Source organism: Erinaceus europaeus, chromosome 4, assembly GCF_950295315.1.
Source record: "Erinaceus europaeus chromosome 4, mEriEur2.1, whole genome shotgun sequence".
Lineage (NCBI taxonomy): Eukaryota > Metazoa > Chordata > Mammalia > Eulipotyphla > Erinaceidae > Erinaceus > Erinaceus europaeus.
The window spans coordinates 18,240,049-18,312,137 of NC_080165.1; positions in this window are offsets into that span (position 1 = coordinate 18,240,049).

Sequence of the window (72,089 nt, forward strand, 5' to 3'; positions counted from 1 at the left end):
CTTCTCACTCCCAGGTTGACTTCTCTGAAGAGGAGCAGCATTCCCTCCCCCTTCATTTCATTTTACTTTTAATTCTAGATTATAAGATTTTCTTGGAGGAAAAAAAAGGTTTGTTTCTTCCCAGGGATAATTTCCTCTCCTATTTTTATGTTAAGCTTATAAACTCTGGAAAGAAACAAGCTCTATTACTGAAAAAAAAAGCAACTGACAGAAATGCTGCCAATACCTGCTATGTGATATCATTAATAAATTACTAGAATATCACGGTATCTTCAATGCTCATCTGCTCTTAGCCATTTAAAAGGACCTAAGCTTTTCTGGGATAGATGCCAATGACCATCTGGCAACCTCTGGAGCATGTTGGGGATGGGGGAAAGGTGGTTGCAGACTGGGGGTCTTTGCTCCCTCATTGAGAAGGTAATATTTTGCCTTCTGCTCAATTACTCTCATCTTAAATAGTAGGTATTCCTCACTCATACATCCCTAGAAGGAATATAAAATCAGAAAATGCAAAGTACTTCTGTAGGACACTTAAACCTTGAGATTATAGTGCAAATAAATAAATCATACATTAATATAGTAGGATATTATCTACATTTTCTTAACACTAGGACAATTTGTGGTTTTCAAGAAGATTTATAAACATGTGCATGAGCATATCTAGTACTGCCCTTCTTGCAATGAGTTGTTGCCAATAAAATGGAATTTTCTGCTCCCCTGGGGACCTGTGACACATGATGGTTTTTTTACTCACTATAATTCTCAGGTATCTGCACTGTGTTGGGCACACTGCTGGCTTTGTGGCTGAATGGATTTAAAAAGGAATAGGAGTGAAATAAATGTAGATTACTTATGTTATTCAATACCCATGTTTAATATTTAATTTAACATGGGTCTTAGGAAATTATAATACTTTTCAAGCAATAGAAAGAACATATTCTTTCTCTTATAACTTGCACATAGACTAAAACAAGAGCAAAGTTTATGAGTCTCAAGAATAATATAAAGGTACTGGCACATAAACACGATGACTTTTCATCCTCAGATAAATGTCTGAGGATTCACACTGGCAGTCACCCAATATTTTAAACACTGCTGTGAATATTCCTGTGTATCAATGAACTCAGTGCTCACAATGACCTTAGAAAGTAGGTACATTGGGTCCTTATTCTCTAGACAAGGAGACTGAGTTACTGAGAAGTCAAGTGACTTGCTGGAGACACAGAGCTAGCAAGCAGCAAAGTTGGGATGAAAATCCTGACCATCATACCCCCAGACCTATACTTTTAACTTTCTGAAAACAATGTCAGTGTTGAGGACACAAAAGACACCCTATTCTAAAGGACCAGCTTTGAGCTCCAGATGGGAAAAAGTTACCCAAAGATCTGGTACCTCCAGCTAACTGCTAGTCAGACATAGGAGAAAGCAACCCTACCGTCTATGGGGAGTAGAATTTCCTGAGGTAGCCATTTTGGGAATCCAGCATGCAACTCACTTCTGCACAATTCTCTTCTGTCCTCCCCACTCCCAGGTTGACCTTTTTGAAGAGGAATATCTCTTTCTCTTTACTTTCAATTCTAGATTATAAGCTTGCTTGGAGAAAAAAAAAAATTGTTTCTTACCAGGGACAATTTTCTCTCCTGTGGAGAGAGCAGAGGCTGATTTGAATGTGTCATTAGAAATAGGAATAGGGCTTGTATCCTGTTATTTTCATCATTAGAAATAGGAACAGGGCTTGTATCCTGTTAGTGTTGGTTATCAGATGGGAATCACATGATATGTCACCCTTGAATGAGAAATGTAACTATAAGTAGACTAGAGAAATTAAAGAGTAAAAATAATTCATCAGAGCTCCATCTGACCACTCTCAAGAAGCCAATCCATGTTTGACCATTTGTTACCATTTGGGCATGTTTTTAACTTCTATTTGCCATAAAAATCAGTGATATTGCTGCTCACTCCATAGGATTTTTATGAGGCTTAACTGTGGTAACTCACTAAGCCTCAAAAAACAACTATCATTTAACTGACACAAGTGCCTCCATTTCACTGGTAGAGAATGACATGGACAGGATTCTAATGCATTATTTTTTTTCAACTGTCCTTTTACATTTTCAGTATCCCTAGTTCACTTTCTATGGCACTTTGTAATCTCCTAATAACCTTGGACATTCTCTGTAATAAAATGTTCTGTAGCCATTTCAAGTAAAAAAAAATAACCATTGTAGGTAATTAAATTAACTATGTCTCATATAAGCATCACAGCTCTGGAATTTATTCAGATAGAAGATTTTTCTATCACACAATCTAAGTTTGGGATATAATAGGAGTTCACTTGAGGAGGGAGAGGGCTTTCCATCTTTTCTCTTTCTTGCCACAGTGTCTGACCTTCCCCAGCCAGGATAACCACCCAACAGCAGTAGACTCTGCTAGCCTGATGCTATGTTGGTGATCTGGTTGCACCCATAATTTCCTTCAGGATATGACAGATGTCTCTCTTGAATAAACTTTATTCATGAATAAGCATCTATCTCTCATTATCCCCTTGAAATATCCAAAGACTTCTTTATTGTGGATGATATGGATTCAACTCTTTCCATTGCCTTAGACTCCTGGAAGTCCATATCTTCTATAATATCTTACCAATCTTCATAGGAGATCATAGATAACCCCAAGCCCTGCAACAGCCCTTTGGGAGTGGTCCTAACTAAACCATGGGAAACCAACTCAAGTGCCAGACTACATCAACTGGACTTCCACTCTAAGCTTTCAGGGATCACTGAGAATCAATCTTCCTCCCCTGAAAATTCCCAGATATATCTGCTAGGCACTGTGAGTAGAACACCTACATTGACTTCTAGGAACTCTTAAGCATCCTCTTTGAATAACACCCTAGAATCATCTTAAATAGTGTAGTTTTAAGAGATGACTCTCACCCCTTAGACCTCTGGCTGGATGAGGGCATGAGAATTGCTACAAATTGCATCAAAGAAATCTATAAACCCCACTGGGGTCATCCTTTGTAGATCCTCTCTCTAAGAGTAGATGGTGGTTTCACTAGGAAGGTGAATTCATGGCACAGCTCTCTCCAAAGAAATAGATTCATTGATATGAATAAACACTGTAGATAGGGGATGAAGATGTAGCTCTGCATGTCTCTATCTCATAATTTGAAAATTCTCATTTGGCCTAGCAATTCACATAAAAATATAGTTCATTCTAAATTTCCATTTTAAAACCCTGCATATGAAGTAATGCTGTTTAACATCTAGAATTAATGTCAAAACTGGGAACCACTGAAACCATGACCAAAATAGTTGGTGTCAACTCTCTGGGACCAATGACATTGGTCCCAACAACCTCACTGATAGTCACTTATTTACAGCCAAGCATCCATTTCCTGTTCATGGTGCTATGATAAGTAAGGGGAGAAGTGTATAAATGTAACACATGTGTCAGGTGCTCCTGATCCTTTCCATGGGTGGGAATCTTCTTACTATTTTCACATATGACTCCTAAGGAAAACAAGAATCGCAATTCCTTGACTACCTTCTTCCATCAGGTCTAAAGTCTATTTTTTTAAATTTATTTATAAAAAGGAAACATTGGAAAAAACCATAGGATAAGAGGGGTACAAATCCACACAATTCCCACCACCAGAACTTCGTATCTCATCCCCTTCCTTGATACCTTTCCTATTCTTTAACCTTCTGGGATTATGGACCCAAAGTCATTGTGGGATGCAGAAGTGGAAGGTCTGGCTTCTGTAATTGCTTCCCCACTGAACATGTGCATTAACAGATCAATCTATACTACCAGCGTGCCTCTCTCTTTCCCTAGTGGGGCAAGGTTCTGGGGAATTGGAGCTCCAGGACACATTGGTGGGGTTGTCTGTCCAGGGAAGTCTGGTTGACATCATGCTAGCATCTGGAACCTGGTAGCTGAAGAGAGTTAACATATAAAACCAAACAAGTTGTTGACTAATTGTGAACCTAAAGGCTCGAGTAGTGCAGATAAAGAGTTGGGGGGTCTCCATTTTGTAGGAAGCTAGTAGGCATATTTAGTTATATTCCAAAGGGCCTGTGGCTATACTAGATTTTTTTCCCGGAGCCTGAAATCTGATATGCAGTCGGATCAAAGTTATTGTCTGGGGAGATGATGTCACGGCTGGAAAAATGACCAGAAAGCTGGATCAGAGAAAAGAGTAGCTCCCAAATATAGGAAAGATGTATACATATAGTTGACTGTAAACCTCATCTATTTGATGTGATCTGGGGTCCATAATTAGCTTAGGAGCCTATCTGACTTCTGCATAAAGTCTATGTTTTCATTGTATGTCCCAAAACCTTTAAGATCTCCAATCACTAACTTCCCACTGACAGTGCCAAATAAAATGTCAGCCAGTGATGCTGAGATTCAGGTATTCTAGAACCTCCCTCCTAAGTATTGTACGTCATTGAGAGTTACTTTTTTTTTAACTTAGTGTTTGCATAGAAGAATGTCACTGACTTTTGTGTGCTAATTTTGTACCCTGACACCTTACTATATTTCCTGATAATTTCCAAGAGCTTCCTCCTGGATTCTTTAGGTTTTTCTATGTATACTATCATGTCATCTGCACATAGAGAGAGTTTGACTTCTTCTCTTCCAATCTGTATCCCTTTAATTCCTTGCAATTGCCTGATTTCTATGGCAAGAACTTTCAACACTATGTTGAATATTAATGTTGATAGTGGACAGCTCTGTCTAGTACCTGATCTGAGGGGAAATGCTTCCAATTTTTCACCAGTGAATATGATGCTGGCTGTAGGTGTGCTGTATATGTACTCCTGTTGGTATGCATGAGACCCCTTCTGTTTCATTTGGTTTAAATCCCCCCTGCTTAACACTATTCTAGTTACATAACCACTTCATTCTATCTATATAACCACTGTTAACAAGTTCCACCCTCCCTCCAGGGCATTTGTGGTTCAGTGATAAGATTCTCACCTGCTCCACCCCCTCCTTGTCACACCCTGATCCCTTCTTTGTCACACCCTGATTTTCACCAGACACTTTTCTCTCCACCATCTCTATGTCACATCCTGTTTCCACCCTACTTGGGAAGTATATATAAAGACAGCATTGTGAGTTTTACAGTACTGTACCTTGAGTTTAGCTTAGCTCGTCTTAGATTGTGCTGCATCCTGCATGAATAAAGAGATACTGCCTACAGCTCAACCATGAGTCCCTGGTCATCTGTTACCCGCCCGTGAAGCCAGCCCGGCGAAAACAACATAACCCATCGAAAACAACATACTCCAATGTCTTAAGGAATATTCCAGCTACTCCCATTTTCTGTAGTGTTTTGATCATGAAGGGATGTTGCATTTTGCAAAGAATTTCTCTGCATTATTGATATAATTATGTGGTTTTTGGTTTTGCTTTTAGTGATGTGGTGGATCACATTTATTAATTTACATAAATCAAACCAACTTAGTATCCCTGGGATAAACTCACTTGGTCATGATAAACAGTTCTTTTAATATACTGTTGTATCCTGTTGGCAAGAATTTATTCAATATTTTAGCATCTCTATTCATCATGGATGTTGGTATATATTTTTCATTTTTGTTGTGCCCTCGTCTGATTTTGGCATCAGAGTGATTTTGGCTTTATAGAAGCTGGAAGTGAGTATTTCTGTGTCTTCAGTCATTTGGAAGAGCTTTAAAAGTAGAGGTATTAACTCTTTCTTGGAGGTTTTGTAGCATTTATTTGTAAAGCTATCTTGTCCAGGACTTTTATTGTTGGGAAGATTTTTTTATAACTGCTTCAATTTCCTTGGGTGTAATTGACCTGTTCATATTTTCTAGTTCCTCTTTGTTTAATTTTGGAATTTTGTATTTATCTAGGAACTCATGCATGTCTTCCAGGTTCTCTAGCTTTGTGGAATGTAATTTGTTCATAGAAATATTGCATGATACATTGGATTTCTGTGGTATCTGTTGTTATATCACCTCTTTCATTTATAATCCTATTTATTTGAGTCTTTCCCCTCCCTTTTTTAAGTGAGTCTAGCTAAGGGCTTGTCAATTTTGCTTACTCTTTCAAAGAACCAACATTTAGCTTCATTGATCTTTGTATGGTTCCTTGTTTTCAATGTTACTTATGTCCGAATTTTAGTTATTTCAGTCCTTCTGGTTGCTTTAGGATTCCTTTGTTCCTCTTCTTCTAAGTCTTTATGGTGTGCAGTCAGGTTGTTTACTTGAGCTTTTTCTTGTTCCCTAATGTGTAATTGTATGGTTGTGAACTTCCTTCTCAGCACTGCCTTAGCTGTGTCCCGAATATTTTGATAGCTTGTATCTTAATTTTCACTGGTTTCTCAAAACATTTTGATTTCTTCCTTAATTTTCTCTTTGACCCAGTAGTTTTCAAGGAGTATTCTATTGAGTTTCCATATTTCCGTACTTTTACTAATTTTCTGTTCATTGTTAAGTGTTAGCTTTACTCCACTCTGGTCTGAGAATATGTTTGGGATGAATTAAATGCTCTAGAATTTGTTCACACTGTCCTTGTGGCTTAACATATGCTCTGTCCTTGAGACTGTCCCATGTGGCCTTGAATAGAATGGGTATTCTGGTTTCTTGGGCTAGATGACTCTTAAAACGCCTAATAGTTCTAGTTTACTTATCTCTTCATTTAATTTCCTTGTTTCTTTATTAATTCTCTTCCTGGATGATCTATCAAGTTGAGAGTGTGTGATGTTGAAGTTTCTTATTATTACTGTGTTGCTGTTAATATACTGCTTTAGCTCTTTCAGTAGATGTTTGATGTCTTTAGGTGGTCCCTCATAGATGGGTGCATAGATGGTAGTTATTGTTAAGTCTTCATGTTTAACAGATCCTTCTGAGCATTAAGTAGTCTCCATCCCTATCTTTTATTGATTTTAAAGTTTATTGTGTTACATATTAGAATATCTGTTCCTGGGGAGTTGGGCAGTAGTGCAGCAGGTTGAGTGCATGTGGTACGAAGCGCAATGACCATAAGTAAGGATCCCAATTCAAGCCCCTGGCTCCCCACATACAGGGGAGTTGCTTCACAAGTGGTGAAGCAGGTCTGCAGGTGTCTATCTTTCTCTCCTCCTCTCTGTCTTCCCCTCCTCTCTGCATTTCTCTCTGTCTTATCCAACAATGATGACAATAATAATAGCTACAACAATAAAACAACAAGGGTAAGAAAAGGGAGTAAATAAATAAATAAAAAGAATATCTGTTCCTTCCCTTTTTGTGGCCCATTAGTTTGTATGATAGTTTTCCATCCTTTCACTTTGAATCTGTGTCTTGCTGAGTTAGATAGGATTCTTGCACACAACATATGTTTGAGTTGTGTTTTCTGATCTGTCTTCCTTCTCTGTGCCTTTTAATAGGTGAATTCACAACATTGACATTTATTGATATTATAGATTTAAGATATTTTAATGTCATTATACTAAATTTTTAGAGTTTTTTGATAGATGGCATGTTTATAGTGATGTTGTGACTGTTTGTAGGAGACCTTTCAGAAATTCTTTCAGGGCAGGTTTGGTGATTGTTTATTATTTCAGCTGTTGCTTGTCTGAGGAGGTTTTTATTCCTCCATCTAGTCTGAATGACTGTCTAGTAGGATACAGTAGTCTTGGTTAAAAGACTTTCTCATTAAGCAATATATATTTTGCCATTCTGTTCTGGCCTTTAATGTTTGTATGGTGAAATCTGCTGCTAATCTTATGGGTTTTCCTCTGTAAGTGACTATTTGTTTTTCTCTTGCAGACTTCAGGATCTTTTTTTATCCTTATTCCTTTTCATTCTAAATATGACATGTCTTAGTGTCTTTAGCTCTGGGTTAATTATTTTTGTGTCTCTCTGGACCTCTTGAATCTTAATATTCTTTCTCTTGTTTAGGGCATGGAAGTTCTCAGCAGCTATACCCTGTAGAATGTTTTCTTCTTCTCTTTCTTCCTCTGGTAAGCTAATAATATGTATATTACTTCTTTTGAAGTCATCCCATAAGTCTCTTTTGTTGTTTTCAGTATCTCTTAATCTCTTTTTGATATGTCTTACTTCTTTCTTAGTTATCTCTAATTCATTCTCCGTCTTAAAATTCTGTTTTCTGCCTCAGTTATTCTGCTTTATATCCCCTCTGCTGCTTACTGTAGCTCAAGTATTTTGTTACTCTGTTCAGATACTACATTACATGGTTCAGCTAGTTATGCTCTTAATTCAGCTATTTCAGCTTTCAGATCTCTAATTACCTTGAGATGATTAGTGTTTTCTTTCAGAATCTCATTTGTTGTCTCCTTATTTCTGATGATATTACTTTCTTTTTTAAAATATTTATTTATTTATTCCCTTTTGTTGCCCTTGTTGTTTCATTGTTGTACTTATTATCATTGTTGTCATTGTTGGATAGGATAGAGAGAAATGGAGAAAGGAAGGGAAGGCAGATAGGGGGAGAAAAAGATAGACACCTGCAGACCTGCTTCACCACTTGTGAAGCGACTCCCCTGCAGGTGGGGAGCCAGTGGTTTAAACTGGGATCCTTATGCATATCCTTGTGCTTTGTAACACCTCTGCTTAACCTGCTGTGCTACCGCCCGACTCCATATGATAATATTTTCAAAAGCTTTCCTCATTCCTGTTATTATCTCATCAATTAGTGTTTGGATATTGTACTCATCCTTATGTGATTCTACCTTTTGGGGTTTATATATGGGCTTTTGTCCTGATTCATTTTTCTAATGTTTCTTCTTGGTTTAACCATTATATCTGGTGTGTTATGAGGTCCCTTCCTCACTTTTCAATTTACTGATCCCACTTACCTGGATTGACTTGTGTCACCTGCATTGACTTGTGTCTAAATAATTATTTGAGAGTTTATAGTTTTGAAGCTTAATTGTTGTTTCAATTTTATCTTAGTCCCTGAGGTGAGGTATAGAGGCTGAACCTTCTTATGTTATGTTATTTATCTTCCCTGCAGGCTATGGGAGCCTGAGGGCTTTTTAATTTTTTTTTTTAGCTTATTCACTCACTCATGACCAAGAGATAAAACATGGTGGAGGAGAGATAGAACAGTGGTTATGCAAAGAGGCTCTCAATCCCAAGAGTCCAAAGTCTCAGGCTTACCCCTCATCCCACCACCAGCCAGAGCTGAGTCAGGCAGCACTCTTTGGCCCTATGAGTTTCTGAATAAATCCTATTTGTATTTGATGGTTTCTAAAGAAATTATTCACCATGATACCTAATTTATCAAGAGAACAATGTGGAAAGGCCCCACTCTATAGCTAGACCTCCAAGCCACTAGGAGTGCAGATTTTCTCCTGTGTTACCCAGACTGTTCTCCACCCCCCCACACACACACACCAATGTCTGTATAGGATTTCCCAGCTGCTGTTCCAGCCTCTGGGGGACAGTATCAATGAAGACTCACAGTTTTAAATTGGTGAGTTTTAGGTGAGTCTCTCTTCCCTTCAGCAGTCTTTTTGTTGACAAAACTCAGACCAAAGCTGATGCATCAACTGGCAAAATACTAGGCCAGCACCAAATGCTCCCAAGTATATATGGGCTTTTAGCCCAAGGAAATTCCTTAAGTCCCTCTCTGTCCAAAAGCCACACATGTTTTCAATCATCCATGACTTGGTTGTTTTCCAAAGTAGTCCTCCTTAAGAGTTTTTCTTATGATACAAGTCCTTTTGCCTCTATCCTCTCTCCATCATGAATTTTGAGATTTAGTTTTCATAATGAAATGGCAGTAAGGCTATCAGGAGATTTTCATAAAGGCAGAATGAGGAGCTCTTCAGATTTGTTCCCTAACAAGACAACCCAAATCTGTTAAAAGAGAGAGAGAGAGAGAAACTACTGTTTTAAAACAACAATGACGTCTCTGAAAATTTCCTAATGACATCAAGAAAAAGAATTGGTATTCATTTACAATATTAACCAAATCTTCATAAGGACAATGATGAAAACCCATGAAAATTGTTCTTGAGACCCTTTCTGCCCACTTTCTGTTGTGTTCAGGGAACTTTTCATTCCAGGTGCTATGACCAACAGTATGGACATTTTATTCCCTTGGTCTTTAATCAACAAAAGACACTGAATGTTCATGAGACTGCAGAGTTCCAAAGTGATTGTCAAAGGAAATAATTTTATCTGAAACAGTGTTAAAACTCACAAGAGGGTGTACTTAGAAATAGAAATGTAGGGGAGTTGGGCTGTAGTGCAGCGGGTTAAGCGTAGGTGGTGCAAAGCACAAGGACTGGCATAAGGATCCCAGTTCGAACCCCGGCTCCCCACCTGCAGGGGAGTTGCTTCACAGGCGGTGAAGCAGGTCTTCAGGTGTCTATCTTTCTCTCCTCCTCTCTGTCTTCCCCTCCTCTCTCCATTTCTCTCTGTCCTATCCAACAACAACAACAACAATAATAACTACAACAATAAAACAACAAGGGCAACAAAAGGGAATAAATAAATTAAATAAATATTTAAAAAAAAAAGAAATAGAAATGTGGCTGGCAAGCAGTTAGAGGCTCTTAGCTCCATAAGAGGAGCCAGTTAAGTGGAGTTCAGCTAGTTTGCTAGCAATAATCAGGGTCAGACAAAGAGGGTCTTATGATCATGATCATCCTTGGGTCAGGGGAAAAAATCATGGTTAAGAAAAATAGCCTGTTTTGAACTTAATTATATCAATGTATGCATAAGAGAATGGCGAGAGAGGAAAACATAATCAGTTTGTAACTAGGGGAGACTAATAGTTGGGTGTACTACCAAAAAGGTGGGTAGCTTAAAAGAATGATCAGAAATAAGAAACTCAAGCTAAGCCAGTTAAAACTATAATTATCCCAGGCAACATCACTCATGCCAAGAGAGTACCACCAGAGCTTTCACACTGTGAAAATAGACTTTATTGATATAAGTTGGCTATGTTACTAAAAATATAAACAAACATAAGCAGAAATAAGCTCAGAGGGAATAAATACCTAGAATTAGTAGAATATAGTGCCTAAAAGGCTCAACTTTTCAAGAAGTTATGAACTGTACAATAAACAAGAAAATATGACTCAGGTATATGGAAAAAATAAGTCACTCAATTTCCTGAAATTGAAAGGAAATACACATGTAAGGAAGTAAAGGAATCACTGATCAATATAGCTCACCACAGACTATGTAATAGAACTTACAAAAACGACCAGATAGAAAGCCTGGGTAACAAAAGCACAAAAACTGAGATAAAAATTACAATAAACAACTTGGGTAGATCTGAACTGGCAGAAGAAAAAATCAGGGGACTTGGAGAAGTGGAAGTAGCAGAACAATCATTGCAAGGATAATTGCTGAAAACTTCCCCAAATTGATAAAAGCAGGTTCATCTATACATCAGAGAAGTCCCATACACTTTAAGTAAGGTAATGTCAAAAAACGTATGTGTAGAGACCTGCCTGCCATATTAAAAAAAAAAAAAAAAGCTGAATCCTGCCTTGGAGACTTCACCTCCCCCCACAAAAAAAACTTATTGTTTATTTCTGTCAACCAAGGGTTAACTTACTGTTTCACTCAAAGCCCCAGTTTCCAAGCTAAAGTGAAGAGTGATAAGCAGCAATAAAATCATATCATCCTGCATTTGTTTTTCTCCAGCAAGGAGCAATCAGTTACCTGAGGGGTATTCATGGCTGTGGAAAACAGTGACCTGGCAAGGTGCAATTGGTAAAGTGTCACTTTTATTCATGGCTTCAAATCCAAGAATGGGCTTGTTCGCATTTTAATTATTGGAAATCACTTACCACCCTCGCTGTAATGAATCTCATGAAGTGTAAGCACGTGCAATAATATTTTCTAAATAAAAGGCAGCAGACATGGCATGGGGGATGCTGGGGGTCCCTGCAGCTGTGTTTATTTTCTCAGCCCCCATTCTTCTTATTACCCTGACTTGCTTCCTCCCTGGAACCCCCCTAATCTGCCTCTTACTTACTCTCCCTCTCTCCCTTTTGCTCAGTAAACATTTCCCTGCCCCAGCCCCTTGGTTTGATGGATAGCCAGGACCTCTGTGTCCATACCCTGCTGGCCCACAGAACCAGAGCAAGATGGGCAAAACCTTGTAAGTGGATCTGCCCCAGAGCTCCCTCCAGAATTTTTCTCTGTCTTCTGGCTTCATTCCAAGAAGGGCTCTGCCTTCTTGGAGAGCCACAGCCTTTGGCAGGACATTTGTCACCAGGAGGCCCAGGCACTTGAACAGCTCCCTCGGCTTTCTTCTCCCCTTGGGCTGCAGGAGCTTAGAGAGGTTCCTAATCCAGACCTCCAGACATTGCCCTACTCCTAGCCCCAATTTAAATGTATAGATTTGATTCTGTAAATGTTTTTTATTGGCAAAGATCCAACACAAAGTGGGTTTTATTTAGATTTGAATGCACAGTCCATCATCATCATTTCATCCACTAAATACCTTCAGAATCCATCATGGGGAGTCGGGCGGTAGCGCAGCGGGTTAAGCGCATGTGGCGCAAAGCACAAGGACCTGCATAAGGATCCTGGTTCAAGCCCCCGGCTTCCCTCCTGCAGGGAATCACTTCACAAGCGGTGAAGCAGGTCTGCAGGTGTCTATCTTTCTCTCCCCATCTCTGTCTTCCCCTCCTCTCTCCATTTCTCTCTGTCCTATCCAACAACAAAAACAGCAATGACAACAACAATAAGAAGAACCACAATGATAAACAACAAGGGCAATAAAAGGGAATAAATAAATAAAATAAATATTTTTTTAAAAAAAAGTTAAAAAAAAAAAAGAATCCATCATGAAAGTGGGAGGGACCCCTTGAACACAGAAACTGAATTTGTCTTTGAGGGAGGGTCCAGGAGGACAAAATAGAGTCAGAACCCAGATAGGGGTCCAGCTGAGTCAGGGAGGGGTCCCCAGTCTATAGGGGGTTAAGACGCTGAGGTCACCAGATCCCAGACTTGAGCAGTGCCCTGTGATGAAAGATGGCAGATGACTTCAAGGAAGTCATGGAAAATCCTTAACCTCTCTGAGTCCTAGCACTCACTCTTGTTATTAAGGTATGTATGAGCAATCATGTTAAGAGCAATACTTGGGGGGGAGGCTAGGTTGTGGTGCACCTGGTTAAGCACACACATTGCCATGCACAATGAGTCAGATTTAAACGCCTACTCCCCACCTTCAGGAGCAGTGAAGCAAGAACTATAGGTGTCTCTCACCCCTTAAACACCAGGCTATGCCTCCTAAACTGCTTGTGTGGGGGAAATAAAAACCTCAGCCCTCACCCTCTAATGCGTTCTGGTCTCAGCCCACTGTCTGCTAACATGAGTGAAAGTCACTCATTCAAAATCACGTTAAGTACAACTGAAACAATCTCTAAGCCAGAGGATGGTTAATCACCTCTTCTTAATGAACAGCTGACCTCCAGGGCTCAGCCACTTGGAACACTAGACCACAATTTTGCACCAGGGGTGGGTGAGGAGGTGTGGGGGAGCCCATCATGGAGGGGCAGCTCCTTCCTTGTGAGTGTGGCTTCCCAGTTCCCTGATTCCAAGAAGAGAGGTTGGGCTCCTCTGGGTGGCATGCTAAGACTGAGGGGCCATGGCAACTGGTGTGAACAAATATACCTGAGTCTTTGACTAGTTGATCCCACTGAGAAAACTTACCTCAGTGGCTGAGCTCTATCCCCAAAGTGTCTAACACCGGGGCATCACTCTGCTCCAGCAGCCAGCACTGCTGGGCATATGCCAAGAGCATCCTGGTGCCATCACCCAGAGGGCCATCCCTCCCCTCCTAGGATACTCAGGAGAGCAGTTGGCAGAGACCACAGGCAACCTGAGGATGCAAAGCCTGTAGTCCTCCCTGAAGAGCATGCCAAAATTGTTGTACTTCATTATTTTTTATATTACCGCTGGGGTTATTTCAGGGGCACAGTGCCAGCTCTAGGAATCCACAACTTCCAGGAGCCTTTTTTTTATTCCTTTTATCTTTTCTTTCTATTGTATTTGATAGGACACAGAGAGTAAGAAATTGAGAGAGGAGAGGGGGGAAAGGGAAAGAGAGAAAAAGCGATACCTGAGGACCTGCATCACCACTCTTAAAGCTTTACCTCTGCAGGTGGGGGCTGAAACTAGGGTCCTTGTTAATAGTGACGTGTACCTGCAACCAGGTACATCGCTACCCAGCCTCCAGAGTCGTTGTACTTCTGATGTTCACATTTATGACAGGAGGGAGCTGGAACACAGCTCCCACAAGGACCATCCACATGTCGCAGCTGTTGATCCTGGCTCTAGGTAGGCTGGCCAGCTGGTGCTCGTACAGGTAGACCTAATGAATGCCCAGCTGGTACATAACTGCAGAAGAGAGGGGCAGAGTGGGAGAGAAAGTAAGAGAGAATAGAGAGATGGAGAGATGGAGATACGGAGAGATGGAGAAAGAGAATGAGAGTGGTCTTCCCTAGTGTCTGCTGCCTTTCAACCCCCCTAACCTCACCTCCCTGAAATCATACATTGTCTTCAGGCCTTTCATTGTTTGATCAGCCTGTGCTGTGGGGTCCCTGGGGAAAGGGGAAGAGAGAGGGAGCCTGTGCTGTGGGGCCCTTGGGGGGGGGGCAGCCTGGTTCTTTCTTTTTATTTAATTTTTTATTTACAAAAAGGAAATATTGACTGAACCATAAGATAAGAGGGGTACAACTTCACACAATTCCCACCACCAGAACTCTATCCCCCCCCCCCCCCGATAGCTTTCCTGTTCTTTAACCCTCTGGGAGTATGGACCCAAGGTCATCGTGGGATACAGAAGGTTGAAGGTCTGGCTTCTGAGGAGAGGGAAAGGCAGTCTGGTTCTCCTTTTTAAAAAATCATAGGGTCAGGAGTCAGGCGGTAGCGCAGTGGGTTAAGCGCAGATGGCACAAAGCTCAAGGACTGGCGTAAGGATCCCGCGGTTCAAGCCCCGGGCTCCCCACCTGCAGGGGAGTCGCTTCACAAGCGATGAAGCAGGTCTGCAGGTATCTATCTTTATCTCCCCCTCTCTGTCTTCCCCTCCTCCGTTTCTCTCTGTCCTAGCCAACAACGACAACATCAACAACAATAATAACTACAACAATAAAATAAGAGCAACAAAAGGGAAAATAAATAAATATAAAAAATAACATAAAATCATAGGGTCCTGGAGTCCTACAGGGAGCACCAGTGGATGACACTGAATTTGAGGCAGCTTGGTGGTGAGGATCCAGCACCGCTTCTGTTCTAATCACAAATAAAAACTGGTAGGGACGGCGTCCTGTGACCCCGTGCCCATCTCACTGCATCCTGGTCACCCACTGTCGCAAGACAGCATCAGCACCCAGCTGAGCTTGCTGGCGACATGGATGGTTGGTGCTGTAGTCATCTGGTCTAAGACCATTACCTTTCCATTTGTCCTAGTGGCCCATTATGCTTATCAGTTATTAATATGAACCCGAATGGAATAAAAAGATATCACAGCAAGCCCTTCATTGTTTTCTGACTTCCAAAGAGCTACACAGTCAGTAGACAGTGTCTTTCTCTCCCATTAACCTTTACTGCACTCAGAGCTGGTACTATGAGGTACCCACACAGCCTCTGCCTGCTTCACAGTGTCTCAGTCTCACACTCATAAGTGGGTTTGGGAGGACTGGAACACCAGGACCACTAGTCTTGGAAACTACTAACAAAAGCTGAGGGAGCCAAGCGGTGGCACTCCTAGTTAGTTAGGCGCATGTTACCATGGGCAAGAACCTGCATTTGAGCTCCCATTACCCACCTGAAGCAGGGAAGCTTCAGGAGTGGTAACACAAGTACTGTAGGTATCTCTCTGTCTCTCCCCCTCTTTATCTCTCCAGCTCAGTCAATAGAGTATCAGACTCTTAGTCTCAGGGTCATGGGTTCATGCCCCACGCTGGGTGCCATATGTAGTAATTAAAAATAAAATCTTTGGCGTGTCTTTGGTCAGGACTTAAACAAATGGTAGGTTTACGACATCACATCATGGTTATTTAGGTACAGCAAAATAGGCAATAGATCAAAGATCAACTAGTCAGGGTGGCTGGGCTATGAGTCTGGACCTTGGCAACATGTGTTTGGATACTGGAAAACTCAGCAGGGCAGTCCTTGGGGAGCAGAGCAGGCAAAAAGAGCTCGCAGGAAAAGAGAACTAGTTCCAGTAGACTGATGCTTAGATCACCTCCGACATACCCACAATCCCTTGTAGATTTATTTAAATCCATCAGCCTGACATCAGCCATATGCTAATTACATTTGTCAGCTGAATGCTCATTACATTCCATCTCAACACCCTCCCTTCTTGATTCCTCTCTGTCCCATCAAAGAAAAGGAAAAAAAACACAAACAAACAAAAAACAGTAATAAATGCCCACCAAGAACGGTAGATTTATGATACAGACACCAAGCCCAAGTGATAACCTTGGTGTCAGGGAGAAAAACTGAGCTCCTGGGAACCACTGGAAGGAGGACGGTGTGCCAAGCTCTACAGAGCAGAGAGTGATGATGAGTCATAGGAGTCCACCCGCCTATAGGTGCTGTACATCCATGTCCCTGGATCTGTGGCAAAACTTGAACAGTGATGATGGACTGGGGTTGACAGGAAACAAGGGGACCTGCCAAGAGGAAACAGAAGTGGGAGACCATTGTGAGACAGTCTCTCATGCAGCATCTCTGCTGGAGACGGCCAGCAGGGACTCCTTGAGTACAAACAGAGTATAGCTGTGCCCAATGTTTGTCTGACTCTAGAAGTCACTAGAGAGGAGGATGGATCTATCTGCTTTCCTGTTCCTGTCAGAAGTGTGGATCCCTGGGACATATTTGCTTATGGGTCCAGCATGTCAGCACCTATGCCTTCAGTCAGAAAACACCTTGCTTCTTCCCAGCCTTTCAGGCCCCAGGGTCCAGATTTTTCCACCTCCTCTCCAGAGATGCTTGGAGCTTAAAGCGTGAGGATGGGTCTCCAGGGATGTCTCCAATGGGAGTGGAAAGTTGATTGGTGTCCCAATACTGAGACTTGATTCTTTCTGAATAAATGTTTTTAATTATAAGTTTCTCACTAGGGGATAGTTAGGGTCCATGGGACCCCAGATTATAAACTCATCAAACTGGCAAAAATTGGCATCGGTGGCCTCCAGGTTTCTTCTCTGACAGCATACCCAGACAGCTGATAGGACATGAAGCTTTCATGGTCCTTGCTTGAACTATGAAGAGCCAGAAGAGAAAGACAAAGGCTTCAAACAGCACAACAGGCATTCAGAAATCTGGGGTACATAGCCTCATGACCATGAGATGGCAGGGGTCTTCAGGAATGCTGCCTCCCAGGGACTATTCTAGGGCCATGAGACAAAGATAGAATGACACTGGGGGCAGGGCCTTTTGGATTGCTCAGGAAATTCCAGAGCTCTGTAATCCTTGGATCAAAAAGTTGATCTGGGAAGAGAGCTGAGGACTTTCACACTCCTGGTCATTCACTGATTGGGTAGCTACTTAGAGCAGAAAGGTCAAAGTGCCACGTGTCCCTGTATGACTCCATGGCTCTACACCTTGGCCATTCAGTCAGAGCAGCATCTCGGGAGGTTGCCAGTGCCGTGTGCAGAGAGGCTCGAGCTGCTGTGGGGAAGTCAATGTGCACCAGCACCATGTTTCTCTAAGATAAGTTCGAGGTCCAGGACCTGGGGAATCTCCTGAGGTTACTTTGAACAATGAGGCTTAGGTACAAACCCAGCTTTAGATCCAGAAATCCATGGACTTAGAGTCAGAGACTTCGTGCTTGCCACTGGCTTTTGCAATTGGCATGTCCGAAACAGCTAAGCACTGAAATTCTCCTTTCCAGACTCTGTTTCTTGGTGCAAGGCTACCCGGCAGATCCAAAGTCCATGTGTGAAATAGTTAACTGTGTTCCACATGAGGAGGAGAGCTGGCAGGACTTACTGGCCCAAGAAAGACAAGAAGCTTCACTCACCAGGAATTCCACCTCTCCGTGAGCTCCCCACTGATGCAGAGACCTGGAAGGAACTCAGAGAGAACAGTGGAGGAGGAAAAGGAAAAGGAAAAGGAAAAGGAAAAGGAAGGAGACCTGGCCTCCCCAAAAGGTTTTTTTCTGTTTCTTTCTTTTTTTTTTTTTTTTTTTGCCTTCAGGGTAATCACTTGGGCTGGGTGTCAGCACTACGAATCCACCACTCCTGACAGACTTTTTTTTTTTTCGCCATTTTATTGGATAGGACAGAGAGAAATTACAAAAAGAGGGAAAGGGAGAGAAGTAGAGAGAAAAAGAGACATCTACAGGCCTGCTTCACCGCTTGTGAAGTGTCCTTCCCATTGCAGGTGGGGAGCCAGGGGCTCAAACCCAGACCTGTGCACAGGTCTTTGCACTTAGTACTATGTGCACTTAGCCAGGAGTGCCACCTCCCAGCCCCTCAGAGAGTCTTTTCCTTCACAGTCTGTGCATGACTTCTGAACAGCTGCTGTGTGGCAGGTGCTGTGCTAAGGTATGGCATACGCATAGTCAGGGTCCCACTAGTTACAAAGGCTGCAGATTCTGCCTCCCAGCTGACCAGACCTCCAGTGACTGCAAGTTCAGGGGGCAGGTTTGAAAACCAAAGCCAGTTCAGGGTTTGGTTCCTGTTCTATAATTGCAGCTCTGGGCACAGGTTCCCTGGGTAAAAGTATACAGCTGGGGCTAAGACTGAGGAGGCAGCCCCGCCCTGGATGCTGGGTTTGTGATTATTAACTAAAGTGCCACTTAATTAGGCTGTAGCTGGACTCACCCAAACACGGCTTTCAGAAAGGATCAAAGAGGACCAGAGTGGCAGGCAGGTATCACACCATCTCTGTGCAAATCCAGGAGAGGTCCATGAAAGGCTCAGAGGATAAACAGTGTAGAGTGGCGTGACACCTCAATTCTGCACGCCACAACTCCGCTTCCCACCCCCCCGCACCCAGCAGGAACTTTCTAAGTAGCATTCAGTGAGATATCAGTTCATCTGCTATGCTTTCTTGCTCATTTGCTTGCTTATTTCCCCCAGCATTTTTGAAGTTCTGTATTTTCTTCCCAACCCCCCCCCCCCCCAAATGCAAAGCAGCCTCCTCCACCCATTGAGAGGCCTCGGAGAGCAAAGTGCTGCTTATCAAGGTGAAGGTGACTTTTGCCTGTCCTGCCAAGCTGGATCCCAGACCCCAGGGCTCTTCACACCCTGAGTGTCACAGACTGCACTGAAAGAAGGCAGCTAAGGACCCCAACAGCGCCCTACCCAGCCACATGAGAGAACTTGTTTTGTTTTGTTTTTGGCAGAGGGCGGAAAGCTGCAACTTTTTCAGATAGAGAAAGACAGATAAGGCTGAAAAAATACTTCATACAAATAATGATAGCACTGGGAGGAAGCTCAGTATTATAGTATCTATCTTTCTATCTATCATTTATATATCATCCATCCATCTGCCACCTATTTACCAATCCGAAAAAGTGTTAGCCCAACACAATGAGTCCTGGTGACAAAAAAAAAGAAGACAGAGACAGTATCAGAGACAGAGAGACACTAGAGTCTCAAGCCTTCCCCCACTGTTATAGTACTCCCTTATGATGTGCCACATGTTTGAGCCAGGGTCATGTGTGTGGTGAGTTAGATGCTATATTGGGTGAACTCTCTCACCAACCCACTCCCCAGACATGGGATTCTTAGACAGGGACTGGCTCCCTGGAAAGTGTGAGCTTGCAAATGTGATTCTGCTCAGCCCTGCCTTTCTGTCCTCTGCTGCCAGGAAACTTGAGTTCTCCTCTCAGCAACTTCTCCAGGGGCTGAGCAGACCTCCCTGCTCTGTTTTGATAATCTGGCTCAGCTCTGCAGAGGGACCTCTCAGGTGGACAGACCTGAGGGCGTGGTCACGTAGGCAGCATCTTGGGTTGTCTCTGTTCTGTGTATTCATGGGTGACGGCACCTGGGTGCTCCCAGAAGGAAAGGAGGTTCATTCAGCACGTCTACTCTTCAAACCACAAACTGCAGTAAAGAGCAAAGTCAGACTAGCCCCTTAACCAAAAGGATAAGGCACAGGGCCTTTGGGACAGCAGCCCACTGATTTTGTGGGAACTGCCTTTTCTTATGAAATGAGCCATGTGCTGAATGTGTGTGCTGTAGCAGTTTCTTAGAGCCCCCAGGATAACAGGACTTTAAACAACAGACATCCATCTCTCCCATCCTGGATACTGCAAGACCCAGGAGAAAGCAAGCTTGGTGCCTCCTCAGGCCTCCCTCTTTAGCATATAGACACCATTTTCTCCCTGTGTCTCCCACAACCATCCCTCTGTATGTGTTTGTGCTCTGATCCTTTTTTTTTTTTTTTTTTGTCTTCAGGGTTATCACTGAGGCTCATTGCCAGCATTATAAGCCCACTGCTCCTGGCAGACATTTTTTTCCATTTTATTGGATAGGACACAGAGAAATTGTAAGAGGACGGGAAATAGAAAAGGAGATAGAAAAAGATAGATACCTACAGACCCACTTCATCACTTGTGAAGCGCCTCCCCCACCCCCGCAGGTGGGGAGTGGAGGCTCAAACCCAGATCCTTGCAAAGGTCCTTGTGCTTAGTACAATCTGTGCTTAATTGGGTGAGCCAATGCCCAGCCTCCCAACCTCTTTTTCTTATAGTGACATCAGTAGTGTTACCTTGGGGACCACCTCACAATGACCTCAGTTTATCTGAGGCATCTCTGTAAGGACCCATCTCCAAATACAGCCAATGTAGTCACATTGGAATTGCTGGAGTCTACATCCCCAACATTCGAGTTTCAGGGGAGTACAAAGGGAACCCATTACAGAACTTCACAACATCTGGACAGATCTGACCATTCTGCAGCCTCAGAACAGCTGAACAGCTGGTGAGGAAGCTCTACCTCTGGGGAATGCTGGTCTCTATTGAGGGACTTAAATGTTACTAAGTCAGTCTCTGTCTCTGTCTCTGTCTCTCTCTCTGTCTCTCTCTCTATATATATATATATATATATATCCTGAGATCAGGCTAAGTCTCCCAGAAAGGAACAGTATTCTCATAAAGTCTCACTGGTTCCTATTCCAGTAAAGGGGTCTGAGCTGCCCTTTGGCAGATGCCAATCCTGGTGCCTCTGGCTAGGTGGTCCTGCTGGCTGATTTCTATGATGGATTGTTGGAAAGAGTTCCAAGAAGTAGAGAGAGGTTTCTCTGCCAGCCCAAAAGACAACAGTCACACCTCCTCTGGGCCCTGCCATTCCTGAAAGCCATCTGCCTTATGCTTTGTCTTCACGGGAATTCAGAGTGCAGGCTTGCTTTCTCCTTGGAGAAATGCTCAAGGGAAGAGTTGTTATTTTTCGCCCTGGGGAAAGAAGTTAGTCAAATGTGGTCCTAATCCTGCTTCCCCAGTGACTTGGTTCATCCAACATCCATTCCATTATCTCTCCCACTCCCACTGCCTGAGCCCCAAGATGGCATGTATACGGAGGTGTTGTGATAAAGCCCCTAGAGCACCCACTGAAAAGGCTAGAGCATTATGGAAACACTCCCTTCCTGGCCCTGTGGGTCATTGGTCCCCAGTGAGCCTTGTTCTCAGTACAACTTGGAGGTGTACATTTTCCTGGATCACCTACCTTAGGTCAGTGATGCCACATCTCAAGGACAATTTTCTTGGCAAATAAAATGTCAAAACACTCTGTAAATGGCCTGCCCTTTCTGAAACAAGACTGTCCCAGGATTTCACACACACTGGCATCTCCTGCTTGGAAGGGCACATGTAGTGCCCAGGACATGACCTTCTCAGCAATAAAAGGGACAGTGGCCATGGGTTTCTATCAACACATAACCAGAGTGTATCTTAAAGGTAGTGGACATAGGGGAACACCCCCTGGATATGTCAAGGACACCACTAGGAGGTTGACAGAACTGGACACTGCCCTTCAGTCAACAGACAGTGGGGTTCAATGACATGAAAACTGCACTCTCCAAAAACTGGAGGGGTGACTGGGTCTGCATTTCAGAGCTCAGAAGATCCCACTAGGTAATTTAAATATGTCCTTATGGTGCTAAGAAAAAGGAACAAACAAATGTACCACTAGACCAGGTTGTCCAAGGATGGGGGGGCTTTGCTTGCTCCCACCATCACCCATTCCAAGACACCTTGGACACTTCTGCATGGTCTCTTGTGTACAGATGTTGACAGGACAACCGCAGGTGGTACTCACTGCCTGGGCAGCATGGGGCATGGCAGGGACTTCCTTGCTGCCCATTCCTGCTAGAAGGAGACTTTCAGAAAGCTGCATGATAAGTGTCTACCTGGTCAACCAGGCTGGTCCCCAGATGGGCACTGCTCAACATTCCTTCCCTTGGGACACCTTCTGCAGAACCCAGTGAATCTCCTGGGAGGGAAAGATCCTGCCCATGATGTGAGCACAGTGAGCAGGAAAGGCTCAGCAGGCTCTAGGACAGCAGGACCCAGAGACCAGTCCTCCACACAGTCACAGGGACTCCAGGTGCCATAAAGAGTCATGAGGTTCCACCTTCATTCTGTTCAAGGAGGTTTGGGGACCAGTGTGCAGGGACCAACTCCTGGCATCTGAGGTCCCTTTAATCCACTGTGCCTGCTTTCTCTGGCCTTACCCTGGAGACCAGCACAGTGTGAGAAGTGAGGGGGCAAGACTCAGGAAATCTCTCTGGGCAGGTGTCCTGGGAACCTGCATCCCTGAGAGCCATTCCACGTCCACTCCCAGATAAGACCCTTCAGAAAGTATTCTGGGTACCTATAGAAGGTTCACTCAGAGTCCCCCCTGCAAGGTCCTCTCTCTTCCTAGGGTCTCAGATTATGGGGTTCTCTTTCTCCATCAGCTAGGGACTTCTTGTGGCCTGGTGGGGCAGGATCTTGGCAAGAAGACGCAGCTTTAAAGACCGTGAATGTCGCACACTATACACCCCTTGGGAAAGGATCTTGGAGTTCTGGTTCCTGGATCCCTGGGCCCTTGTATTGGGGAAGGAGGTCATCTTGTATCAACAGGACTGTGTTTGAGTAAAGCAGATGGCCCTCCCCCATGTGGGGCACACCGGTCAGCACCCGAACTGAGTCCCCCCATTTGTCCTGTCCCCAGTAGGGAAGAAGTCTTCTTGACGCTGCCAGAAGCTGAGAAATGGGTCACACCCATGCCCTCTGCTCTCAGCTTGCAGGGAAGAAGGGCTGGTTGTGGGATTCTCAGTTTCCTGAGCCACAGAAGCCAGTTCCATATAGTAACTTGGTTGGTTGTATCTCACTGGGGAGCCCTAACTCATCTCATCAGTTTGTTGCCTCCTGCAAATTCCTGAACACAGAGACACATGTAGGTCTGAAGCACAGTGGCCTCTTCTCAGGCAGATGAGCCAAGGTACCAGCCCTCTGACTCAAGGCTCATGCTCTTCCTTGCAATGCTACAGAAGGCACAGTCCATTGGTCTGGGCTGTGGGTGGGGGTGATGGAGATAAGATAGAGGCCCTGAGAGCAAATGGCTGGGGGTTTAGCAGTCCTGAGTATGCCCAGGGCAGCCCTCCAGCCCTCACTCACGGTCTTGGAAAGTTGTCCTTATTACATGGACAGGGACCTACTCGGGGTGCAATGCCTGTGGCCAGGGCACCATGAAGAGATGCCCCCAGCAGCCTATCTGAGGAGACAAGCCTGGGGTTGTGGGCACAGGGTTCTTGTCAGAGCTCTGGGTACATGCACACTACATGGCCGCATTCCTGGGCTGCATCTGGGTGTGACAGCCTATGGTGCCACAACTCTGTGTTCAGTGTTTACAGACAGGCTGAGAGTGCTAATCGCACCCTCTTCCCCAAAGATCAGTTTGATCAAGTGTTCATACCTCTTTTAAACTGTCTTTCCAACTTGTACCTATCATAATTTTAAGGACTGAGATTCAATACAATTAGATTTCAGACCAAGGAATGAGGACTAGTCCCAGAGAAACCTTAGCAATAGGTACAGCAAAACAACCTGAAAATTGCAGCCCAAAGCACACATGGTGGCACTGTTGGTATTTTTGTTATTTGTTTGATTGACTTTTTTTTTATCGGCACTACCAATTAATACAATGGAAAGTGCTCTCACAGAATGGGAACTTCCTTTTGGTCAATCATGGTGGTTTTCACTTTTCCATGAAGTCATATGTGGCAGGAAAGGTTTCTTTCTCAGCTCCCTGCAGAAGCAGATAGTATCGAGCGCCTGTGCCCATTGCTGGAATAGCCACAGCAGGTGAGGATTCTGAAATGTCCCAGGGTACCTGTGGTCCCAAACAGGAGAGGACCCTGTTCCTCGCAAGCAGAGATGGACGGGACAGTGAAAATAGGACAGCCTGACGTGGCCAGGGTGCTGACATCCACAGCTCTGTCGAAATAGGAATGATCTTGACCTCCATCCCCAAATTAGCCCATTTTTTTACTGGAGCAATAATGGTGCGAGCCGCTTTGTCTTGTCCACTTCGGCGGCATCCAGAAATAGCTGCCCGCTGGTCATCGCCTTTGCATTAACGGCTTCATCTCAACTCAATTACAGCGCCGTGCAGCCCCAGCCGGCTGGTTTATCATGGAGGAATGTAATTTTAAAATGATCTGCACCTCGCATTCCAGATTTAGGGGGGGAATGAAGTACAAAGTAATGAATGCTGCCCTCTCTCCGCCAGCACAAGGGAAGCACTTTTCCCTTTAAATTCTTCATGGGGACGCAGAGAGCAACCTGGGCGAGGCCCTGAGGAACCCCTATAACAGAGCAGGGCTCACACTGTTCCCAGAGGCCTCCCCGCTTAAGTGCAGCCAGGGTCACTTTGTCCCGATCGGTGATAATATGTCAATATTGTAAATGCGTTTTCAATTTGGGATGTGCTTTCAAGCAACTCTCACTTTGCAGGCAACTGTAAATCAGAGCATTGGATTAATCATGTAATGGACAGAGTGAAGGCACTTTGTGTAACTCAGTTTGAGTCCACTTTCCTCCCTTCCCATGTGGTGAACGGAAACCCTGCACTTTTGAAATGAATAAAAAGCTTTGTATTTAAAACACAGTGCTTCCAAATGAGACCCTGGTGGGCTATCCATCCAGAACTCCCATCCCACATTTATTCCCCAGGCTTGTAGCAGCAGAAAAGGAGAGATGCAGGGGCTAGGACCTGAGTCATACCTTCATTCCCTCTGGGGTGAGTTCTTTCTCAGTTACAGAGCACAGATGCTCTGCTTCAAAGGCAGGGCTCAAGCAAGCCCTCCAACAGAGAGGAGTCCCCAGGCACCCATGCCAGAGTGAGGGGTGCCAAGCCTGGGGCACCTCATCTGTTTGTCTTTTTGGGAAGGGGTGCTGAGGCAGGCACAGACTTGGGTTTCAAGATTCAGGGTCCTCAGCAAAACTTGGGAGGAGGTATATGCAGGCTCCCCAGGGAAGAGCTCCTCAGACCTTCAGGCTTTTAGAGGAGAGCAGAGTGGCTTCAAGTGGAAACATGCAGATTCAAAAACAGACAGCCACAGATGTGATTTCCTGCTGTGAAGAAGCACCTTCTTGGCAACCTCCCCCCATAAACCTGCTTGATTCCCCAGTGCCACAGCTGTTGAGAAGCAGGTGCTTGGACAACTTCTCCCCTGGCTCAGAGGGGTGAGCTAGGCTGAACTTTCCTATAACAGGGGAGATTTCCAACACCAGAAGCTATTCTGCATTCCACACACTATATATGTGCCTTGTGAATGTGTGTGTGTGTGTGTGTGTGTCCACTGCCACAAGGGTGATCTCTGGAGCTCAGTGCCTGCACAAGGAATCCACCACTACTGTCATGGTTTTCTTATTTTTGATAGAGAGAAATTGACAGAGAGAGAGAGAGAGAGAGAGAGAGAGAGAGAGAGAGAGAGAGAGAGCTGCATCCCTGCTTCACCACTAATGAAGCTTTTCCCCCCGCAATTGCGGGCCAGGGGCTTGAACTCAGGTCCTTGTCCATGATGATGTGTGTACTTCACTAGGTGTGCCACCTGCTGTCCCCTATATCTGGGTTTGAATTCAATTCAGTGATGAGTGGCACACAGTGTTATGAGGAGAGACTGCCCCTGTTGTTCAAGGTCCCATTAATACTGCAGAATGGGCAAGAATCCTGAGAACAGGGAGTGAAATCCAAAGGTGGGGAGTTACCCTAGAGCTCAGGAAGCTGGGCCAGTGACGACAGGAGGGACCTGTGCTGAGGCTGTGGCCAGACTCCTAAGTGGCACAGTGCCCGACTTTGCACTGATAGCAGGTGGATCAAGACTCGCAAAGCCAGCCTGACTCTCAGGGGAACGAGGCCACTGTGAGGACGAGAAGAACACACTCAGGGCAGAGGCTGCACTACCTTCTGCTGTCCAGACACCACTTCTTCCCTCAGTTGCTTCATCTGTAACAACGAAAATAATGTCAAAACTTTTGACGATGGAATCAAATGAGCCCTGGTGTCTCTCAGCATTAAAATCCATGTGTAGGGCACCACACAGAGAATTTAGTCAGTAGGCGTGACCAGGCACAATTCCCCTGTGCATTCATCTGCCCTCAGAGAGAGAGAGAGAGAGAGAGAACAGGGCTGAGCCAGTAATATTTTATTTCTTCCTTGGGGGCTGGCTGGTGGCATGTTCATTTAACAGCACATATTACTGTGCACAAGGACACAGGTTTGAGCCCCCTGCTCCCCACCTGCAGGGGAAACACTTCACCAGTGATAAAGAGGTCTGCTGGTGTCTCTCCTCTCTACTTTTTCCTCTTCTCTCAATTTCTCTTTGCCCTATCAAATAAAATAAATAAAATAAAATAAAGGAGGAAATGGTTGCTGGAAGCAGTGGGTTCATAGTGCTGGCAGCTATAATCCTGGTGGCAATATTTTTTTAATTTAAAAATATATTTTATTTATCATAGTCTTGGAGCAGGAAATGTGAAATATCCAGGTGTCAAAGGATCTGTTTCTGATGAGAATGCTTTCCCTCCTCCTTCCTTCCTTTCATCCATCTTTCCTTCCTTCCTTCCTTCCTTCTTGCCCAAGCCTCAGTCCTCACCAAAATGTGTACTTTACTAAGTCAGGTTCCCCTCAGACCAAGGATGTCTTTGCAACAAGACACAACTCCTATTAGCTCCAGACCTCCCCCTCATGATCTCCATTACCTCTATCTCCATATACAGTCATGCAGGGGCTAGAACTCAATCGGAAGCATAGAGCATCCGGTTTCCCACTCAAGAGAGTTATCAGACATCCAACAGCTGTGGGCAAAAGACCTGTGAATAAGAAGGTAGGAAGCTACCACAGACTGAGGGGGAGAGACAGAGATAGATAGATAGATAGATAGATAGATAGATAGATAGATAGATAGATAGATAGATAGAGATTGAAGTATCACAGTAGCTGTATGGAAGGAGACTGAGGAGGGGAGAGAAATGCAGGACTGGGTGGTGAAGCCGACCTGAGTGTAGATATGGAAGCATTACTGTGTGTGGAGATGAAGTGTCGGCAGATTATACTAAATCCTTTTCTCTCCAAGCAGCTTGTGAGGGGCACAGACAGCCTGGAGTCCTCCCGGGTCCACTGCATGGGAGCACCTGTAAGGAGAAGGTCCCCCACCCCAACCATCTTGGACTTCCTTCTGAATTCAGCAAGCTGAGGGATGGTGGGGTGAGGGGACGGAGGTAAGGAGGGTCACAGTTACTCTCCAGTGACTTGAGCATCAAGTCATTTACTGGACAAGGTGACAAAATTTGAGAAGCCATTGGTGCTTGGGGGTTGATCTAATTTTATGGATAATAGATCATATCACACATGAGAAGAATTCATAATATGGAGATGAAGAAAAACAATTTATTAATGTTAATAAATCCTCCAATAAAACTTCCAGGAGGACCTATAGTGATAAATTGAATAATTATGAGTATAATTATGACTAACTAGAAGTATAATTTCATGCTAATGCAATAATAATGACACAAAAGTGTAGATCATGAATTTTAACTGCTTCGTTATTTCACATTTCCACAAGTATGAAGAAAAAAAAAAACCTCTCTGAAATCTGATCACATTATGGTTGACTGAGAAAAGAGAGAGTGTTCTGGGCTTAAATAGACATCATTTTGATTATCTCAACTGGACAGCAAAAAAAAAAAAAAGAAGAAGTCTTGTGCTAATTTGGAACTTGAAGAGACTGAACTTGGGAAATAGAGTCAGTAGTGCATCATTCTCCCAAGTCAAAAAAAATCTGACGAATTCTTCCTTTTACTACCCTTGAGCTGGATAAAACAGGATGTGAAGGAAGAGGCAATGAAGGAGCATTTGCATATTAGTCTGCAGTTTATGATGATAAATGGTGCAAGAAGGAGTAAACTCCTACAAGCAGATGTGAGAGCTGCATAGGGGTTCAAGGCTAGTTGAATCAAGCACAGGTCTGAGGTGGAGTTTGCATAGGGAAACGAGGAGGAGGGTGCTAGTGGGAGCTTATCTTCAGTAGGCATCAGGAACAAGGTCTAGGGTCCTTCTTGAGTTTGCCATTCCATCGGATCAAAAGGAGACTCTGGGAGGGGGCGGGGGAGCAGGGCAGGCAGTGGTGCATCTGGTTAAGCACACACATTACAGTGCATAAGGATCCAGGTTCAAGCCACTAGTTCCCATCTGCAAGGGGGAAGCTTTATGAGTGGTGAGACAGGGATGCAGTTGTCTCTCTATCTCTCTACCTCTATATCTCCTCCCTCCCTTTCAATTTTCTCTGTCTTTATCCAATAATAAATAAATAAAATTATTTATTTTTAATAAAAGGAGACTTGGAGCTGGGTGGTAGTGCAGTGGGTTTAGTGTACATGACGAGAAGCACACAGACCAGTATAAGGATCCCAGTTCAAGCCCCCAGTTCCTCACCTGCTTGGGGATTGAATCACAAGCGGTGAAGCAGGTCTGCAGGTGTCTATCTTTCTTTCCTCTTGTCTGTCTTCCCTTATTCTCTCGATTTCTCTCTGTCCTATCCAACAACAACAACAGAAATAACAATAACAACAAGGTCAACAAAATGGAAAAAAATGGCCTCCAGGAGCAGTGAAGTCATAGTGTGGGCACTGAGCCCCAGTGATAATCCTGGGAGGAAAAATAAAATAAAATAAAATAAAATAAAATAAAATAAAATAAAATGGAGACTCTGAGGTACATCTGTGTGACCCAAGAGAGTACCTCCAGGATAAAAGTAAGGTCAAGGCCTTAAACATGCTTTTCACTTGGACTGGAGCTGGTGTATTGCACCGAAATAAAAAACTCTGTGGTTGTGGGGAGAGCTCAGGTCCTGGAACATGATGGTAGAGGAGGACCTACAGTGGGAGTTGAATTATTATGTGGAAAACTGAGGAACATTATACATGTACAAATGATTGTTTTACTCCTGGCTGTAAACCATTAATCTCCCAATAAAGAATTTTTAATAATGCTTTTAAGTCACAGACACAATAGAAAAATGAAGCAGTTGTGGCTCCCCACCTGCAGGGGAGTCACTTCACAGGCGGTGAAGCAGGTCTGCAGGTGTCTATCTTTCTCTCCCCTTCTCTGTCTTCCCCTCCTCTCTCCATTTCTCTCTGTCCTATCCAACAACAAATTGCGTCAACAAGGGCAATAATAATAACCACAACGAAGCTACAACAGGGGCAACAAAAGGGGGAAAAAAAAAAAAGAAAAATGAAGCAGTTGTGAAAACTAACAGCATGCCAGAGTCATGTGGGGAAACACCCCATCCTCAATACAAGAAAGCTATTCGTTTTGCAAACACCTTTCTCTTGCTTTTCTAATAATGAGTTTATAATTTACTGAAAATCCTTCTCCTCTAGGAGATCCAGAGAGGAAAAACGTCCTCCCAATATGAAAGGATTATAATAAACACTCAGGGTCAAGTGGACACACAGATCTCCAATGCAGGCGCATTCCCCAGCAGTATCTGAGGCCCTAGTTTCTCCATCTCTTCATCCAGAATGTTACCAGTCTTTAATTTAGATTAGTGAGATTTAATAAAGAGATGCCTTTAATTTAAGTGATGGATGCAGAGTGGTCTGTCACTGTGGTTGACTTCTTATTGCACTAATGACCAGAGATGTCAAGCTTTTTTTTTGTTGTTTGTTTTCCCATGCAATGATTTGTAATCCATACTATCTTCTTTGGCAAATGATCAAGTCTGAATATTTTGTCCATTTTTTACCGGTTGATTTTCTTAGTGAGTTTTAAAAATAGTTTCAAAATTCCAGACACAAATCCTTTAGTAGACTTATTCTTGATAAATAATTTTTCCCAGTCAGTAACTTGTCCTTTTATGCTACTAATAGTCTTTTGAAGACCAGAAGGTTTTAATTTTGGAAAAGTGTAATCCGTCATTTTTATTTTTGTTTATAGATTTTGCTTTGGGTAGCATATCTATAAATTTCCTGATTGAATCAAGGTCACACAGATTTTTTTCCACAGCTTTTAAAATTTAAATATTATATTTAGGGCTAGGACCCATTTGGAATTCATTTTTGCATATGATGTGAGGTATGAATTGACGTTTACGTTTTTGCATATGTGTGTCTAAATGCATCAGTACCGTGTGTTTAAAAGACTCTCCTTTCTATATGGGATGACTTTTGCAAGTCATTTGCAACCTATTTTGTCACAAATCAGCAGTCCATGCATATAGTGATCTATTTCTGGACATTCTTTCCTGTTCCGTTGACTTTTTATATTAATCTTATAGCTTGCAATAATGCTAACAGCACTAGTTATTTCTAGTGATTCTTACATAGAGTTTAGTGGGTTTTCTAAACAGGCATTTGTGCCTCTTAGTAAAGATAGTTTTTCTTCTTTCTTTCAGATCTTGATCCTATATATGCTTGTATTTTTGTCTTCTTGTACTGGACAGAACTCTAGCACAATGTGGGACAGAAAAGATGAACACGTATATCCTTGTCTATTCATAGGAGGGCGTATATAATCATCTCCACTCACTTTGAATTCTTTTCTGACATTTTTTAATCAATTGACTATACAGTTCTTTTTTATTAGTGATTTAATATTGATTTCCAAATTACAAGATAATAGGAGTACAACTCTGCACCATTTCCACCACCAGAGTTCTGGATCCTCAGTCCCTTTACTGGAAGTTACAGCAGTTCTACCAAGGTTGCAGATATGGGTCAACTGTTATTTCTGTAGCCATCTGTCTATATTTGTATAGATTTGACCTCCTTATTTTTTTCTGGTCCCATCTTCTCTTCCTTTCCAAGTCATACATACACCTATTATCACATCCAAATGTCCCTCCCTTCCCCCTCCTCTCTCTCTGGTTCCTGATAGAATTGGAGTTCAGAGCCCTCCATTCATCTTCCCCCTGTCATTTCTCCCTATCTTGAAGTGAACCAAAGTTATTTGTTGAGGTGCATAAAGTGGAAGGTCTGGCTCCTGCACTTGTTTTTCTGCTGGACATGGGTGTTGACAGGTCAATTCATACCTCCAGCCTGTTTCTATCTTTATTTAGTGGTGTAGGGCTCTGGGGACGTGAGGCTCTGGGACACATTGGTGAAGTCGTCTGCCCAGGGATTGACTGTACTATTCCACATGATCTGTTTATAGGTCTGAGCTGTGTGGCTTTTGCATGTTCGAGGATTACAGCAGACCTCTTTGCTTGTTCACATGTGCTCCGAAGAGTCTCCTCACCACTCTAATGAGCATAGGAAGCAAACAGTATAACCACCACTCACTCTTTATGCTAGAGTCATAGCACTTGCCTTTATATAAGTTAGAAACAGGTTAGATCTCATATCATGAACCATGTCATGCCAACAAATTACTTTTAATGCATAACGTCATGGAAATGAATAAATTGGAAGAAAATTCAACTTCCTTCAAAAAAAAATTGGAAGAAAACACAAAGTTTCAAGTGCCTTGCATCTCATCTCATCAAAGTTACTATAACACCTACACAAAAAGTCAGAGCACAGAGGGGCTGCCAGGGTCAGGTTCCGTTCTGCGGATGGTCCAGGCAGGATTCTGATGAGACTCCTTGGGCCTGGCCTGGGACTGGGGAAAAGCCCCTGAGAAAACAGGTACCTCTCATTGTTGTGGAACCGCAAGGGCTCATTCAGGTGCGGGCACAGGAAGGAAGCACAAAACTCCCTGGAAAACAGAGCAAGTGACAAAATCTGCCCGAGGAGAAGAGCATGGGTAGCTCTATGCTGAGAAAGTAGAGTTCCTTTACTCCCTGTCCCTCTGACGGGGAAAGTAGAGGTGTGGGCCAGGATAGAAAGACATAAGGCAAAGACACAAGATGAGCCATCACACCTTTCTCCTTATACTTGTAGCCAAAACAACATGAGCTGTGGAGCAGGAGAAATGTAACATGCCATCAAGTGGATGGCTGTAAAGCAAAGACCTTTCATTTCTCAAAGAAGAAAGCAAAGGTTTTCAACAACAAAAAAAAGAATCCACACATCCACACCAGCTAAGGATGAGCCTGAAAGTCTGGGGCCACCCAGGTTTCATCTGTGGCTAGAGAGATGAGGCCTATGGCAGATTTATGAGTCAGAATGAAGGAAATAAATACATACAGTGACTACAACTGTGCTCAATCATACTTCTGACAAGATTTTCCCCCTGCCATAAATAAGTATGGAATTCAGTTAGTAGAAATCAAGAACCATTAATTTGCACGTCACTATATTTCAAAATACTCCTTTATTTTCCTCATTCTTTAAGTATTTTTTTCTCTATTCCCTGTGATTTCTGCAAGTTTTAGTGCATGCCTTTTGCTCCAGCTTATTCAATGTATATTGTTATAAAAAGACAACTAGTAAAAACCAAAAGAAAGAAATGGAAACTTGTAGCTTTCACATAAAGTCTTATTCACATAAAGTCTAGAGGTTCTGTGTATACTGTTGTGGCATAATTATGTCAAATAGATGCCTGCAGTGCAAATTTTTTAATGGAATTGGAGAAAATCTTAGAGGAAAGTAAGGAATGAGACACCTGCAGCACTGCTCCACCACTCATGAAGTGTCCCCTTTGCAGGTGTAGAAGAGGGCTTGAAACCAATTCCTTGCACATGGCAACATGTGTGCTCTACAAGGTGTTCAGATTGGCTTCTTTCAGATAAGTCAGTCAGGACAAGACTAGGGATGAATGTAAGTGAATTGTGACAACTCCTCCAAGATGTGACTAGCCTGGAACTCACTTACTTACCTGTGATAGCACACAGGGAGATGGTGTCAACCATCCCTGGAATCCATGACGGTGTCCAGAGTCTAAGGAGTTCAAGCCCCTAGTCCCCACCTACAGGTGGAAGCTTCCTAAGTGGTGAAACAGTGTTGCAGGTCTCGCTCTCTCTCTCTCTCACCCTCTCTCCTCTCTCCTCCCCCCTTCCCTCACAATTTTTCTCTGCCTCTATCCAAAGTAAAATTTTAAAAATATAAAACACTAGAGAGAGAGAGAGAGAAAAGTAAGTGTGGGAGAAAGAAGGGAAAGTTTCTCTGAACCCTGTCTCTAAGCTCCTACTCCTGGGGAGTCGAGCAGTAAAGCAGTGGATTAAGCCTGGTTCGAGCCTCCGGCTCCCCACCTGCAGGGGAGGTCGCTTCACAGGTAGTGAAGCAGTTTTGCAGGTGTCGCTTTTTCTCTCCCCCTCCTCTATCAATTTCTCTCTGTCCTATCCAACAACAACAGCAATACAAACACAATAATAACTACAACAATAAAACAACAAGGGCAACAAAAGGGAATAGATACATTTTTTAAATGAGTAAAAAATATAAATAAAATAAAATAAAATATCCTATTCCTGGTTGGAAGATTCCCAGTAAGACACACTGCCCCCGACTCCCGGGTCTTGTGACCATTCCTTGGACTTCAGTCTGCTCCCCAAATGCTCCAAGCTGTCAACTCCCAACAAACAGTTGCTTTGTTAAACTGCTGCTCTGGAAGCCCCTGACTCACACCCCACATCTCTGCCCATAATTTCTTATACAATATCTCCTGGGTGTCCTGAGGACCACCTGGTCATTCCTGGGAGAGAGGGGGTTCTTTTCTTCTCATCTCTGTGAATGTGGGAATCAGTCTCTTGCACAGCCTCACCAGGAGCCTGTTCATGTCGCCCTCCGGAAGCATTCACAGATGACTCTATTAATAAAACCTGCTAATAGGATTCTCTACATTAACAGAGAAGAGCCCCAGGAACATTTCTGTTGATGCTGAGAAAGCTGTTGACAGAACCTGACACCAATTCCTGTCTTTAAAAAAACAGCAAATTAGAAAAAGAGGTTGACTTCCTCAATCTGTCAAGGAATGTGTTCTCAAAGGCTCAGAGAAGAGCACAGTTCAACATAGAACTTTCAACATCTTGTAACTTTAGGTCAGGCCCCCACCCCATGTACTGCAAGTTAGCTAACACACTTCTGGGAATCCTCACCCAAACAGGAAGACAGCTGCAGTTTGTTCATGAGCGGAGCAACACCTTGCTGTGTGATCATCAGTAGCACCTTATTCCACAGATGATGTTCTCTGTGATGCAGAGAGATTCAGCCTCTAACCCAGAGACAGGAAGGGGGTCAGGGCCCAGACACTGTCCCTGGGCCTGCCAACTGGAAGCACAGGTACATCAAAGAATATATCAAAAATGAATGCCGTTTGGAAAGGATATGCTTGTCCACCGAGGAAATTCAACAGAAATGTTGCAAAAATGACTGGAAGGGGGCTGGCCGGTGGGCATACCTGGTTAAGCGCACATGTTACAATGCACAAGGATCCAGGTTTGAGCCTCTGGTCTCCATCTTCAGGGGGAAAGCTTTGTGAGTGGTGAAGCAGTGTTTGCAGGTGTCTCTCTGTCTCTCTCTCCTTATCTCACTGTTCCCTCTTCATTTCGGGCTGTCTCTAGCCAATAAATAAATAAAGATAAAAAATTAAAAATAAAGAAAAATGAGTGGAAGCACGGCCAATCGCTCTCTTTAAGTCACTACAAAATATGTTAGAAAATATGAGATTTTCCAAGTGACATCACAAAAATGTTAACTAGAGAAAGAATGCCAAGAGCAAGGATATACGCATTGTAACAGAGAAATCAAAGAAGAGGAATGGGGGACCCCAGGTGGGAGGCATCTGTACCCCCAGTGTGAAAGCTCTCATGCCCAAGATGATGGTATTAGGAGTGTAATGTTTGGAGGTGGCCAGGGTTAGAAGTGGGTGTTTCCCTAGGTAGGCTGGTGCCCTCACATGTAAAAGGGTCGGGCTGAGGTCTGTCTCCTCCCTGGAGCACTCAGAAGCAGGTCCTTCTGCCTCCAGGAAGCAGGTCCTCCCATACACTGAGTCTGTGGACACTCTGAGCTAGGACATCCAGGTCCATAGCTGTGAGCAACAGCCACCCTTTCAGCCCAGCCTGCTTGAAGTTCAGTATTACAACACTGAGTCTAGCTGAGGGGGAGAGAAATGTGAGCTCTGTCATTTCCAGAAAGAAGCCCTCATTGCAATTAAGTCTCCCAGCAGATTCCAGCATGGAAGGCAGCCCCAGCTCTGTGGAGACTCACTCAGTGAGGCAGGAATAGGAGGGGACTGTACTCTGATCAGACTCCCTAAAGGAATTTTGCTCGAACTGGATGTGCCAATTTGAAAATCAAGCTGGAGGGAGAAGAAGAAGAAGAAGAAGAAGAAGAAGAAGAAGAAGAAGAAGGAGAAGGAGAAGGAGAAGGAGAAGGAGAAGGAGAAGGAGAAGGAGAAGAGGAAGAAGAAGAAGAAGAAGAAGGAGAAGAAGAAGAAGTAGAAGAATGCATTGCTATGCTGTATCATGAAGAGGGAAATAGGACCCCTAGAATATTAGCACAGAAGCAGACTTTAAGTAATGGCTTAGTTGCAGATAATGGACAGAGCAGGTGGTGTGATGAGAAGGGGCAGGATGATGGATTGGAGAGGGGAGCCCAGATCTGTGACCCAGTCCCCCATCTCTCTACTGCACAAGACTCCTTCTTTGAGCAATTCCTGGTCCACTGGGACCACTAAAGGCCAATTAAAATTCATACCCACCACCACCAGATTCATACTGAATTTTAACAACAAAAAAAAGATAGGAGGAAGAGGAGGAGGGGGAAGAGGAGGAAGAAGAAACAAAGAGAGAGTTGTTGTGCTATTTTGTTTAGGTATTTTGTTTTGTTTTGTTTCTTTTCTGAAAGGCACTCCTATAGGCAGAAAACCCAGGCTCAAGACAGGCATGGATCCAGTCTCTCCATCTGGTAGGTGCCAACCACTTAGAAGGAACTTCCTGTACCCCCATCCCACCCCCACCCCCCAGGAGTGCCAGGCTGCTCCCCCAGTCCCCTCCCTACACCCTGAGCACAGCTCCATCCAGGCAAGGGGGGGTGGGATGGGGGGCGCTTACACTGCCTGCCAGTTTCCGGTTCCTAGCTGTTTCTCTTTCCAAGTGCTCCCAAGAATTTTAATGAGAAATTTGGAGCGGCTACACTGGGAGCTGCTTGCCAGACGCTATTTCAAACCGAAAGCCCCAGTTGTGGTTTACACTCAACCCCAACATTCTGCTCCATCTGAGAAGGCGGCAGACACGCTGCTCGCTTTCTGCTCACAGCACGTTCTCAAGCCCGGCTGCGCGACGCCCTGCAATCAGCCCCACCAAGGTTTCGCGTGTTCTCCAGGATTTCCAGCAACTGCTGGGAAAGGAGCGCTCTCTCTTGTTTGGTTAGCCATCTTTCAGTCCCATGCAGTTTCAGCATCTGGGTCCCGTGAGCACAAAGAAAAAAAAAAAAAAAAAAGAAACCAGCAGGCCTCGGCCTCCGGATTACAGAGGTTCTTAATAGTACCCGCCACTCGCTCCCAGTAGTTACAGATGACCTGCCTCTGTCTTTCTAGCCTCCCCAGAAAGACTTCATCTGCTTCGTTTTAATTATTTTACAGAAATCATCTATTTTTCCATGAGAATGTATGTAGGGGGGTGTTTCATTCCAGAAGTCATTTCTCTGTCATGAAAAATTCCATGTAGCCTGAGAGCCAGGGAAGTAAATTAGCCGGTGTGCAGTCACTGGAAGAAGGGTCATTTTTACTACTTTCTTGGACCAGCCCTTGAGTGATTGGTCCATTGTCTTGACACAGAATAGAAAAACTGAGAATGTGCAGAGTGAAAACGTGCAGGGGGGGTTGAGATTGTGCAGGTGCAGGTGGTTAGGCAGAAGGTCGAGTAAGTAGAGACAAAGAATTGAGACAAGAAAGGTCGGACTGAACCTCACCAAGCAGCAGTAGCAAATAAGTAGAACACAGAAAAATGTTAACCCTACAACAGAAATAAGTGTGTCTAATCACCTCTGTCATAACCAAGGATGACTGCTAATTTTTTGTTTGTGTATTACTCATACGCTTGCTTGCAATTCTTGCAGAGCCCAGTCTCCAGGCTCACCCTTACTTAAAGCAGAGAGAACTGGAGAGAGGGTTGGGTGTTCTCTGAGTGATTCGACCCGGGACCACTAGCATAGTAAAGTTCCTCCATGCATAGTGTGAAGTGCAGGGACAGGCTCAAGGATCCAGGTTCAAGCTCCCAACTCGGCACCTGCATGGGGGGTTGCTTCACAAGTGGTGGAATTGGTGTGCAGATGTCTATCTTTCTCTCACCCATCTTCCCCTCTCTCAATTTCTCTCTGTCCTATCCAATAACAAAAGCATCAGCAACAACAACAGTAACAACAACACAATGGAAAAATGGCCGCCAGGAGCAGTGAATTAGTAGTGCAGGCACTGAGCCCCAGCGATAACCCTGGAGGCAAATATATATATATATTCCTCTGTTGGTTACATTGTTTGGCTTTGATTCTCAAAACCACAGCCGCTGTCTCACTCTCCTCAAGGGAGAGGTCTCCATGCCAGGGTCTGCTGAACTCAATTCAGCATACAGCAGCTGTCCTCTGAGGCTGAAGACTGCACATGGCACTACAGAACTTTCTGGAAGGACTGATGAAAGTTGCTTGTAATGTAGCAAACAAATCTTAGGAAAAACTATCCCTGACTATGAATGACTTCCGCAAATACCCCTCTCACACTCACTAACTCTGGGACTTCTGATTTTTCCCTTTGGAGGCCTATTCTGCAAAGCAATACAGCCCCGTCCCATCGGCTCAATTCCTCTACACAACAAGGTCTTTATGTCAAATATTTAGGGAAAAATTCTGGAATATTTGTGCCGTGCTCGGTGTCATGGATCTGACAAGACCAGTTTTGTCCTCCGCTCAGTGCCAATGTTGTCTGTGAATTTCACTGTCTCTAAAATCCTGTTCTGCTCCTAAAGAGACCCACCAGTTAATCACGCATAATTCCACACACTCAACAACACAATTGAATTGTCCATAATTACAAGCTGGTCTCCTGGAGCTTCTATTGTGTCCTAGGTTGTGAAAGACTCTGAAAGCAGAGTGCTCCTCTTAACAAGGATCATTCTTCCCAATCATCTTGGGGGGGCTGCAGAAAGGCATCATTGTGAAAACAGTTTTTCCACCTCTATTAACAACTCACTCTATAAAGACAATGTCAGGCTTAATCAGAGGCTGGGATGTGGCATGTTAAATCAAACGCAGAGGAAACCTTTGAATTCCCATTGCTGCTAGGGGAAAAACAACATCGGGGCCTGGAGAAAGCAAAACACAGGCAAAGACTGGGTGCAAAGTGACATTTATAAGGATTGATGACAGACCTCTGAAACACCCAAGTTCAATTACCTTGGACTAGTTACACATATGGGGCCGGGAGTCTTTCCATGGCTTGCCCTCCCCCTTCAGCCACCTCGGCCATCAGCCTGACTGTGACTCTGCAAAGCACAGACAGGAACTCTCAGATAGCAGCACCATCTGGCCAGTAGCCCCTCAGACTTAGAAGATGCTAATGTGAATGCAGAAGCATCCATCTACCCATCTACTCAGTACACCATGTGGATTTTCACTCTCCAGTGTGTAGAACCCTGAGCACCCATGGGACTGAGCCCAGGCCCCACCTCCACTGTACTCACTGCCTTGCAAAGGAGAAGCAAGTGGGAAGAACTTGTAAGGGCACAGGGTGTGTCAAATGATCATGAAGACACTGGAGTTCCTTCCCCAGGGAGAGGAATAGAGGCTGAAGTGTGTGGTGGTGGAGGGGAAATCCAAGAGGGCTTCTCAGAGGAGCCACATGAAAGCAGGAAGTCTTTGTGTCTGAAGCAGAGCAGTAGGTTGATGATGGTGGCCAAGGAAGTGTCCCCAGAGCCAATCCCTTGGGACCTCAAAGAAATTCTTTCCTGACAGGTAGGGAGGGTATCTTTAGAGAGTAGAGAGCAAAGTAGTTCATTTTGAACACTAAAAGCCCTCCAAGTGTCCCTGTAGAGGGCAGGCATAGAAGTGAGTTGACCCTCTGAGAGCCCAAGATGGAGCCTAGGCATCAGAACTGAATAAAAGAAGGCTTGCACGAGAAGGACTTGGAGTTCAGGCATTTTCTGAGTGAACCTCCAGAATTTCTGAGTGGCAGAACATCAGCTAAAACCAAGAGAGCCCAAGGAGACCCCTGTGACCTTACAGGAAGTTACTCAGGTCTTCAGGCACAGATAGAAGAAGGTAAGCCAGAGGCCATAGGACAGGGAGGTACCATTCTGAATAGAAATGGAAATTTAGGATGATGGGAAGATGAGAGGTGAGACGTTTTATTAGGAAGAGATGAGGGTTGCAGGTTACGCTGAGTAACCACACAAGGGGTGCTGATGGGAGGTTGGGGTGCCAAGGACCACCCATCTCAACCCCCAGAGCGTCAGGGACACAGATGCTCACACTGGTTAGCCTGGGGCCCTGATCACCCTGATTCACTGAGAAGAAAAGTACTCCAAGGAGACAGAGGTGAGGGGCAGGGAGCGGAGGCCCAGGAGAGAGTGTGGTCCCACAGCAGGATGAGTGATGAGCTGCCTTCTGCATGTGCTGGAAAGGTGGGCACAAACCCCTAGGCTGAAGCCTCAGGTTAAATGAATCATATGAAGTGATTTCCCCTCCATTCAACCTTGGGACGGTCTAGAAATGAACTCAGAATGCTACCATCAACTAATTGTTGTTCAGTGGTGGGAAATGATGTTTTTTCTCATTTTACTTAAGACCAAATGCCACATGTTTGATCTTACTCTTTACCACGCAATAGGAATATGGAATCTGAGTTGGACTAGGAGGTAATGATAGCCCCCCACCTCAGGCTACCATTGTTCTTCCTGCAGCAGAGACTTCCCAAAGTGCCGTGTGGTTGTGACTAGAAGCAGCATCTGATCCGTTGACTCTTTCCTGCCCCATAATGGGATCTTGACCCTGAGAAGCAGAAAGCGTGATACAGGGACTGTGAACACCTGCTAAGGATGGGCTCCTGCCAAACCACTTAGACATACATTGTCCATGGTCTTGAGTCAGAGACCTTCACATTTCAGCACTGGAGAGTGGAAGAGGGGTACCATCTGGATGGGAACCCCTAAAGGGGATCCCTAGCCCACCTACTTATCTTGGAAGCTAAAGATAAAAAACCCCGTCCTCTCTCCTTTATGCATCAGACCAGCTCTGTGGACTGCAAACCCATTTCTGGCTGCCTTCAAGGTGGTGGAGCAGATTCTGCCCATGGTGCCATGACTCAAGGGAAACCTCCTTGTTTCTGATGACGCAAGTCCTCCTGTCTGTCCGGTCTTCTCTGTCATTCTCCTTCTTGATACAAAAGAGAAAACTGAGGTCCGAATCAATGGTGCCACTGACTTCAAGAAACATATTCCTGTAGGAAAAGAGCATGAATAACACCAGATCTTTGCCCTGTACCTTTTCCATAGCAGGGTAGTCTCATCTAGATATCTAGATGTCCCCTAAGCATTGATTCTCCCCACTGTGACCTGTGGGAGAGCCCAGAAGCTTGAGAAATCCACAGGTAATTTTATAAGTCACTGTGACAGCTCATTTTTTAAACTTGACTCTATTTTGAGATAATCATAGATTTAAATATAGTTACAAGAAATAATATAGAGAGGGGTCAGAGAGAGGTCACTAAGTAGAGTGCATGCCTTATCATATTTATAGCCCAAGCATAAGCTCCAGTACCACTTGATGCAATATTTCTCTCTCTCCCTCTCTCTCCCTCTCCCTCTCTCTCTCTCTCTCTCTCTCTCTCTCTCCCCTTATCTGAATGAAAACAAAACCTTAAGTGGTGAAGTCATGAAGGAAAGAAAGGAAGAGAAAGAGAGAAAAGATAGAAGGAAGGAAGAAAAAATAGCTCATCTGTTAGAGGGAGCACTTTACCATGTGTGAGAACCCAGGCTTAAGAGTCTGGCTACCATGGGAACGCCATGCAAAGGGGAATTTTCACAATAGGTAAAGCAGTACTGTGGTGTCTCTCCTCCATTTTTTCTGTTACTCCTTTCTGTCTTTCACCCAGTATCTGAAGAAAATAAAATAATAAATCCACCAAAACTGGTGTATTTGTACCAGCATGAAGCACCAGGAAAGTCCTAGTGGCAAATTCAAAAGAGAGAGAAAGAACAAGAAAAATACAGAACAACCATGGACCATGTCCTTGCTATGTCTTCTTGAGAGAATTGTTTATTAAGATATTTTGACTGTTTTTAATTGGGCTATATGATTTGTTGTTGTTATTGTATTATATGATTTCCTTGTATAATTTAAGGAGAGCCAGTTCCAACTGCAAAGTTGCCTTTAGTGCCTTTCAAGGTATAAAGTCTGTTACATTGGTCTGAGTGTCTGTCCTTACTCCACTACCACAATGTTTTAATTGCTGTTGCTCTGTAGTATAGTTAGAAGTCAGCCAGCATGACACCTCCATTTTTTCCTTTTATCTCAGAATTGCTTTAGCTATTCATGGCCCTGTGTGATTTCACACAGATTTTAGGATTGTTTGTTCAGTTTCTTTGAGAACAGCCATTGAGATTTTGATAGAGGTTTCATTCAGCCTATGGAGTGATCTTTAGATAGGGGGGCCGTGTTAACAGTATTTATTCTCATCCGTGAACACAGTACATCTTCTCATGGCTTTGTGTCTTTCTCTTTATTACTTGCAACAATGTCCTGTGGTTTTTTTTATACTGTTAGCGAGAGTGAATCAGACCACCATCCACTGCAAGGAAGCAAAGATGTTTATTGACGAATTGCAATCCGGGCTGAGATGGAGACTGGCAGCAGTCTACCAAACTCGACCCCGAGCAAGGCTCAAACCACACGATATATAGAAATTCAGTACACTCAGGGGGAGGCACACACTTCATCTTAACAATCTGTACCCAATCATTTTCTATAGAAAACGCGGAATCCAATTATTTCAAACTGAGCAAAAGCAGGGTCCATACAGAGCGAAGCGCGGGCAAATTTCAAACGTAGCAAAACCACACAACCAATAAGACTTAACCAGGTACTAGGCCCTTACCTCCCCCTACCATCTTTCTAGGCCATCTGGTGACCAGCATACTGCTAAGGCTGTGCAGAGGTCCTGATAAAACCTGTCTCTAGGCAGGGCTTCCAGCCCTCATACAGAACTTCTGCAAGTCACCTGATGGCCCTCACTGATTAGTTCTGTTCAAGGGGAGAGGGCAAGGGACCTTCCACCTCGCTCAGCAAAACAGCTTAATTCTAAAGAAAAAAAAAAAAGGAGCTTAACACTAAAACCTAAAAAGAAACTTAACCAAGAAATATATTAATAAATCATTAATATTGAAGAGAGGGTTCCAATGTAACAGCATGTTGTTGCCTGTCACATATACATTCTTTGTTTTATTTGAGAGAGAGAGAGAGACAGACACAGAGAGAGCGAGAGAGCAGAGCATTGTTCAGTTGTGGTGTATAGTGGCATGGGAGATTGTTCCTCGGACTTTAGAGCCTCTGCATTAACTTTTTGCATAACCACTATACTGTCTACTCAGCCTATGTTCTATATTTCTTCATTGTAGAGGGCTCCTACTTCTTATGTTAAATTTACTGCAAGGTTTTGTATCTTTTTAAGTTCATTTGTAAAAGTGGAAATTCTTGGGAGTCTGGCAGTAGCACAGCGGGTTAAGCGCATGTGGATCAAAGCGCAAGGACCAACATAGTTCAAGCCCTCCGCTCCCCATCTGCAGGGGAGTCGCTTCACAAGTGGTGAAGCAGGTCTGCAGGTGTTTATCTTTCTCTCCCCCTCCCTGTCTTCTCCTCCTGTCTCCATTTCTCTCTGCCCTATCCAACAACAAAGACAACAACAATAAAACAATAAGGGAAACAAAAAGGGAATAAATAAATAAAGTTTTTTTTAAAAAAAAGTGGAAATTCTTCACCAGGACGTTTGTGTTCATTGAAAGTCTGGCAAAATAGAACTGACGGATCAACACCATTTATCTCTAAACATTATTAGGAATTGGCATATATGTGTGACTATGGAGACAAGAAGTCCCACAAGCAACGGTCTATATACCCAGGAAACGTGGGTATGTCTTAGAAGAGTTGTGTAAAGATAGCCCTAGGGCTGGGGGCCCTGGCAGGAGAATGTAATTGGAAAATGAATCTGCTCTGTTATGTGTGCTTGTGAGATTGCATATGAGGTTCAGCCACAGACACTTTTAGTGAAACAAAATTTCTAATCAGATTTTTTCTTGGAAGCCTTAAAATACCTATCAGACCTGCTTCCCATGGAGTCTGAGAGAGTCAAGCTCCTTTTATTCTTTGTGGCATCTCCCAAATGAACAATCTGTTCTTGTCAAATGTTCCTCAGTGGGGCCATGGAGGGCCACATGACTCTTCATGGAGCTGCACCATTTAGAAAAACAGGAGGAGAATCAGGATTGCTGTGGACACATAGAGACTTGTTTATTTTATTGTTTGGATAGAGACAGAGAAGCAAACAGTAAGTGACCTTAAGAGACCACAGCAGCAAAGCTTCCTTCTGTGGAAGCTGGGCTGTGCCATTCACATGGCGAAACAGCGTATAAGCCAACTGAGCAAATTTACCAGCCCTACTTCTCTTTTTATGAGAGAGACCAGAGAGCACAGTTCAGTTCTGGTTTATGGCTGTTGTGACAGCCAACAGGAATTTGGGACAATTAGCATACGAATGATGTCAGCCTCCATCAGCCTGAGGATATTTCTCCATTGCATATTTCTGACCCACAGTTTTTTGCTCGTGGCCATTTTTTACTTGACTTTTATCTACTACACATGTTGAATTTTTTTTTCTTTATATTTACCCCCATGCCCTTTACCTGCCCTTTCCTGCTTAGCTTTATATTCTAACTTCTGGCTCCATAAACTGATTTGGGACCCAGCCGACATATGCTAATTCCCGGTAAGTGACCAAAAATTAATTTTAAGCTTCCTTTTATCTCATCCTTTCTTAAACTGTCACAATGGGTATATTGCATGCTAAAGAAGACATTTTTCACCTCAGAGAGTTGAAAGAGAGCCAGCTGCTGCAAGTCCTTGCTTATATAGTCCTTGTACCCACATCCCTTCTGAGTGTGTTCCACCTCAGGCTAACAGAGGCTGAGGTCATTTATATGCTAATTGTCCCAAATTCCTGTTGGGGTCACAGCCTATGGCAGTGATGGTGATCCCACTTGGGCCCTCAGGCATGCCAGTGCTGTGTTCTAATGCTCTGAAATCCCTCCCCAGATTGTAAGATTTTCTCCTGACAAGGGAGCAGATTCAGAAGCAGATGTCTCTGAAAACTGGTGGTGCTGAGGGGTGGGCTTACAATGTGGATGGCATTGGTCACCACTGGACACAACCCTGTTGCCTGTGATCAGAGCAAAAGGTTCCACCCCGGTTCCATGGCTGCCAGTTCTTAGCAACATCGCCCCGCCAGATATTCGTCGGGATGCGGCATCATCTTCTTCTTCTAGCGTTTGCCCTTCTTCCGTAGCCAGTCAACAGCTTCAGGTTGAGCCTGATGTAAAGTTTCGAGACCTTTGAATCTGGAGAGGTGACAGTCGTTGACTATGTGGGGCATCATCTAAGTTCGTTTCCCACATCTACGCTCGACCTGACCTGCCAATATACGCGGATATCTTCGCCCACCCTGTCCAACGCTTGACGTCTCGTCACCCAATCTGGTCCCCTATGCCTACACTGAACTTCTCTGTTCCAGACTCTTGGAAACAGAGTTGGCAGTCAGCTGAGGTAAAGAACAAACACCTCATCACAGACCCCTACAAGCGTCAACCCGGCTTTGACCTAGCACCTTATGATTGGGCCCTCCTCAATCGCTATGGAACAGGCCATGGCTGGTGCGCTGCTATGTTCCATCACTGGGGAGCCAGAGACGACCCAAACTGCCCCTGCGGCTACAGACAGACTATGACCCACATAGTCAACGACTGCCACCTCTCCAGATTCAAAGGAGGTCTCGAAACTTTATATCAGGCTCAACCTGACGCTGTTGACTGGCTACGGAAGAAGGGCAAATGCTAGAAGAAGAAGAGCAAAAGGTTTCCTGATCAATATCTGACTCTCGGGGCACTGCACAGAGACAGTAGCTCCACCATGGGATGTGTTTTTAGCGACTTAGGCATCACGGTCCAGGGAGAATCCAAACCCTCCAGTCTGTGAGGCCACTGGAATCACAGATTTGACAACCCACACCTGTGTCCTTACCTGGATTCTCCTTTTAACCAGCAGAGTTTATGAAATTAATATGAAGCGTCACAACAGGCATGAGGAGGAAAGGCCTGCTTCCCTAAGAACGTCAAACAAGTGTGGTGATAGCAAACTCAAGGAGACTAAAGAGTAAATCAAGGAGGGCCTAGGCAGCAACACATCTGGTTGAGTTTCCAGCTTTCATATGCTGCAAAGACCCAGGTTTAAATCCCAGGTCCCCACCTGCAGGGGGGATGCCTCAGAAGCAGTGCCACAGGACTCTCCTCTTGTCTCTGTCCAAAAGTTGGCCACTGGGAGCAGTGAGGTGCTGAGGGTCCCAACTCCAGTGATAACCCTAGTGGCAAAATATTGATTGATTAATTAATTAATTAATGACTAAATAAATAACAAACCAAGGAGAGTAAAAATAGAAGGCATTACAGAGGCAGAGGCCAAGTGGTGCTGACTTAGCACCTCTCATGGAGAGCAAAACATGGTCCTGGTGCTGGGGAACACTGGGTCCCTGGCAGAGGGGACCAGGTCCCAGTGGGACCTGCACGAAAAGTGTAAAAGAAGACAGTGATGGGTCTGTGAGATACTTCACCTGGAAGGGTGACTGTCTGGCCATGTATATGACTGTACATATGGTGGGGTTTCCCTCTCTTCCTTTCTGTCGCCCTTTTGTATTGTATTGGCGGGGGGGATCAGCCAGGAGCATTGAAGTTCTGGTAATCTCTTGCATTGCATGTGCCAGAGTGATACTTTGGTTCTCCAACTCTTTCTAAAAAATAAATAAATGTTTTTAAAGAGTAAGAGAAAGGAAAGAAAGGAAGGAAGAGGGAAGAAGGAGGGGAGGGAAAAAGAAAGGGAAGGAGAAAGGAAAGAGGGAGAGAGGAAGGAAGGAAACCTGAGTGCTGGAACAGAAATAAGCAGAGCCATTGGCTCAGGACTCCTATAGCAAGGAGCAGGACTCCACCTAGCATCTGGGAGGCCCCAGGCTGCTGAAAGGGGTGTGTTTGTGGGGCACAAGGCTGGCTCAGGGGTCTCTGACTGCAGGCTGAGTTGAGGGATCCGGAGTAGCTCTCTTTAAGCAACATGGCTGATGCAGTTAGGGCACATCTGGCTTCCCTTAATTGACCCGAGTTGGAGACAGGGAGAAAAACATGGAATGTGGTCATCCTGGACAAGCTGTGACTATGGGGACTGGTGACTGCAGGCTAGTTTTTTTTTAATATTTTATTTATTTATTTAGGATAGTGATAGAGAGAAATTGAGAGGAAAGGGGGAGTGAGAGAGAGAGAGAGAGATCTGCAATACTGCTTTACTGCTCGTAAATGTTCCCTCCTGCAAGAAGGGAACAGGGGCTTGAACCCAGGTCCTTGCGCATTGTGACATGTGCAACCAACCAGTGTACTACTGCCCAACCCCGACCACTAGCTACTGTCACACAGGGCTTGGGGTTATCATGGGGGGCAGTCACCTCTCCAGTCTGTCATCTCTTTTCCTCCCTCTCCTCTAGCAATATAAAACATTGCTGTAATTTCCAGCAGAAATGTTACCGTCCTTGTTAGCTCTATTTATTACACATTATTTTGTAAATTGCTTTCCATCTTTCTATGGAGGCACGCTATATTTTCCCTTCGATACCCTGCCTCAACATTATTTTATAGAGATGCACTATTCCTTTTTATGAATATAGGGGTTTACGAATGATAATAATGTTAACACTTAGGCTGTTTCTAATTTCCATTATTATAAACAACACCGTGGCAAACATTCTTAAAGCTCTATCTTTACATAATCCATTCGGAGATCCATCCATATTTCCCCAGAATAAAATTTCTTGCACGTAACATAAGGGAAACTGTTAATGGTACAAGGTGTTCAGAGGTTTTCACTGCCTGTTTTCAAACCTCTCCCCTGGAGAACATGTAAATCTAAATAATACTGTATGAGCTTACCACTTTCCTAAAAGCTAGGCAATTACTAAGTTTAAAAAAAAAACCAACATGGCAGGCATAATTACAGGCTGCCTTCCAGAGCTGAGGGGATCATGGTCTTTCACTGTTCCCAACCTTCATGTGCCCCAAGCACTAGAGCAAAATGGTCTCCTGGAATTCTTTTCATTTATCCTTACTTTTTTTTTTTTGATAGGACAGAGAGGAATTGAGAGGGGAGGAGAGATAACAAGGGAGAGAGAGACACCTGCAGCCCTCCTTCGTGGCTAGTGAAGCTTCCTACCCCTCCCCCCTGCAGGTGTGGCCCTCCTGGGATTCTTACTCCATTGGGATGAGCAGTCCCTATCCTTTCTCTACTTGTGGTCCTCTACCCTTCTCAGACACCACAGATGCTATAGTTATCCTACCTTAGGCCCCTGACTGCCCCGCAGCCTTGTACTGAGCTCCCCTCTTCAGGCTTCCTCCTCATCTGCCCGAGCGCAGAGCATACACGCCAAGTTGAAACTTACTCTACACACAGATGTGACCACCACCCCCCACTCCAGCCCAATCTTTCTGATAACTTTTTTCCTTATACTTATGATAGTCAAATTGGATTTAGACGTATCTTATGTATAGGTTGTGGTCTGATCTGTTCCCCACTCCCTCCAGGAATACATGCCCCAATAAGGCAGGACATGTGGCGGCACAGCTAGCAAATCGTGCATCAGTGTGGGGAGAAGCCAGAAAGGAAACAAGCTGGGGATCTACTGGGCAAATGGATGAGTGAATGAGTGAAGCAATGTGTGAATGAAACAGCACAAGTGGTGAAGCAGTGCTGCAGGTGTCTCTCTTCTTTTCCTTCTACATCTCTCCCATCACTCTCAATTTCTCTCTCTTTCTCTCTCTCTCTCCATATATATAAAATAATTTTTTGTTTTTTGTCACTGTTCTTACCATTTTTTTCATCTTTTATATTTATTTTATTAAGTACTCATGACAGTGTTTCAAATGAGACAGAGAGAAAAAAAATTTTGATTTTTTTATTTATAAAAAGGAAACATTGACAAAACCATAGGATAAGAAGGGTCCAACTCCACACAATTCCCACCATCAGAACTCTGTATCCCGGGAGTCGGGAGGTAGCACAGTGGGTTAAACACACATGGTACAAAGTGCAAGGACCAGCATAAGGATCCCAGTTTGAGCCTCTGGCTCCCCACCTGCAGGGGCATCACTTCATCACGGGCAGTGAAGCAGGTCTGCAGGTGTCTGTCTTTCTCTCCCCCTCTCTGTCTTCCCCTCCTCTCTCCACTTCTCTCTGTCCTAACAAAGAAGACATCAATAACAACAATAATAACTACAACAACAATAAAAAACACCAAGGGCAACAAAAGGGAAAATAAATAAATACAAAAACATATTTTTAAAAAAGAACTCCATATCCCATCCCCTCCCCCTGATAGCTTTTCCTATTCTTTAACCCTCTGGGAGCATGGACCTAGGGTCATTATGGGGTGCAGAAGGTGGAAGGTCTGGCTTCTGTAACTGCTTCCCCACTGAACATGGGCATTGACTGGTCGATCCATAGTCCCAGCCTGCCTCAGAGAGAAAAATATTTTTAAAAAATATTTAATACAAATACAGTTTGTGGAGAACACGAAAGCCATCCAAATCTTGCTTCTTTGAATTCAATGCCCAGACGTTGTTGAGAAAACTCTTCCTCTATCTGTCTTTGCCTTCCACAGGATTCTAGTCCTGGGTCTAATGAGGCTGGTGTGAGGGCATCCATCAGGCATCACTACAACCATCATGGAGACAAATGCCAGCAAATCCCGTGGTACCTGTCAAAAGCATATTTTCATGCTGACAAGTCCCAGAGAACTATAGACTAGCAGCTCCTAGCTAGACCTTTTCAGGAAGCTCCAGTGCAAGGCTGAACACTCCTGTTTGCTCTGTGCAGGTAATAGGGTAGGTCTGGTCCAAGAAAGTGGTGAAGTCTGTTCCACATAAGCAAGACTTTTGTGCAGACAAAAAGGTACAGAGTTATCCACGGCCCAGTCATGGGATCTCAGGGACTACAGCCAGCTCTAGACGTGCACAGCTCTCACTTCAACTGTCTGTCATACCAACTGCCCTAGCAGTCACATGACCAAGCCTGGAGTCACCAAGATGGGAACAGCATTCTCCTCACACACAGCAGAAAGAGCGAATAGCTAGTTGCTAAATAATAAGTCTCCCATGCTGGGGATACATCCGCACAGCAGAAGAATCAGACTCAAGACTGCCTGCCAAGGGAAGCTCAAGTCCAAGCAGTGGTCTCAAGCTGGGGACCCCTTCCAGCACAAATATGTACATTCCTCTTGATTTCTGATGGAGTTGAAGAATTAGACATGTGAAAATCAGTAGGATGCCCCAGGACTTATGAGACTTTAATCATGAGACAAGATTACCAAAACAAAATCTCTAGGAAAATTGGAAATCTCCATTTCCACATGTGTGACTTGATTATTGTCAGTGATAATCACACAGATTCATTTTCCAATGTGCATGATAATTTTGAGATTATTATTAATCATCACTTTAGTCCTATCACTGGTGTTACCGAGTTTTGTTTTCTTTTTCATTTATAAATGGCATTGCAAATTATAGGATTGTTGAAATGCTAAATAGGATTACAGCTAATATTGTTGGGGGGAAATTAGCTCAAAAATCAATTATCATACATGAAAATGTTCTGGCAAAATAAATGGTGTGCAAATCCCTCCTTAATTTCCAGCAAATGTCCGGGCAAAGCATCAGACTTTCAATCCCTTGTTACTTTATCACTGGAAATGGTCCTGCAGTTCAGGAGAGGCTGGTGCAGGAAATAAACCCAGGGCTGGGTTCTCCTGCATGCTGACAGCTCGGAGTCATTGTCACTTACGAGAAAGCAGCTCAGAATCAGCTGTTCTGCTCTCTAATTGCTGTCAGAAAGGAGAGCCTGGGTTCAGATATTCTAAAACAAAAGCAGACTTTTTTTTTTTTTTTTTTTTTTGGTAAGAAGCCTTCAGTATTTAATTGGATTCTCCCTAGAAGCCCTGAGTAAGAGGTCGGCTCAGCAGTCAGCAGGGACACCTCTCCCAACAGTTCACTGTAGAGTGATGTGACTCCCACTTTGGCATTCACTCATCTGATCCTGAGTTTCATCTTCAGACACTGAGACAGACAGTTTGTCTTTCAATGCATTTCTTCCCCCCCCCCCCCGCCCCCGAATGCTTGCTTCTATTTTGGAGGAAATTTTGTATAACTGAGAAGGTATAGACACAATGATCTCCCCCCACCATGCCTTTAAATATTGGCCCTGTAGGTTCTCCAGAATGGTCATGGGGAGAGAAATCACAACTTCAGGATCCTATATACTTTCCTTTCATAGATAAGGTTTTTCTCAGGGAGGTCAGACCATCATCAGGCCCCACACAGAGCCAGCAAAGGTTTGATCTTTGGAGTCACTTGTTTTCTGAATTGGTGTGAGGGCCTGTCAAAGGCTTTACCCAAAGGTGCTCTTAGCAAGAAAGGGAGTGAAGTGGATGGGTGGGCATCTTTAGGCATCTACCTTAGTCCCAGGAGAGACAAGTGACCCTTTGACAAGCATGTTAATGACCAGTAATGGTCCTTAGGGCCTGGGACTAGTTTCTCCTGAGGATGCACTATTGTTACTGTTTGCTCCTCTACTTGCTTCTCTCTTCAGTTGATATTTGTGAACTCAGAGCCAAGAATGTCTTTCCCTCTGTCTGGATTTCTCCTCTTTTTTGATTCGGTTTCCTTGTGCTCTGATTTTCTGCAAGACAGGTATCTACAAAGTACATTAAATTAAGGGATAGAGCAAAGAAACACAGGGAGGGAAGGAAGGGAAGAAAGAAAGAAAGATGGAACGGTGGGAAAGAGGGAGGGAGGAAGGAAAGAAGAGAGGAATGGAGGAAGGGAAAGCAAAAAGAAAGAAGGAAAGAGAGAGAGAAAAAGTCTATTATCTTTGCCCTTTTGAAAAATATCTGCCTTCACCCTGGAGAGACTCCCAGAAGGTGTTGAAATCAACAAGATAATGGTCTTGTCTTATTGTGAAGAAGTCTGGGATGAGCAAGATGATGTCCAGAAAAATCCATAGTTAAGCCAGATCCATCTTGTTTACAAACCACTAGATGAAGAAACTTAAGACAAGAGGATCCTCATGTCTACAGGGACAATCTGAGCATGAGAGACTCCAGGTACAGCTAGTCCTTACATCATCTTCAACCCAAGAGAACTCTGACTTCATTCACTTGGTAAGATTAAGCCATCTGTGTGAAGTTATGAACAATATTTCTCCTTTATCAGCTGAGTCTGTTAAAGACCAAGCTCCTTTACGTTAACTGAAAATGCTTGATACTAACTAGATGCCTTTCTTTCTAAAGGACAACTTTGTGTTCTTGCTGTAACTATAAGCTACCTGTGGGAACCAGGTTGAATTTCCCAGTATGGCTATGAGTCACTCAGTGACATCTCACCATCTGGGTTACTTCACTGTGGCTTTGAATAATCTCACAAATGAATGCCCTTTTAACCAAATTCTGAATTTAATTCACAGCAATGAGGTTTTATTTTTTTCAGTTTCCATAAGCAATCAAACAGATACAGAAATGACAAGAGTTGAAAATAAATAGAAATTAGAAAGAATGTGCCTTAGAAAGTGTTGTTTCAAAAGTGCCATAGTGGTCCTTCATTATCCTATTTATTGTCATGTCTGACTGCCTCCATTCCATTTATATGAGATCATCTTCAGGTGTTTTGTTTTGTTTTGTTTTGTTGTTTTGTTTTGTTTTCCTGATGATTCTGACCATGTTGAGGTGGGAAATGACAGGAAGTACCTGGGGGAACACAGACACTGCTGCACCACACCAGAACATATATTCCCCAGGCACACAGGTGTGATAGGGGGAAGGAAATTGTTGCACAGGAAATGGGAGTGATGTGGCTTAGAAAGGAGGTGGAGGCAGGGCTTGGATGTTTATAAGTTAGATCTGTGTGTATGGCTGTCTCTCTCTCTCTCTCTGCCTAGGTGAGCCTGCCATCATGTGAGTCAAGGGCTTTCAGGATTTCCCTCTCTCTCTCTCTCTCCATGTGTACTTTAATATGTAAACGTTCTCAGCTTTCCTGAATAAAGTTCAAAATTCCTGAAAATCGTGCATTCTCCTTAATTCCTTGTTGAGTTTATGTGTGATGAAACTTTAAACACATGGAAAATAAACTTGGCCCAGATTCCCCCCCACCCGCAATACAGCAGCTTGCCCCCTTTGAATACATGAAAGGTTTGACCTCCTAGTTTCTCTTTTGTAAGATTGACTTTATCAAGTGTGTGTGTGTGTGTGTGTGTGTGTGTGTGTATGAGAGACAGAGAGAGATTTTCACCAGAGAGACAGGACAAAGGGAAAAAGATGAGCCAGAGACCATATGTGGAAACAGGGATTGAACCAGGAACCTCAGGTATCAGAGATGATACTCCACCAGCAGATCTATTTCCCCAGTCAAATGTCTTGTAGTTTCTAATTCCTGGGGTGAGTGTGTCTGATTTCATCTGAGCCTTTGGGTTTGAGATTCTAGCTCAAAAAAGTGTCAGGGTGTCAGGAGAAAAAGGAAGAAAAGAAGGATGAGAAGCCTCCTGGATAAGAGGAGAGGGAGAGAGGTAGGAAAAGAAAGGCCCTTTCCCATCTTTTTTTATTTTTTGTTTCCAGACTTTGTATTTTATTTTCCAACAAAGCTGCTCTGACATGATCATTCTAGGCTCTGGAATCCCAGGTTCAATCCCCAGCATCACCTTTAACCAAAGCTGAGCAGTACTCTGGTCTTTCTCTCTGTAGTTCTCTCTCTCAATAAAATGCAGTAAATAAAATCTTTGAAAAAGTAACTCCTCTGTTGATATTCTCAAAAAGTCCTCTTTAACCTGGACTTTTTACAGTTTGCTGGTGATGGTTTTCGGTGTAGACTTCTTTGAGCTCATTCATCTCAGAGTGCTCTGAGCTTCTTGCTCTGTAGATTAACATTTTTCCGGCAAATTTATTCACTATTTCTTCAAAGACACTTTTTTCCCTCTCCAATGGCTTGAATCATGTTTATGTGAACGGTTTGGTATTTTGCCCCGAGTCTCCAAATCTTTGTTTACTTTCCTTCATTCATCCCCCCCCCCTTTTCTTCAGACTGGAAAATCTTAACTACCTTTAAGTGTACTGACTCTTCTATTTATTCAGATATGTTTTGAGTCTCCTCTCATAAACACTGTAGTTTCTAGTTCCCGAAGTTATCTTTATTCTGTACTCTAGATTTCTTGTCTTAATTGACAGTCTATTTAAAGAGACACAGTTCTCACATTTCCCATTAAATTTTAGGTTATTTGAACAGAGTTACTACACCTGCTATTTAAAACTATTTTATTTTTGTTTGTTTTGGGAAAAATGGGGAAATTGAGAGGGAAAGGGAAATAGGGATAGGAGATAGGGACACCTGCAGCACTGTTTCACTGCTTATGAAGCCTTTTCCTTACAGGTGAGACCAGAGGTTTAAACCCAGGTCATTGTCCACTGTAATCTGTAAAGTCAACCAGGTGTGCCACCACTCAGCCCCACAATAGTTGTTTTAAAAGCTTTTTTCCTACCAACTCTAATGCCTGAGTTCCCTCAGACTCAGTTTTTTATTAGTGGCTTTTCCCTTCCATCTGGTCTACACTGCTTGTTTTTCATGTCTCATAATTGTTGTTATATTTGAAATAATACAATTGGGAAGTCTGGGAGTCAGATTCTTCCCCTTAGCCCAGGATTTGCAGATTTCCTGGTTGTTTATTTTGCTGTTGCGGCTGTCCTTGTTCATTTAGTGCGTTGTCTTAACTAATTCTTGAAGTCAGCATTTTTGTCATGTTCTGGACACAGGAGTCTTTGCTGGTTATCTTAGTGGGCAGTTAATGATTGGACAGAGATTTCTTAAGCATCTGGAATCTGTAATTTCCTTAGTCTTTGCCAAGGTATTCTCTGTATGTGTGGGGATATATTTCCAATGCTCAGACAGTTTAAAGCTCTGTCTCAACCCTAGCGTCCTGGAAATGCAGACATTCAAGACTCACCTGAGGTGAAATCTTAGGGCTTTCTAGTTCTTTCCTGTGTGTACACAGCCCCACATATGCAAGTTCCTTCCAGATTCCTAGAAGCATGTCAGCTATTTTTGAAACCTTGGTGATTGTCTCATTATCCAGGTCTTCCTTTTAAGCTTTTTTTGATTAACCTAGTGTTTGCCTCAACTGTTACTCATCACCTTGGGTAGCTGCGAAATGATTTATTCTAATTGTTTTGACAAAGGTTTCCAGAGCAAAACGTGTGTGTGTGTGTGTGTGTGTGTGTGTGTGTGTGTGTGTGTGTGTGCGTTGCACACTATTCATCAGGTAAGTAGAGACTGCCTTGAACAAGGAATGCCAGGCAGGCCAAATCACAGCAGAGCCCTTCACACTAGGTTTGGAAAGGTATAAAATCTTGTTCTGACCATTTTGATGAGTTCCAAAAATTCTTTCTCTGTAAAATAATGAGAAAAACTACAAAGAAATATTAGATCAACATTTTTTAGAACATTGAAATTTGCCCAATATTTGCAACAATCAAAAGAGCATTTGTCCAGTCCATTAAGCAATGTAAGGACAGGGAGTTTTGCATCAATTAAGCAGTGGAATCTCTGTAAGGACAGGGAGTTTTGCAGCATTTCTTCTTGCTCTCTTCCGGAGTCCTTCCTGCAACTTCACAGCCACTGAAAATCTAAGAGTCTCCAGTCACAGTGAAAGGGAGCAGCCCAGCACTTACTGAAAGGGTCAAGACATAACTGTAACTTCCTGGAGGTCTATACTCTACCTTTCCCACTGGCCTCACTTGGCAAGGGCCAGGATCTGTCTCAGAGGGAGCCTAGCAGCAAGTCTGTGCACACAGATGGGTCCAGTTTGGATGAATGGGAGCTCTGAGCCTTCTCCAGCACCTTCTCGTGGATGAATGATCCATCCTGGTGGTGCCCTCTATGCTGTGCTCTCGTGGACCTGCCCTGCTCTCACCATGCATCACTCGGTGGAACACGTGCTAGAGGTACAGCTTAGGGGAACAATCTAGAGAACTGGGATGCAACAGCCAGGAGGTTGCTCAGTGGGCAGAGTATGGGACGGACATACCCGAGCTCTGTGGTTCAACCCCCAGCACCCTATTGTCTTTTTCTCTCACTAAATCACAGACAGGGAGGGGGAGAGGGGAGGGAGAGAGAGAGAGAATAAATACCAATATTTAAATAAGTAAATAACTGGAGTCCAAAAGTTAGTGCTCTTGGAAATCTGTTCCTGCCGCATCCTAACCTCAGTCGTCACCCTCCAGAACTGTAAGAATGAGTGGCTGTGGTCTGCAATCTGCCTAGTCTAGGCTGACCTGTCACAGCGGCTGAGCTGACTAATGCAGCTTTCCCCATAGATCTGGAACCTGCCCTTCCAAGCAACCACCTAAACCAATTCCTGAACTTAGCCCCTCCTCTACATAAACATCCATCTAGGTCTACTTCTCTGAAAATCACTTGGGGCAATGGATGTTGTCCTAATGTCACCTCTTAGGACACCTGTTGAACTGGATGAAGTAATGAATGCAAAAACTCTTTGCAAATCTAAGAGAATAAGCTAGAAGTTAGGGGCAATTTCTTTTTCTTTTTCTTTTCTTTCTTTCTTTTTTTTTTTTTTTTGTTTACCATCGTCTGACTCTCTTCTGTCCTATTTTTCTCCAACTGTTGCATTGGTTTACCTGATTTCCAACAAGGGGCAGATGTCTTCAAGTCTTTCGTTGTGGCCCTCACTTTAGTAGGGCCAGGTTCTCCATGTTAATATCAGGTCTCCTACCCAGCAGGCATGTGACCTCCCACATAACCTTGGCCAGGGGACATGCACCAGCCCATCTGATAACAAATAAGTGGATATTCTTATTAGAAACTGTAGGATCTGCCTCAGTTTCTTAAGAGCCTACTCTAACCAGATAACCAAAAGGCACCTCCCACCCTACAAAAATCAGAGATGACATGTCACCTGATTTAAATTGTACATAACAGATAACTGACCTAGTCTCTACTACACTGGACCTGGGGTTTGAGGACGTGAGAGTGGAGAGGAAGCCCTTCCCTGGGGAGTGTGCAGGCTCACTGGGCAGAGGCCAGGAAAGAGGAGAGAGACTGTCCTCCCAGAGAAAGACACAGTCCTGGACACCTCTCCCAGCTCTTGTTTACCTCTTCCCAGATATGAAGGTCTCACCTTGGAGTGAAAGAAGACAACACTAGTGCTGACACCAGGGCCTCTGTGGGGCCTGGGCAAGCAGAACAAAAGACACACAAAATGGACAAAGTCTGTGACCTTCCCTGGTCACAGTGCCCAGGATGGTGGGATTTCTGGAGCTCCATTGCCAGGAGTAATCAGGCGACTGTTCTCCCACCTATAAAGAAGCATGTGTGCTTATAGAGCAAGTATGTGGTCACAACCATTACAGCTGAAAACACCCTGGTTTGGAAATAAATCATAGTGAATACCTGCTTCTAGAAACTTCTCTAGAAGTGACTGAGGACCCCAAGCTAGCAATCCGCAAATCTGTGGCACTATGGAAATGAAATCAAGCGCCAAGGAGATACGGGAACACACCAAATGAACAGCCAGACTCCTGAACACTGACAACATCGAATGCCAGTGAGGATGTGGGGTGACAGGAGCCCTCATTGTGGCTGGTGGAAATGTCAAATGGCATAGCCATCTCTAGATGTCTAAACATACTGATACCGTATAATCCAGCCTTTTACCCAACAAAGTTGAAGACTTACAGTAAAAAAAAAAAAAAAAAAAAAAAAGCTTATGTAAAAGTGTTTAGTGACAGCTTTCTTCCTAATTGCCAAAGCCTAGAAGCAGTCAAGATGTCCCTCAGTAGGTGAACAGATATACATTGGCCCATCACGCCATTCAGTGCTGCAGGAAAGTGATCATGGTGGACCCCTGGAGGAACATAAGTAAGTGAAAGAAGCCAGGGGAAAACATCATGAGCAGGCAGTATGATTTCAGACATGTGACGTTCTGGAAAAGGCGAAACTAGGGAGAGAGAGAAAGGATCATCAGTGAGGAGGGTTGTATAGGTGAGGCTGAGAGGACTTCTTTATTGTTTTATTTTATTTTATTTATAAAAAGGAAACACTGACAAAACCATAGAATAAGAGGGGTACAATTCCACACAATACCCACCATCAGAACTCCATATCCCATCCCCTCCCTTGATAGCTTTCCTATTCTTTTTTTTTTATTTATTTATAAAAGGGAAACTGACAAAACCATAGGATAAGAGGGGTACAACTCCACTCAGTGGACTTCTAGGGCAGTGAAACTACTCTGTCTGATACTATCGTGGTGGATACTTGTCATCAGAGTTCAGCCAAACTGACAGAATACACAGAAGTGACAGTGACCCCTCCTAAGGACAGAGGCTGGTGGGTCGTGATGACAAGTCAGCAGGGCTCTGCAAGCCATACCACATGCTCTACTCTGAGGGAAACATCAACAGTGGGGAGCAGGACAGGGCAGTGGTCCACGCTGACATGCTCAGACCTGGGTTTGAGTCCCCACTCCCCATGTGCAGGGGAACACTTCAGGAGCAGAGAAGCAGGTCTGCAGGTGTGTCTGTCTGTCTGTCTGTCTGTCTGTTTACCTATCTCTCTATCTCCCCTTCAAATAAAATAGAAAGGGAAAAAGATGGCAATGGATTTTTTGCAGTGGCACTGAGCACCAGCGATAACTCTGCTGGCCAAAAAGAAAGGAGGAAGGAAAGAAGGTAGGAAGGAAGGAAGGAAGGAAGGAAGGAAGGAAGGAAGGAAGGAAGGAAGGAAGGAAGGGAGGGAGGAAGGGAGGAAGGAAGGAAGGAAGGAAGGGAGGAAGGGAGGGAGGGAGGGAGGGAGGGAGGGAGGGAGGGAGGGAAGGGAGGGAGGGAGGGAGGGAAGGGAGGGAGGGAGGGAGGGAGGGAGGGAGGGAGGGAGGGAGGGAAGGGAGGGAGGGAGGGAGGGAGGGAAGGGAGGGAGGGAGGGAGGGAGGGAGGGAAGGAAGGGAGGGAGGGAGGGAGGGAGGAAGGAAGGAAGGAAGGGAGGGAGGGAGGGAGGAAGGGAGGAAGGAAGGAAGGAAGGGAGGGAAGAAGGGAGGAAGGGAGGAAGGGAGGAAGGAAGGTGGTGAGAACTCGGGGGGGGGGGGCACAGAGTATATGGGTGACCTCTGAACCTTTCAGTCATTTTCCTGAGAAGCTAGCACTGCTCTGAACAGCAAATGTATCCATAGCCGAAAGGAGGCAGAGTGCACTGAAGAACAGCCTCCTCTGGTTCTGCAGAGGGAGGAAGGAGCTGAGCCAGGGCCGCTGAGAGCACCAGGGAGCAGACTCACCTCCCAGGTCTGGAAGAGGAGCAGGACCCTCCACACCCCAGTGTCAGCCCAGTAAGGGCTGTCTGGACTTCTGTAACCCCTTGAGATATTTGGTGTGTGCTGTCTCCAGATGACATCCGCAGATTACTGATGCTGCTTCACTGCATTTCTGTAAGTGAGTCTTTTTTCCCCCACATAACTACCTATCTTGGGAATTATCCTCTGTATCGTTCTTTCGAGTACTTTATCATCATATCACCAAGCAAAATGTATTTAGTTCCCTAGACAGGCATTTGAGCATTTGGCTTTTTTTTTTTTTTTTTTGTCTCCAGGGTTATCGCTGGGGCTGGGCGCCTGCACTGTGAATCCACTGCTCCTGAGGGCATTTTTCCCTTTTGCTGCTCTTGTTGCCCATCGTTGTTATTATTATTGTTGTTATTGCTGTCATTATTGTGTTGTTGCTGGATAGGATAGCAGAGAAATGGAGAGAGGAGGGGAAGACAGAGAGGGGGAGAGAAAGAGAGACACCTGCAGACCTGCTTCATAGCTTGTGAAGCGACTCCCCTGCAGGTGGGGAGCCGGGGACTCGAACCGGGATCCTTATGCCTGTCCTTGTGCTTCTCGCCATGTGCACTTAATCCACTGTGCTACCACCAGGCCTCCTTGCCTTCTATTTTTTCTCCTAGTTATAAAATATGCTGAGCTAATACTGGACCTGTCATCCACTTTTTTTCTTTTTTATATCTGTCGTTTTCAGACCCTGACAGGAGAACTGCTTTGAGCTCTGGGCTGCCTCTCCCCCACTCTACATGGAGATAGGGTGAATTGTCACTCTATAGATCCTTGACACTGCATCTAATTCCGGAAGATTCCATCAGGAAATCACATGTCTCCCTTGCATCTCACATCTTGATTTGAGACCCTTAATCATCTCACTTGAATTTGGACCAGCCTCCCATTTCCTCCACCCCAGGGGTGGCAGATTCAGAGAGACTCAGGGGCCGTCTCTGAGAGCTGACCCTTCAAACTCCCTGTCCATGCTGGGAGCCACCGAACCCTGGTCTGTGTGAACTCAACCTCCCTAAGCTCCCACTCAAATCCATAACCTGACTGGACACGGGGGACCAGGCATCAGGAACCTCATCTGCAGAAGCAGCAATTCAATCGGAGAAGAAAAACATGCATTTTCTCTCTGTCTCTGCCGATTTGGAAAGTGGAGAAAGTTGATTTCAAGGGGGCCTTTGGGAAATAAGAGGAAACAGGTTTTGGAATAACAGCGGGAAGGGAGGTGAGGGAGTCATTACAGCCCAAGACAGCAGCAGTCCAGGGAAGGAATGGGGGTACAGCAGGGCTGGCCATGGGAGCCTGGCTTGGGGGGGCTGTGGGGGGTGACAGGTGTTCAGCATCTGAGACTGACACCCGTTCAGTCTTCCTCTCCAGGGAGCAGAATGGCTGGGCTTAGACAATGGGGGAGAAGTGAGTGACTGATCCTTGGGGCTCCCCCAGGATGGGACCCTGTTGACTGCCCTGGGGAAGTCGAGGTTGGGTTACCCAAGGTCAGGATTGAGCTACAGTTCTGGTTTTGACTGTCCAAAAAGAAATAAGTACCTGATTCTGATAGGTAGTATGCCATCACCATGATTCTCTTGAGGCCTTAGGCTGCTCTAGCCAGGGTAACTCCGTCTAAGCAGAACTTTCTTTTTTATAAAGTTTGTTATTATTATTATTATTATTATTATTATTATTATTATTACTACATTGAATTGGAAATTAAGAGAGGAGAGAGTGACAGAGAGACACAAGCAGCTCAACTTTACCACTCAAGAAGCTTTCCCCTACAAGTGGGGGCCAGGGGTTAGAACCTGGGTCCCTGCACACTGTAATTTGTGCACTTAGCCAGGTGTGCCACTGCTTGGCCCCAGAACTTTTTTATATTATCTTTATATATATTTATTGGATAGAGACGATCAGAAATTGAGAGTGAAAGAGTGATAGAGAGGGATAGAGACAGAGAGATACCTGCAACACTGCTTCACCAATCACAAAGCTTTCTCCCTGCAGGTGGGGACTGGAGGCTTGAACCTGGGTCTGTGCACCTGGTGTGACATGTGCATTCAACCAGGTTAGCCACCACACAGCCCCCCAGCAGGACTTTCTTCAAGTACCACTGAGCACTTAGGGGATGGCGAGCAGGTGCAAATATCAGCTTCCTATACAGACCAGCAGGACTGCCCACCTGTAACAGGTAATGAACCCCAACACACACACACACTCACATTCATACACACACAACACACACACACACACACACGATGAAGGTAATGTAAACTGTGAGCTATCTGACATGCCACCCACTCCTTCCCCTCCAGAAACTTCTGTGATGCAGCCTCCAACAGCCCCAGCAAAAGGGCTGGGCCCCCACTTGAAGCACAGGAAATTCCTCTCTTGTGTTCCTCGAACAAAGGTGTTCCTTTCCCTCCAGTTACTTCTTTCTTTCAAAATTCTGGTGGTTTTCAGAAGGAATCATGGAGGCCTTCTGACCACGCTATGAGACAGTCTTGGCATGGGTGCCTCGGACCCTGAGGACCCAGCTGAAGAGGAGAGCCTTCTCAGCTGCTTCTTGACATCTCTTTAGCTGCTGTCAAACAGATGCAGGGGCCTACACCCCAGCCATGGTGTATTCCTTTCCCATTTCCTAGAGAGAAGAGACCTAGCAGAGACCTGGAGGAGTCTGGAAGAGGCAGACTACAGAGGAGTTTCTGGAGTTTGTGGTCCTTGTGAGATGGGGTACAGAGCCCAATGTCTGAGGACAGTGGTTAGCACAGAAATCTAGGGCCCAGACTATCAAGGGATTTTTTTTTTTGTCTACAGGTCACACTCTGGGACCAGTTTGGAAATGACGGAGCTCCTTTTCTGAGAAGGCAGAACTGATGGGTATGGTTGAGTCCTGTGAATCCTTTGGAGAAGGTGATGAAGGTCCAATTTAGCAGCCTCATCAAAGAAGAGAACATAGTGTCCTGGGGCTGAAACCAGGTCTACTGGAGGCTGAAGGCCCTGGTCACCACCTCCCAGGGGACAGGACAGCTTCCCTCTGGCCCCACTGTGGGCTCTGTCATGCAAGTATGGCTTAAAGGACTTGCTGTGGGGCCAGACCCTTATGAGACATGGTAGTCAGGCAGAAAATGGGTGGGTGGGGGGTTCTGATTATAAACCAGGGTGACTGTGCATCCCACCTGCCAGGGGTGGTTTCCAGTGTTCTGAGGCTGATCCCTGTGCCACCTGAGGCTCTGGTCCTGGGAAAGGTGGGCCTGGCCTCATGAATTAGTTTAGGAAAGTTCTCAGAGACCAGGTGGTTACTCTGAGCACACTGGAAGCTTCAAGCAGGGTGGGGCCATCCCAGAATCCTGGAAGGGAAGGAAGCAAGCCTCCTCCCACTTATGAGACCAGGAAGACAAGTCTGCTGCTTTCTGATTTTAAATGTTTGCAGAAGATCCCACACTTTACCATGTGGAGCGTCTGGGTTCAAGCCTCCAGAGCCATGTGGGAGCACCATTTTTGACACTAGGGGAAGCTTCATGGATGGTGGACCAGTGCCGTGATGTCTCTCCTCTTTCACTCTCTCCCTCTGGTTGTCTCTAGCTGAGATCATAAGGAAGAAAAGAACCTGCCAGGTGTGGTGGGATCATTCAGCTGTGAAGTCCTGGCATCACAATTAAAGTGAAATAAAATGTCAGCAGAAGCTTCGAGATTGCATCTTGTGGGCATGAGGACTGAAGCAGGCCAGCCCACCTCCTTGTTCTCTGTGCTCACCCTGTCTTGGTGGAACTGAGGACTCTGTCCCCAGCCTACACCAAACTGCTCCTACCCAGGGCCATACATCCCAATGACCCTGCTCAGAAAGGAAAGAATGCATTCTACTTTTGTAACTTCTGTACTTAAAAAAAAGAAAGAAAGAAAGAAAGAAAGAAAGAAAAAGTAAAGGTAGTTTAAATTAAATTAAGCTACTAATACATATAAAAGTAAGTAGAAAGAAAAAACATCCCTGAATTCAGAGGGTGACAGTGCCCTGAACCCAGGCTCCTGGATGGAGAACAACAGAAGGAGATGGATTGATGTTCGGGTCCTCGGTGGCTTGAAGGGAGATGGGGCTCAGATAGATGTCCCCTTGCCCTGTCTCGACCACCACATGGAAGCCTGCCCCAGGCTGGTCTCAGCAGCCCCTCCTTCCTCCCCTAGTATGAAACTTCAGCATTTTGAAACTCATGCTCATGGATCTCTCCACTCTTCTCCATCTCCTTTTCTCTCTGTATATTCTATCTACACGTCACGCACCAAAGGTACTTAGAGTTCTGGCCTCTGCCAGAAGCATGTGAATCCCCTCTCTCCCTCCCCTCCTCCATCCCTCCAGTGACCTGTGCTGTCTCCCTGTGGCTCAGGTGATGCCCACTCCCAGGTGGGAGTCAGTTATGCCAGCAGGATGTGCAGGGCTGGAGAGTGGGAAGTCAGTCACATTGGTGTGTTTTGGAGGTGCAGATCTACAGAACTGAAGACACTCCTGTGGGAAGAGCAGTCCCCCCTCACCCCCCAGTCCACACTGAATTATGTAAGGCATTCACTGGAGGAAACTTGTTATTTCTTTCCTTCTCCCCCCACAAGACTTGTGAATCATTGATCAAAATGTGCTCCCACCAGAAGTGCCTGTTAGTATAATCTGCGACCTCTGGTAACTGCGAAAAGTTTCCTGCTACCTGGGTTTTTGATCAACCTAGCAAGAAAAGGGAGACGTTGGCATGTGACTGTGGTCCCCAAAAGGTGTCCTTTCCTGTAAACCCATGGAGAGAGGAAGAAAGCCACTGCAGAGCCCTCCCCACCCCCACAAACTGCCTTGGGTTCTGAATGATCTGCACCTACCAAGCACTCATATCTGTACCCAAGATGCAAATTCCTAAGCGTGTCCTTTCAGGGACCTGACACCTCAGAAATGTGCACATCTGGGGCCCCAGGGTATTCTATCTACTGTTAGGACTTTTTCTTCCTAGAGAAAATAATGTGGGGGTCAGTTTAGTTTGGCAGAACTCACCTTAAATTTATGTAAAGGGTTTATTTGTTGCAGGAAGCCAGACAGGCACATGGGAGTGGGGGGGGGGAGTTATAAAGAATAAAGAATCTAGGAACAGGAGGGTGGTCCTGGAATGGAATAAGGAAAAGATGCTTCAAGAATCCAGTATGAGCATAGCTTGCATGGGAGGTAGGCAGGGGGTCTGTATGGGTGTCCTGCTGGAGAAAGAGTCTAAGCTGATAATCCCCAGGTCTAATGAGGTCACAGTCTATACATGAACCCCCTCCTCCATTAATGAGTGGTCTGACCCTACAGTAGCTATGAACACATGCTTTCTGGGTTGACATGTCTAAAGGGTGACCACTGGCTTTCTCAGCTCCCAGTCCAAGAGACACAATTGTGTATCCTGCAGTTTCTACCCAGTGGTCCCTACAAGACAGCTGAACCAAGAGAGAGCATTCCCAAAACAGTCCCCTACCTTCCTGGCTCAGGCAGATTGCCCTTCTTGTCCAGATCTCAGTCTAGAATGGACTCTTGGTTCATACAGCCCTTCCCAAAGTGATCTCCATCTGCCCAGTCCCTCAGATAATGCCCCTAGATCTTCAGGGATTTTCTATGGAATCAGTTCCAGATGCCACATGAATAGGTCATACTAGAGTCATCAAGGTTACCCAGAGAAACAAACCAATGTGAGGTGTGTGTGTGTGTGCGTGTGTGCGTGCGTGCGTGAGTGTGTGTGTGTGTGTGTGTGTGTGTGTGTGTTGATGATGATGATGATATAAATCAACCCCTGTGACTATGAAATAAGTCCCACCACCTGCCATCTGCAAACCAAGACTCAGGAGAGTCTATGTGCCTGTTCCAGGCAGAAGACCAACATGCCAGTTTAGAAATGTTATGCAGCAAGTATGGACTCTCTCTCTAATTGTCTTTTTCTGTTCAGACCCTGGATGGTAGGGTGGACCCACACTAGGGGGAGGTGAACTGTCTTCTTGAGTCCTACAGTCAGATACTGACCTTGTTACATACCAGGATTATAGTTGCACAACTCTCTGGGCCCCTGTGGTCATTCAGGCCAATACTGAAGTTGGCATCCACCTGTCAATTACATCAGATTTCTCTCTCTTTTAAATTTTTTTATTATTTTTACTTATTGGATAGAGACACCCAGAAATCGAGAAAGCACAGGGAGATCGAGAAGGAGAGAGACACCCACAGCACTGCTTCACCACCTGCAAAGTTTTCCCCCTGCAAGTAGGGATCAGGGACTCGAACCCAGGTCCTTTCATATGTGTAACATGTGTGCTCAATCAGGTGCATCACCATGTGGCCCATCTTTTTTTAATTTTTTATTATCTTTACTTATATATTGGGTAGAGACAGAGAGAACTCTAGAGGGAAGGGGGAAATAGAGAAGGAGAGAGGGAGACACCTGCAACACTGCCTCACCACCTGAAAAGCTTTGCCCCTGCAGGTGGGGACCAGGGCTCGAACCTGGGTCCTTATGCATTGTTACATGTGCGCTCAACCAGGTGCACTGCCACGAGACCCCCCTACCTCATTTCTGTTTATGGATTGTCAGTAGACGATGTTCTGTGTCACAAAGACCTTCCTTCCTCTCGGACAGCAGTCACCACTCACCTTTCCAGGGGCAGAAGGAGATCCCCAGGTGAACTGGGGAGTCAGTAAGGACATCCCCAGCAGAGGGCAGGAGAGGGAAATGAATGATAAATCCCACTGGGCCAACCTCCTGCAGGAAGACCTGTGGCTCCCTGCTCAACCCACCCATAGGTGACCCCTGAATCTCTGGGGTCCTCACTCACCCCAATCAGACACAAGGGGGAAATACACAGAAGTTTGGAGGTGACCCCTCACAGCCAGCTGAGTTTGTGGTGCAGGCTGGGTGTGACGGAGCATCCTTAGTCCTGGGGTGGCTGCACAGTATGGGAGCAGAGCCACAGTCTCCCAGCTCCTGGCGACCACAGCTTCCTGGCATGGATGAAGGGACACACACAGGAGGCCACTGCACAGGGCCTTCTCCAGCAAGGTAGTGCCTCCAAATGAGGCTCCCTGGTGACACAAGTGTCCCCAGAATCAAAGCCCTCCCGGGATTTAACAAGCAATCTTGGTTCATTAGTTGTCCCCCTGAGTGTTATTTCTACGAATTCAGCAGGCAATTAACTGACTCATTAAAGTATAAAGCAAATATTTCATCTCCCCCTTGCTTGTACAGGAAAATCTTAGCACTAAGACAATGCAGGTAAAAACTCCTGCCCAAGGAGCAGCTAGGGAGGCTGGTACCCCAGATGGGGCTCAGGGGTAAGCTGTCTGATAACATTGTTCACATCACAGGGCTTTGGTACAAGCTCAGTTGTGGTCTCGCTTCCTTTTAGTGGTGTTGGGGGTGACTGGTCTCCGGATATCCTAGCCCAACTCCTTTGCCTTCCCATGCTGAGTTTTGCCTGGAGCTGCAGCTGATTAAAATTTCAGGCCTCCTGGTCTACCTTGAGCTGTGTCTTTTCTATTTTTAATGCTCTCAGCTTATCAAACCTGCATAAGCCAATGTGCCCACAGTTAGAGGTCTCTGTCTTCTAGCAATTTGTAATTTGTTTTCCTGTTAATTTCCCAGAAATGGATAGAGAGTGAACAAGAATTGGTTGAACTAAACGAACTTTGAAATTAACACAGTTCCACAGGTCGGAGAGGAGGGATGAAGTGGGGTGGGTTTTGCCAGGAAAGTTTTCCCAGTAGGTTTCCTGCCAGGAGGTGGACACAGTGAGCCTCACAGAAGGAGGGCTTTCATCTAGGTCTGTGGGGCTGGGAGTAGAGCTGGGCCGTCACTTCTGCTTGACATGGCTGGGAATCCAGTTTGGGAAGCACCCTTGGTCCTTGGACTCAGGCATCCAACTGTCCTGCCCATGTGGGAAGACCAACCTGCCTCGGGATTTTCAGGAATGGTTTGACCTCCTAAGGAGGACTCTGTTCCCCAGAGGCCTAGCAGTGAGGCCAAGAGGTGGCTGCAACTGGGCTCCTTTATGGGCAAGAAGCCTGGAACCTGCAGTGGGGCTGAACACATCAACCGAGACAGCCTAGAGCCTCCCAGGCACCTCTCTGGCAAGAAATCTGAGCATCATTGGAACCTCAGGACCCACAGACTAGACCCCAAATAACTAGATTGCAGTATCACAGGCCTGCATGCCTTTGTGACATGTATGCAGCCTGGGATCTCGGCCTGTGATGGCCTTGGGGAGGTTGGAGGAGTGTGCCCTGGGAGAGGGAGTGAGAGTCTTCTGGAAAAGAATCTCGTGTGAGAGACAGGTTTGGAGGATGGTGATCACTAGTCAAGAGAAACAGAAGTGTGGGGGCTGGGTGGTGGCACATCTGGTTGAGCGCACATGTTACAATGCGCAAGGACCCAGGTTCGAATCCCCGGTCCCCACCTGCAGGGGGAAAGCTTCATGGGTGGTGAAGTAGAGCTGCAGGTATCTCTCTGTCTCCCTGCCTCTCTATCCATCCCTTCCCTCTCGATGTCTGATTGTCTCTATCCAATAAATAAATAAAGATAATAAAAAAATTTTTAAGAGAAACAGAAGTGTGTGTGTGTGTGTGTGTGTGTGTGTGTGTGTGTGTGTGTGTTGGACTTGTGAGGATCAGCTTATACCCTCACAGAGGCAGAGAGACTCATGGATCTACTGTCTGCCCCCCAAGACCTGTTAGAACAGGTGTGCATTCCCAATAGGCCATTGTCTCAGAGACACAGCTCCACAGACAGACCAATATGACAATATGACAGTCTTGTGTGTGTTCTTGTGTCATGCAGCCCTTCTGAATTAGACCATGTGCCACACACTCCCCCACCCCACCCCACTCAGGAATGCTTCCGGGAACCTGCTGATTCCTATGTTTACCTGACCTGGAAACACATCAGACATTCCAAGTATGAGGTGCCATCAGATACCCAGCCACCTGCAGCCCACCGGGGTGACGCAGAGTGAAGCAGTGCAGATGGCCTAAGGACCGAGAGAGATAGGACCAAGGGAGGATGCTCAGATTGGCAAGAAGGGCATTTCCCCAGGAGTCACCTGGCAGCAGCTCAGCAGGAAACCTGTGGGCAGGAGATGGTGGGCATTCCCACAGGTACTGTGGGCAGGAAGGCCATGCATGTTCTGTGTGACCACACTGTGATGCTCTGAAGGCTATCTGGACCCAAAGAGCCCTACTGCTTGCAGATTTTTTTTCTTGTTTCTAGATCACACACATGCACCTACAGAAAAAAAAAAAAAAGAGAGAGAGAGACCTCTCTCTTTCCCAGACAAGAATTCAGCTGTGTCCTTTTAAGAGAATCTGCCTTGTGGGAGTCATGCAACACCTTTGTAAAGAATGTGCAGGTAAAAAAGGTTTGGAAGGAAGGGGGGAGTGGGAAGGATGGGGAGCAGGAAGGATCTGAGGGTGCCTGTTCCAAGGTCACACACCAGACAAAGGGCAGGAAAACCCAGGCTTGAGGTCTGGTCTAGGGAAGCTGCCCAAGGAAGTGAAAGCTGAACTGAATCCACAAGAGAGTGAGGTCTCAGGGGCTGTGCAGCCTGCCTGTTGGTCATCATTTCTCCTTTGGCTAATTCTGCTTCTAAAGACCCCTTCTGTTTCTATCCGTGTTGGTCATCACGCCAGGTTCCCCTGCATGGCTTAACACTGGGTCTATTTACATAATCATTGTTTTGCCCAAGACCCACCCTGCCTGCCGGGCATTGGTTTAATCCCCACTGGTTAGATGGAAGCTCCCTACTTTCACGCTCTTTCCTTCTCCCTGCCCCCTATCCTATCCATTTCCTTTTTCCGACCTGGCACTTCTGTCTCAGAAGTAAAGGCAGATCAACAAAGGCAGAATTGCATTGCATTCCCGCTCAGCCACTAGAGTCCCTGGTTCCTCTCCCGCGTCGCTGAGTAAGCAGCAGCCTAGGTTGGCTCCAGCTGAGTTCTCTCCCCTGCGACACAACCCGACACCTGCCCAGCTCTGAGCATAGAACACTGCACTGGGGCTCCAGCAGGAAAACACAGAGAAGCACGGCAGTCCCTCAGGCAGTCCAGGCTGCACACTCACAGCTGGGTTTTTGTTCATGGAACATTGTTGGCCACTCTACAGAGAGCACCATCAACACTGTTTAGTCTTGCCCCTGACAGCCCCACCCTGGTACATGAACTGCTAACACACTGAGCTAAGAGATATTAACTTTATAAACTTCCAGTTAACAGTTCCTCCTCCAGGAAGTAAAACTTCCAGAAGGGATTTCTGCATCCCCTCCAAAGGTCTGAGGGGGTGAGGAGAGTGATGGCAGTGGCTGATGAAGAGGAGATGCAACAAGGACCCAGCTAGAGTATGGGAAACCTGCCAACGCCCATGGCCAGTGGAGAAGCAATTCCAGAAGCCAGACCTTCCACCTTCTGACCCCATAATGATCCTGGCTCCCTACTCCCGGAGGGATAAAGAATAGGAAATATTCCAGTGGAGGGAATGGAATATGGAACTCTAGTGGTGAGAACTGTGTGAAATTGTACCCCTCTTACCCTCCAGTCTTATCAATCATTATTAAATCAGTTTTTAAAAAAGGAAAGAAAAGAAAAGAAAAAAAGAATCCACCCTCACAGGGACAGGGCAGTGACACACTCAGTAGAGTGCACATGTTACCATGCTCAAGGACCTGAGTTCAAGCCCCCAGTCCCCACCCGCAGAGGACAAGCTTCAGGAGTGGTGAAGAAGTGCTGCAGGTGTCTCTCACTCTCTCTCCTTCTCTGTCTTCATTTTTCCCTCTCATTTTCTCTCTCTTTCCTATCAAATCAAATCAATAAATATTCGAGAAAAATGTCTACTCTCAGCGACTGGGGAGACGGCATAATGATTCTGCAAAAGACTCCCAGACCTGAGGCTCTGTGGTCCTAGGTTCAGTCTCCAGCACCACCATCAGCCATATCTGAGCAGTGCTCTTGTACCTTTCTCCCTTCCTCCCTTCCTCCCTTCCTTCCTCCCTCTCCTCCCTACCTCCCTTCCCACCCACCCTCTCTCCTTCCTTTCTTTCTTTCTCCCTTTCTTCTTTCTTCCTCTATCTCTCTTTCTCTTTCTCTCATATATTCTCTCTCAGTATAATAAAATATATATTAAAAAAAAAAAAACACTAGCTAGGTGTGTCCAGATCTCTCACAGCAAGTGGCTGCTTCTGGAACACTTCAGATACTGGGTGGTGAGGGACCTGGATGTTTCTTCCAGGGCAAGCTGATGACCAGCTGAGCATTGCCAATAGGACTTGTCATCACTGCTGGTCTCAGACTGTGGCCTGCGGCCTACAGAAGGGGGGCAGAGGAGAGTCCCTTAGCAGTAAGGACGCCCGAGGTCGTGAAATGCAGTCAGAAGTCAACTACTGATTAACTGTGGAGCATACTTTCCTCTAAAGTACACCAGTTAATGTGACAGGACAAACCCCAGGTGGGGTTTGCTCACAGGCTGAATGAGGTCCTAATTCTCCTGACTCAACACACAAATTAAGTGAGCTCTTCATTCTCCTGTTGCCAAGAAGACAGTGCCTTCAAACAACATCTCCTTTCATTTCCAAAAGTCCTAGGGAGGGCAGGCAAGGTGGGGAGAGAGCATGTGACATCCCATCCACCCAGGAGAGCCGCTGCTCCTTGGAGGGACCCTCGACCTCAGAGAGCTGTGCCAAGGTTGCACGCCCAGAGCACGCAGCAGTCTCAGCACGTGCAGACGGCTTCAGGCTGGCAGGTGTGCCTTAGGCTCCGTGGTCAACCTGGGCTGAACCCAAGCAAGCTTGCTGCACCACTTATTGTGTCTGTGCTTCTCTCAATAGATCAGAAGATGGAAGAGAAGCTGTACTGGGCATCACACAAGCCCTTTGCAAAGGGCGTGTGGCTCAGGATGGAATGGAGAGAAGAAGGAAGGAAGAGCCCTGGAAAGAAGGAGGGACAGGAAACAACTTCCCTCAGCTGCTCTTCTCCCTGGTTCTAATCTCCATGGCATCCAGGAGACACAGGGAGCTCAGTTCTCCAAAGGTCAAAAGTCTCCTTCCTGTGCCCAGTCACATGGGACCTCCGACCACCAGGCCTCCCCTACTGGGCTTCCTCAGTGGCTCCGGTAGGCACAGCTTCACACTGCACAGTCAGACTCCTCTCTCCACAAGGGAAGGCTGAGCCCTGTGGCTTCCCAACAGTGGTCATGGTTCTGTGCCACTTACCCACTCCCACCCACTTGCAGGGCTAGCCTCCCAGGAGAGGACAGAGAGACTGCTAACCTAGAGGACAAGACGATTCTCCAGGGACTTTGGCTGCTGTCCATTGGCTGGTAGGGAGAAAGGGTTTCGAAAAAAAGGTTCTCTCTGGAAAACTGGGTAGGGAGGCTCAGGACACTGCTCTGTCAGTCCAGTCAGAGGGGCAGTGGCCTGCAGTGTGGGCACAGTGGGGCCTCAGACTGGCTCTGAAAGGCAACCACTCTGTAGCCCAGGACATGCCAAGAGGTGATCTTGAGCACCATGAAGAATGGCTGGAAGAGACCCCCCAGTGTCCCCCCAGGGTGAGACCCCTGTGGGGGCTGGAGGAAAAACATCAGGGAGTTCTACCTGCCCCTCAGCTGTGCAAATGCTCCTCATCTGTGAGAATGCCCCCGTCTGTGTGAACACCCCTCACCTGGGCACATGACCGCCTTACCTGATTGATGCCTCCATTCTGTAGGTCCAGAGGATAGCAGCCACAGGTGGTCCTGGGTCCCCATAGCAGACTGCCCTCCTAAAAAGAAAAAAAGAAAGAAAGGAGCACCCTCCCTGTGTACTCACTCAGAAAGTAACTCTAAAACTTTCTAGCAGTTTGGTCTGACACACAAGCAAAAAAAGGGGGGAGCAGTGGCACAGACAGCTAAGCACACAATACTAACCCAAGTATCTGGGTTCGAGGCCCCAGCTCCTCATCTGCAAAGAGGACACTTCACGGGTGGTGAAGCAGGTCTTCAGGTGTATGTCTTTCTCTCTCCCTCTCTGCCTACCCCTGCCCCTCTCAG